Source organism: Mustela putorius, unplaced genomic scaffold, assembly GCF_011764305.1.
Source record: "Mustela putorius furo isolate JIRA1106 unplaced genomic scaffold, ASM1176430v1.1 tig00000382_pilon_pilon_pilon, whole genome shotgun sequence".
In the NCBI taxonomy this organism is placed as follows: domain Eukaryota; kingdom Metazoa; phylum Chordata; class Mammalia; order Carnivora; family Mustelidae; genus Mustela; species Mustela putorius.
Window position 1 is genome coordinate 3,633,474 of NW_025421367.1, and position 72,089 is coordinate 3,705,562.

Consider the following 72,089-nt stretch of genomic DNA (forward strand, 5'->3'; position numbering starts at 1 on the left):
CTTGGAAGCAGGTCCTTCCCCAGTTCAGACCTCGGGTGACCGTGGCACACCTTCATCATGGCATGTGAGAGCCCCTAAAGCAGAGAACCCAGCTAAGCCAAGCCCAGGTTCCTGACCCACAGAAACTGTGAGATTGTAACTATTTTTGTTTTAAGCCTCTACATTTGGGGGGATTTGTTACTCAGCAAAAGATAACACTCAGAGGTTTTAAATTTCTGTTTCCAAAGTCTAAAGGCTCCTTCAAATAATTAAAAAAAAAATTATCGCATGTTCCCAAGTATTTTCTGTGGTGACAACAAAATAAATACATCGTTTAGGATGGTCAAGGGCAGGGTGGAAAATGGAAGAGTAGTTTAAAGGAAAAGTGAGTGGTATAAATCAGTAATCTCATGTCCATGGGAACCCATATAGGATATAAAATAACCCATGGGAGTAAAAGAGAAAAATAGGAGGGTTTTGATCAAAAGAATTGATGGGACCAAACCCTCCCCAACTTGCTATGTACTCAGTGCTTTTTGAAAGAAGAGCTGAATAAGTAATGCTTGCCATATATCAGGCAAGCTTCCACAACATATACATTATTTGATTTTACAGTCTGTGAAACAGTAAATTGTGATGTGGAAGCAAGTCAGTTGCTCAAGATCACTCGGTGCCTTCCTGTTGGAATGGAGCTCTGGATTCAGTTCTTTAGGTTTAGCGCCTTTGCTCTGCTAAACCACAAGATCTTTTAGTGCAACAGGAACAAGATCATCAATTCTTTCAACTTTAATAGAATATATAGAGCATTTAGTATATCTACACATTGCATATAGTTATGATTCCTTTCTTTTATACTTAGCCTGAGTGATATTGGTAATGTTTCTTGGTTTTCCTTTTTTCCCTTTTACTTCAGTTTTATTGATAAATAATTTATATATATATAAATTTATATTTTATATATATATATCACTGTATAAGTTTAAGGTGTACAGCATGTGAGTTTGATTTACAAATATAAAATGATTTCTACAGTAGGTTTCCTTAACATCCATCATATCATATAGATGCAGTAAAAAGAAAAAAAATCTCCTTGTGATGAGAATCTACCTAAGCATCTACCCTCTTAACAGCTTTCCTGTATATCATGCAGTAGTGGTAGCTATAGCCATCATACTGCACATTGATTACATCTCTACTACTTATTTATCTTATAACTAGAAGTTTCTGTCTTTTGACCACCTTCCTCCAGATGTCCCCCCTCCTATGTCCTGCCTCTTGCTTCTTGTAACCAGTAATCTGATCCCTTTTCTGTGAGTTTGGTCTTTTGTTCTGTTTCTTAGATTCCACATATAAGCAAGGTCATACAACATTCTTCTTTCTCTTATTTCACTTCACCTCATTTCCTTAAGGTCCACCAATATTGTTACAGATGGTAGGGTTTCCTTGTTTTTATGGTTGAGTAATATTCCAGTGTATATATATACCACAACTTCTTTTTCCATTCATCTATCAAGGCATCTATTAAGTGTTTCTTAAATAAATACAGAGGTTCAGAGTTCAGTGGAGCCAAATTAGACTTAAATCAAGAACTCCTTGATTTAGTCCTCCATGCTGTCTGTATTTATGCAGGTAAAAGGACTTACTTTGGACTGAAATCCTGACTTCATTATATTTTCAATATTTAAAGGGACCCTATTAACCTCCCTTCTGAGTGTTAATTTCTTTATGATTTATTTTATGGTTTATGACACTGGGTTTGGTGAAAATTGCTTATTAGAATTAATGCTCCTAGAAAGAAAATTGCCACTCTTGGGTTCTTTTTAAGGTTATATGATTCACTATGGTGCTTCTGCCAGAACAAGGAAGCCATTTCGTATCTGGTTTTAAGAAAATTAAGTTTCAAAATTTAAAGCAATTTCCCAAATTATTAATCTGAGTAAAACTAAATTTAAATCCTTTCTTGACCTATATTCTAATATGCCACAACAATCCTAGTGGACTTTCCAGGTTGGTTCAAATGGTCAGCGTCACTATCATAATCATGGTCTTCCCCCATATTTCCTACTTCTCTATTTTCTTGTTTGGATTTATTGGACTTGGGTTTCGTTTTGTTTTGTTGGGTTTTCTTGTTTTTGTTTTTGTGTTTTTGTTTTTTATGCTTTTACCTTCTACCTAATTATTTACCTTGTATCTAATCATTCTCCATGTCCTACAGATTATTCCTTATCTATTCCCCTTTTCATTATTCCCTCAACATTACCATAGTTACATTCCACCATACCTTATGCATAGGCCTCACTATATACTAGATGCATTTTTAAGTCAGTGCATTCCAACCCCCATCCTCCAGAAAATGACCTGCTTCTCTTGTCTGCATGGCCGGGGCACATCTATTTTATACAATTTGATCCTATTCTACTGGGCACAGGTACTTGGTCTAGACTAGGCCAATAAATCTTTCCCTTTGGCTAACAAAAAGTCCGTTTCTATGGTGGTAGAAATGTAGGATCAGGATATGCTTCTCCCACATATACCAAAGAAAGAGAGAGACCCTGTCCTCAAGAGAGAGACATAGAATCAAATACACAGGCAGGAGCAGAGACAAAAGTCAGAAGCAGAAGTCTGGGAGTGGCCACCTTCCTGGTTCACATCGTTCTTTAGGCCTGCTACATCCCAGTCCTTTGACTTCCTTATAGGGAATTCCTTTTAAAATTTCTTCAATAGTTTAGGGGCGCCTGGGTGGCTCAGTGGGTTAAGCCTCTGCCTTCAGCTCAGGTCATGATCTCAGGGTCCTGGGATGGAACCCTACATCTGCATGGACTCTCTGCTCAGCGGGGAGCCTGTTTCCTGTCCCCCTCCACCCCCCTTACCCCCCACCCCCGCCATGCCTCCTCTCTGCCTACTTGTGATCTCTGTCAAATAAATAAATCTTTTTAAAAAAAATTCTTCAATAATTTAATTAGTCCTAACTACAAACTGTGGGAGTCCCCTAATTATTTTCTCTGTGTCCTGTCTCTCCCTGTTCTTATCCATCCCACATACTGGGGACAGACAAAGGCAACCATTGTGCAGTTGCAGGAGAGAAGTGACAGGGGTGGGAGGAATTACATTTTTCAGAAGTAAAGCTAGCTGCAGTATAAAAAATACTTTGGAAAGTTATTAGTGGCAAACAAGGGAGTGCATCTCTGTAATGCAAGAACTGCCCACATTTCTGTCTGGGGTTGACCTATGTTCTGAATTCCACTCTTCAGGCTACGCAGGGATCACAACAACAAGCAACATTGCCACCTGCTGGAAGTTAGAGAAATTACAGTGGGGGTTATCTCTTCAAAGACCCTTCAACTCCAGGCCTTGAAACTATCTTACAGAGCCCTGGGAGTTTTTGGTTGTTGTTGTTGTTTTAAAGAAATGTAAACATAAATTCCAGTTGTGTTTAATTATAATTCTTCTCTTCTAGGTCATAAAGCTGTTGTTCAGTTATGACTCTCAGATCTGAACTCTGAAAAGTCTGCAATTCAGGAATTGTTCTTGTTGAGTAATTTACATTTTTACTGTAGTTGATTCTATTAAATTACAAACATTAAATCAAGCAGCTTGTAGCCTAGTTATATGTATTTTGCAATTGAAGGTGGTTAAAAAGACACATGCGATTCTCCCTTCAGGCAGGTGAAAGAATATATGTAGTTAAATTAAAAGGCATCTAGCCAAAAGAAAGATTTTTCTGTAGCAGATTGAGAGTGGGTAATCTAAGGTTGAGAAGTAGCAAAATGATATTTGCGTATACTTGTTCAGTGCTTCATTTCCATTAGTAAAAGGCAAAAAGTATAAAGGAAGATGTCTAAGTAATTTAGATAATGTATGATAACTTAAAAACTGTAAAACGTTACAAATATTTAAGTTAAGTAAGAAGATTAAAATTCACTGTAATTGTGGGACCCCTGGGTGGCTCAGTCAGTTGAGTGGCTGCCTTCGGCTCGGGTCATGATCTGGGGTCCTGGGATCGACCCCCACATTGGGCTCCTTGCTCAGTAGGGAACCTGCTTCACCCTCTCCTTCTGCCTGACACTCTGCCAGCTTGTGTTCTTTCTCTCTCTCTCTGTAATTGTAACTATGGAAAAATACGCATGCTTACAGAGTGGTGACCAGGCGGTCAGACTATGTACCCACTGATCATGTTAAGTCATGTTAAGGTGAATTTCTAGAGCTAGTAAGCGTTTGCATTTTCTCTGTGGTACTGCTATTCTGTATCAGATTCTGAACTACATGAATACAGTTTTGGCCAAGGTGTGAAGCATTCTGTCCCACTTCCTTGAATACAACATTTCCTTGGCCTATGACCTTATATGGATTGGACTTTAGTTTGCCATAATCCCTCAGATTTGCTGCAGTTCCCTTACTCCTCTCCTTAATATTTGAAAAGTCAGGAAGGTAAACAGTCTACTCCCAGAAAGAAAACCTAAATATTGACTCTTCAAGTACACAAACAGTTTCTAGGAGATGGTGAAAACAGTTCTTTACTTTGCCCTGGACAATAATCAACCCATATGGAATCCAATTCTCATGGACATAGGGGGTCCTTTCTTTCTGGTCTCCTCCGCCCTCCTCTTTCTTCTCTTCTCTCCTTTTATCCCCTCCATTATTTTAGCCATTTTTTTTTTTTTTTTATCACTTGGGGCCATTTGATTCCTTCAAGCTTTTCCTTTAGTGAAGCTGGAGCTAAGATAAATGGAGATTACTTTCTTTTTATATTCTTTTTCATATTCTTAAGTTCTGTGTAGGGGAGAATAAAAGGCAAATGATACTTTGAGGTTCATCCTTAGAGTGAAACATCTAAAGGCAAACAGAATATCTTTTATTACTAATATTTTCACCATTTTAAAGCACAGCAAAGTTTATCCTTTACCTATGTGAACTTCTTATTTATCACCCTAGCTTGGTATCAACTTGGGGAGGGAGAGGATGGGGTGGGAAGCAACCACCCCAGGAAGGAGATGAATGAGCCTTGAAGTTGTTTGAGGTGGACCTAACAATATCCCAGTCAGACTTCCTGCACCCTTCCTTCTGCTAGTTCTCTTCTTCCCCATGGGGGGCTTCCAGACAGTCTGCTACACCTATAATTTATAAAGGATGGCTTGTGTTACAGAAAAGAAGAGTAATGGTCTCTTTCATAGCAGTTACAAAGTAAAGTCTTTGACCAAACACTACATTTATATTCAGTTGCTTAAAATAATAGTTATAATCTGTGCCAAAAAGGGAAAGCCAGAATTTCTGTTTTGTGTGTCTCACCATGAGATCTACAGTCTGTAGATATTTCTCCTGCTGTAATTTCTTCCATCTGTTATATCTGTTATATTGCAGTGCAAGCACAGACGGAAACTGTTCATGAGCTTAAGCAAGATTTATTTTAATGACAAGACACATGCTGATAGAAAGCCAGTGAGAGTAAAACTCAAGAGATATTATATTCTGACTGACCTTGGGCTGGGAAGTTGCCCAAAAAGCAAAAATATCCTTACATATTATATGATAACTTGTTGTCTTAACAAGGTACCATCCGGGCGGGGGTTGATGATAAATATGTGCTCCAGTTACTCGAATGTGGGGCCTATTTATGTGTTGACAGAGGAAGCAGAGAAGCCTGTGTAGCTGATGAATGAATCCAACTCATTATATGAAATGGGGTTGAAGTTTATTTAGTGTTTTATTTCAAAAATTAGACTACAACTGGGACCCAAGAATGGCTGAAAGTTTCCAGAATTAACTATTGTATTATTGCAGGAGTTCTCAATGTTGGCTACACTTTAGAATTACCTTGGACTTTAGAAACCTACCAGTCCCAAAGCTCAAAAACAGACCAGTTAAGTCAGAATAGATAATAGACTAAGATAGAACTTGGGCAAAGAATTTTTATTTTTAATTCCTCAGGTGATGTGCAACCAGGGCTGAGAACCAGTACTGTTAGACAGTTTACAGTGGAATAGGAATACATCCTTACCTCATTTTCATTACATTCACCCATAATGGTCAGGTTTGAAAATTGTACTTGAATAATCAATATCTCAAAATGAAATTTTGACCAATAGTTTTAGTCCTTGTTGTAAACCAAATGTGTTGTAGTTTCATGAAACATTGGTATAACTACCATTTATTCACAAGGAATAGTCATATGCTGGAGAATTTTCTTAATTACCCATAATAGCAAAGACTAAATATTTCATTTATTTTAACTGACTCCATTGTGTATTTTTTCTATACCACATTAATTTATAGTCTAAAAATTAATTTCGTCTAAATAATACTAAAGCCTGTGGAGTACACATGAAAATATTATGAAAGCACAACTGAAGAACACTTTTTTTTTTTTTTAGTTATTAAGTAAAGGGAAGGTTACCCAATGTTTCTGGCAAGAAATCTAAAATATTATGCAATTAAAACTATTTTACATTGTGTGGATATATACATATATACATGTACTAGAATATGGATTAAGCTGCTGTAATGGGGAAACCTCCAAATATGGTGAATTGAATAAGATTAAACTTTATTTCTATCTCATGAAACAACCAAGATGAGGGCACCTTTTGTTACAAGGAGGCTATTTCAGTAGTTGCCAGCTTCCAGCCAGTTGGGAAAAGAGGAAAGGAAAGAGGCCGAATATACCACTTCTGTTTATTTTCCACTGGCCAGAACTTAGCCATAAGCACATGCCTAGCTGCAAGGAGTCTGAGAAGGCAATGGATTCTTCTGAGTGGCTACGTAACCAAATGAAAGCCAAGGAGTTCTGTTACTAACAGAAAGAAAAGGAGAATGGACACTGGTATATTTCTCAATCTCTGTAATATCTACATATAACACAGAATCTAAATATACTTGGAACATAAATGAACCTTATGATTTAAAATTTTTATTTTGAGTTTATTTCATTATGTATTCTATTAACATTTGAGAAATTTAGAATTTGTATTCCTTTGAGGGAAGGCAGCCCAAGATGATGGCATAGGAAGATCCTGAAACACTTCTCACAGACACACCAAATTTATAGCTATATATGCAACACTTCTCCAAAAAAGACCTGAAAAGTAGCTGAAAGCTCCTTCACAACAAACAATAAAAGAATCATATTGAGATAGGTAGGAGAGACAAAGATTCAGTCTCACCAAAAATCTCATCTCTGATCACGATTAGGAGGGATTGCACAAACCCAGAGCTTCTTGCTCAGGAATGTGGGGTTCATGTCTCACATCCATCACCTCAGTCCTTGAGACCTGCACCAGAAAGACACATGGGTTTGAAAAGCAACGAAGCTTATGTCCAAGAGAGCCAGAGTGCTCTAGGGCACTGAGATACTATTCTTGAAGAAGATTCATTTGCCCTGGGGTCCAATGCAAAAGCAGCAATTTGAAAATAACCTAGACAAAGGAGCTTTGAAGTTCTGTTTGAAAGCACCTAAACTATATATGAAGGAGATTCATTTGCTAATCTTAATGTGGCGATGGACAGGCAGGGCCTGTTGGGACTTTTCCAGGGACAGAGGTGCTGGTTTTTGTACTGTTCTTCTATCTTATTGGCACTTGTGGACATGCACAGTCGCATTCTCTTGCTACTCTGCTAAACTAGAGGGAGAGCACCCCAGTCTTTGCTCTTCCACTTCCCCACTAAAGCTGGCAGACACACACATTCCACACAGAGGACAATCTTTAATCATCTGGCTCTGGTTGCCCAGTTAGTGGAAGGAAGGAAGTAATAAAGATCAGAGCGGGAATATGGACTAAAAAGACAGTAGATAAAAGATCAATGAAACTAGAGTTGGTTATTTGAAAATTTGGTGAACCTTCAGCTAGACTCATCAAGAAAAGAAAAACACAAACAAACAAACAAAACCAAGGACTCAAAATCAGAAATCAAAGAGAAGTTATAACATACCACAGAAATACAAAGGATCACAAGAGACTACTATGAATAATTAGATACCAACAAACTGGACAACCTAGAAGAAATGGATAAATCTAAAGAAACATACAATCTTCTAAGACTGAATCATGAAGAAGTGGAAAATCTGAATATATTGATTACTAGTAAGGAAATTGAATCACTAATCAAAAACCTCCCTTTAAACAAAAGTCCAGGACCAGATGGCTTCACTGGTAAATTCTACTAACCACTCAAAGAAGCTGTAATACCTATCCTTCTCAAACTTCAAATAATTGAAGAGAAGAGAATATGTCCAAACTCATTTCATGAGGCCAGCATTGTCCTATTAACAAAACCAGACAAGGGCACCACAAAAAAAAAAGAAAATTACATGCCAATGTCCCTGATGAACATAGATGCAAAAATCCTCAGCAAAGTATTAGCAAACCAACTTCCAACAGTACACTAAAAGGATCATACACTATAATAAAATGGGATTTATTCCAAAGATGTGAGGATGGTTCAATACCTGCAAATCAACGTGATATACCACATTAACCAAATGAAGATAAAAATCATATGGTCATTCCAATGGAAACAGAAAAAGCATTTGTCAAAATTCAACATCCATTTATGATAAAAACTCTCAACAAAGCAGGTATAGAGGGAATGCACTGCAGCAAAATAAAGGCGATATATGACAAGCCCACAGCTAACGTCATACTCACTGGTGAAAAAAAGAATCCTAAAACTTGTATGGAACCATGAAAGATCCTGAATAACCAAAGCAGCCTTGAGAAATGCATCCTGTGCATCACGCATCCTGATTTCAAACTACATTACAAAGCTATAGCAATCAAAACAGTATGGTATAGGCATAAAAAATAGAATAGAGAGCCTGGAAATAAACCCAGGCATAGATGGTCAGTTAATTTATGACAGAAAATCTAAAATATATAGTGGGGAAAGGAGAGTCTGTTCAAATAATGGTGTTGGGAAACTAGACAGCCACGTGCAAAAGAATGAAAGTAGGCTACTATGTTATACCGTACACAAAATTAACTCAAAATGAATTAAAGACTTGAAGGTAGAACCTAATACCATAAATCTCCTAAAAAAAAAAAAATCCGAGTAAGCTCCTTCACATGGTCTTCACATGGTTCTTGACAATGAGCTTTTTAATCTGGCTCCAAAAGCAAAGCCAACAAAAGCAAAAATAAACAGGTGGGACTACATCAAACTAAAAAAGTTCCTGCACAGCAAAGGAAACCAACAAGAAAATGAAAAGGCAACTTAATGGGAGAAAATATTTCCAAGTGATATTTTTAGTAAGGGTTAATATCTAAAATACATAAAGAACCCTTCAACTGAATATCAAAAATAATTTGATTAATGGGCAGAGGATCTGAACAGATACTCTTGCCAAGGAAGACATACATATGGCCAGCAGTCACATGAAAACACAAATCGAAACCACAGTGAGATATCATCTCATATCAGTTAGAATGGCTGTTATCAATAAGATAAGAAATTACAAATGTCAACAAGAATATGGGAAAAGGCAACCATCATACACTGCTTGTGGAAATGTGAATTAGTATAGCCACTATGGAAAACAGTATAGAGTTTCTTCAAAAAATTAAAAATATAACTGCCATATCATCCAGAAATTCCACTTCTGGTTATTTATTTGAAGAAAATTAAAACCCTAACACAAAAAGATATATGCAACCCTATGCTCATCACAGCATTATTGATATTAGCTATGGTTTTGAAACAAGTCTCCATCAATGGATTCGTGGATTAAGAAGATATGGTGTCTGTATATATACAATAGAATACTGTTTAGACATAAAGAAAAGAATGAAATCTTTCCATTTGCAACAACATAGATGGACCTAGAGGATTAAGTTAAATGAAGTAAATCAGGAAGGGCAAGACAAATACTATATGATTCTACCTATATGTGGACTCTAAACAAAATAAAACAAAATGCATAGATACAGAAAATAGAATGGTGGTTACCAGAGTGGGGTGGATTTGTGGAGTGGGCAAAATAGGTAAAGGGGGTCAAGAGGTACAGACTTTTAGTTTTAAAACAAATAAATCCTGTGATGTAATAAATAGCAAGGTGACTAGTCAGTAGTATTGTAGTGCTCATTTGAAAGTTACCAAATTTGGGGCACCTGGGTGGCTCAGTGGGTTAAGCCTCTGCCTTCGGCTCAGGTCATGATCTCAGAGTCCTGGAATCAAGTCCCGCATCGGGTTCTCTGCTTGGCAGGGAGCCTGCTTCCTCCTCTCTCTCTGCCTGCCTCTCTGACTACTTGTTATCTCTCTCTCTCTCTCTCCCTTTTTTTTTTAGATTTACTTTTTATTGAATTTGTTAATGTTACGGAGTTCTTGCACTGCCAAACCATGCCTGAGAATTCAAAGAAAGAAATGGTACAATGGACAGCCTCACCCACCCATCATACAGTATATTAAAACTTGATTCATGTGCATTTTTAGATTTCACAATCTTTTAAGTTATAACAAGAGTTGGAATTTTAAATCTCCTGCAGGTCTTCAGATTTCTAGTATAGTATGCTATTAAATAAAAGTTCCACATACTCATCTCAGTTCATTCCTCAGTAACATAACCCCCAACAAAATTTTGCTGGAAAAAAAAATGCATACTTTTCAGGGGAAATATGTGGCTCAAGATCCAAGATTATTTGTTAAGATTTTTGGTTCCCAAATGAAGTCTTCAGTTTAACCAAGAATCCCTTGTTTCTTGCTTAATCATCCAACCTCTCCTTGGCTGGCTCAGCTGCTCACCCCAGTACACCAGAAGGCAGGTACCCTGCCTGCCGCCTCAACCACCACCTAAGTCATGGCCCAGATGTGGTTGGAAGGTCCTGTCAGGAGATACTGTGAACTCCCAGGAGTCAATTTCTGCACTGACACTTTCATCAAGACTGAACTCCTGGAGATGACTCACACCGGGGTAGTTTTACTCGCTCACTTGCTTCACTCTTGCCAGGAGCAAGTCTGCAACTCCGGCATTTGGCAAAGGGATTTTGTCAAATAAATAAATAAAATCTTTTAAAAAAAAAAAAAAAAGAAAGTTACCAAATTTTCTGTGGCCTGTCATTGAACAGAAACCTGGTGATTCACAGACCTGTACCCCTGGGGATAAAAATATATGTTTATAAAAAATAAAAAAAATTATTAAAAAAAAAAAGAAATGGAATCAGACTGTGCTAATTCTTGGATTATGAGTAGGGTGCTTAACTTAGCTTTTCTGTGTTTCATTTGCTAATCTTTATTTGTTATATGTTTTTAAAGGGGGTATAGAATTTATAATACCTATGTCAAAAGGTGTTTATGATATGTATATCGTATATGAAAACCTGGCTCCAGAAAGGTACTCATTAACAGTGAAGGCTGTTCTCCTTAATCTGGCATTCAGAAACCTCCACGTATAACTTCCTCTTTCTCTTCTTCTCTTCCCAGTGCTTTGGTAACACCAGATTATTTTTTTTTATCATACATTAACATGCCATAAATAATTTTGCACATTTACTTCTCTGTTCCCTATGCTTGGAGTTGCTTCTCGCCTGTTTTTTTTTTTCACTTCCCAAGGTTTACATTAGATGTCCTATTACCTCTTCAGCTCTCCAAACAGGTTAAGCACTCCCTTCCACGTACACCCATGGAAATTTAATGACAGCCCTATAACTGCTCTAACCGTCTATCACCATGCATACACTTTTGTCTCTGCCATAGATTATGAGCTTTTTAAAGGCAGAAATCAGGTCTCATTCATCATTCTATAGATCATAAGATGTGTTCCATAAATGTTTGAATGAGTCAGTGGGTAAATGGGGAAGATTAGAAACCATCAATTTGTATTTATTTTGGAGTCACAGAGAGTGCCCACATCATATCAGGAACTAGGAGCAGTAAATTAAGATTGTAGTTTAGGAACTAAATTTTTTAGATCTACATAAATACACAAAATCATCTGGAGAAGACATAATGGCTCCAGGCCAACAGGACTCCACAGAAACCAACTCAACTGTACTAATAATTTATGTAAAGGAACAATGGGCATTTAAAGAAGAGTGGGTTAACCCTAGTAATCTTAGAAAATCAGGGTCACTGTGGCAAGACTTGATGATGGCTCTTTGGAGTACTTTTCAGGAAGGAGTCAGCTTTCTAGAATTTGAGTCCCAACTGTAACATTTTTCATGGAACACCATAGATAGATCATCTTATTTTAGCCCAGTGCTATTAAGCATGCATGCCACATAGCTCTCATTTGTGTCTCATTTGTGTTCATCTCACAGCCTTTAATTCTTATTCTCCCCATTATAAATTAAAAATTGATTTCTGATTGTGATTTGGCTACTCAAGTGGACTCATCCATTATAGACTTCAGTGAGGTACTCCATGAGAAAATTTATACACCTTCAAAGCTAACACCCCTGTCCAGTCAGCTTTCTTTTGGATAATATTTTTATACTTTTGATTATAAAATAGACCAGTGTCCATACCTAGTACATAAAATGAGTGATGAGAACTTAAAACTCTTCCACATCTGCCTAAGATGATTTCTAACACCAACATAGATACAATTCTTATCATTATTCTTCTTCAAAAAGTCCTGTTAGTTAACTTGGTAAAAGGATGATATGACCTGGGAGTACTGCTAAACTTAATACCTAAGGTTATGAGTCTGAGTTGATTAGGCATTTTGTCCTCAAGTCACAAAGACTGACTCATTTTGTCTCAAGAAAGGTGAATATATTGTAAGGGTACAAGTGGCACTTAAAAGGAAGGAGCATTATAGGAATCCAAGAAGGCCTAGAGGACAATAGGAGAGTCAAGATCCAAGCATGAGAGCAAGAGAATTCTGATTTTGCCTCTTCACATTGAGAGCTCAATAGTTTTCAGTTTTGTGCTTCACTATTAACGGACTCTCTCTAATGGCTATTTCTGACTCTCTGTTTTTGTTTTGAGTACTTGTTGACATCTGTCTTCATAAATATTCAAATATTCACAGAGGGAAATTCATATTAGACCTCAAGCCACTCTCATTTATGTTCAGGCAGAGCCTTTGCAAAATGTCTCATCTGAGGCTGCTGTCCAGTCTATAGGCAAGTCCCCTGGGTTCAGGTTCTCATCAGAACAATCTCCTGTGGTGAGACCGGGCAGTTGAATGGTTGGAACCTGATCAACTATGCCTCAGGCACCCAGGAGGTCCAAACATGGGGCAGTTCTCCTTATAAGAAGCTGTGGGTTGGCAGGAACTTATAGGTTAATTAAGTCAGTAATTTAATCCATTCAGACAAAGAACGCAAATGTAAGCGTATGGATGGGCTACATCAGAATCTCCTGGGATCCTTCTAAAAATAGAGAATTCTAGGTTTCACTTTAGACCTACTAAATTAAAATCTCAGTAGTAGGAGTAGGAGGAGGATTAGAGAATTAATTAGAGGTAGAATTAATCCTAGAAGTAGGATTAGAGAATATACATTTATTCTCCAAGTGACAACAGCTCTAACATATTGATGGAATGGAATTATGGGAAGGATGGGAAAGCTCAGGCTGAAAGAAAGTCTTTATTGGGGCATCTGGGTGGCTCAGTTGGTTGTGTCTGACTCTTGATTTCAGTTCAGGTCATAATCTCAAGTTTGTGATACAGAGCCCTACGCTGGGGTCTGCACTGGGCATGGGGAAAGCTTGGGATTCTCTCTCTCCCTCTACTCCTTCCCCATCTCACATATATACACATACATGCACACACACTCTCTCAAAAAAATGGAATGAATGAATGAAAGTCTTCCTGATTCTCTTAATAAATTTGTAGGGGAATTCTGATGTACTCTAATGGAATTGTGGCTAAAAACACAAAGTAAAAGTGCCAAGGTACAATAGTTTCTTACAAAGAATTTAAAAATGTAAAGAATATGTTTCCCTGTAGATTCCAGAGTTTATACAAATGAGAGTCTAAGAGACCAGAAGGAACTAATGTTAAACTCAACCACGATGAACTTTGGAGATTGCCTTAAGCAATGTTGAGAGCTTGCTTCATTTTCTTTTTTCCTTATATATAACAGGTATATTTGGTAAAATATCATGATGTATAAAGTAATTTTTTCAAAATGCTACCTAATTCATAAAATTTTCATGAAATAATTTAAGAAAATCTTTTATTTTAATGAAAGAAAGGAAATGATCCTTTAATGCTTTAAAGGAAGAGTTATTTAATACAGATATTCCCTAATAATATTACTATAAAAATAAGCACATACTACTTCTAGATATTATTATCTTTATTATAAAATATAATTTTATGTTGAGGTAACATTTCAAAGGATATTTGGCAAAAATCAATTGAATTCTATATACACAATTTCATTATGTGCAATATATGTAAAGGACAATAATTTTTCTAGCACATAGACTGATTTTAGAAAAAAATAAAGCTAAAAGTTCTCTATTTAAAGAGGGATTTCTTTCTACTACTCTCCCCCACCCAGTCTTCCATATTGTATCACCAGTGTGGGTGAGTCAGTGTTCATGGGAATTCCAAAAAAAGCATCAAAAAGGGTAAATAAGTTGAAAACAATGTTTCCTTTATCCAGAATACCTCACTGTGCCATAATTTGAAAGTGCTTTCAAAAACTAAATATTTAATCATATAGGATTCACTATTGTTTATCCCAGGAATGAATAGAATTCTCTTGTCTTCAACAAAGAAATCTTATGCAGAGCTCCAGCACTAGTCTTTTCTGCTGTGAAGACCTCCCTGATTTTCCAAGGCAAAGTTGGTCCCATCTTCTGTGCTTCCATATATTTTGTTCATACTTCTTACAGCACTTAACACACTGCATTGTAATAATTCTTGTTTCCCCCATATGTATCCCTGTTTAGCTTTTTTAAGTTTATTCATCCCTCTATAAGCTCCTCAGGAGCAAGAAACAAGCCTTAAGCTTCTTTATATCCCAGCACCTAGCACAGTGCCTGGTACATAATAGAACCTCAGTAACTGTTATGTTAATGAGTTAGTAACTATTTCAGTTGTGAAGCTATAATGTATATCTTTCCTTGCTTCCAGTCTCATTGAGTGTGTTCTGGTGTCACCTGAGAGTATTTAAACCCTATAAGTTGGTGACACCCTAGAACATTTAGGTGACACCCTACAACATTTCCTTTCAGAAAGAAATGACCTCTGGTTGTCCTTCTGATTAAAAAAAAATCAATAAATTATAGTTATAATGATTTCCTTATTCTCCAACTCCCAAGACCCCTATAGGTGAGAGCCACTTCTTGGAGAGTTGACACTAGTAGCCGTCTTGGCAGTCATTGTCATCTTGATCCCCAATGGGTTTGTTGTGATAAGTATCAACTGTTAATTTTCTGCTTTCTATCTCAGTGTTTTTTGACTGGCCATCTTCCTCACTGCTTGATTTGCTCTCAGTAGAGTTGCTGTCTTCTTTTGATTTGCTGCTGTCCTGAGAATCACTGGCATCATCTTCCTCAGACTGGCTGTCTTGCTCAGACTGGCTTTCTTCACTCTGGCTCTCTGCTGAGGCACTGTGAGACTGGCTCTCCTGGCTAGAACTGTTCTCCTCATTAGAGGACTCTGGGCTTTCCTCTGAGTCTTTGAGGCTTTCATTGGATTCACTGTCCGCTTGCTCCTCTGTGGATTCACTTTCTGAACTGGAGGGTTTATTCAAGCTGTTCTCTTCACTGGAATCACTGTCTTCCTGATCTTCTGAGTAACTGGTGGTATTATCTGGGTTGTCACCCCTGGACTCACTCACTACTTCTTCCTGAGATTCACTACTGCTTTCCTGAGATGGCAGATCATCCTCTTGACTAGACTCACTACTGGGGTCTTGTACATCTTGACTGTCTTCTTGGGACTGATTTTCCTCACTCTCTTCAAGAGATTCACTCTCGCTGTTTTCCCTAGATTGACTGAGACCAGCTTCTTTCGAGTTGGTGTTTTCTGTTGAGTCACTCTGGATTTCTTCCATTGTGTTGCTATCATCAAATTCATCTATATCGTCTTCCTCAGAAATGCGGGACTTTCTGAAAATTCTCCTCCTGGAATATTCTACTGATTGGCTGTCACCTGAATCCTGAGTGCTTGCTTGTTCATCACTGTTTCCTTTTGATTCTTCTGATTTGACACTAGCACTGTTCATTCTGGAGTTACTTCTATCACTCCTGATAATGTCTGGATCATCATTCTGGATTTCTTCATCACCAAACTCGGAGCCATCTCCATGGCTACTATCCCCTTCACTGTCACCTCCCACCCAGTGCTCCTCACTCTCACTCTCTCGAGCAGAGTCACCTCTCTCAGACCTGCTGTTCACCTCATCCTCATTGTCAAGGTCCCTGCTCTCACTGGTGGTATCTTGGCCACTGTCTTCCCCTTGCAGGGCACTGTCTTCCCTAGATTGTGTGGTGTCAGCTGAGTCCTCATTACTTTTGAGTCTGGAGTTTCCTCCTTGTCTCTCTTCAGGTCCTGGGCCATTGTCATCATCACCAAAAGTGTCATCACCACTGTCATCTTCATCATCATCGGCTCCTTCTTTTCCTCCATTCCTAGAAAGGCCACCAGCTGGTCTATGTGTATATTGATGATCATCAAAGCCCTCCTCTGATTCAGCGCTGTCACTGGGGTCTTCATTTTCCTGGAGTTTGGGGTTAACAAACATGGTCAGTACTCCAGGAGCTGATATAGAGGGTGTTACCTAGGCTCTTCCTACTTTCTTCTTTTGTCCCTCCTTCTAAACCATGGTCAGTTTTACTGCTCAATAACATGTCTACTAAAGGTTAGAGGAAAGAAGAGGAGTTGAAACTCAAGCCATTCCATTTTATATAGGCACAATTCACTCACTGCTACAGAAACTTTCTTAAAAAGCTCTATAGAAATCACATTCATGAAACTCAAATCATATTGTAAGTCTGATTCCTAGAAGAAATTCTCAGCGAATTTTTTGTTTTTGATACATTAAAGAGATGTTTGAAACACCCTTCAAATTTTTTGGCTTAAAACACTTTTCAAAATTATTGGGTGACTTTAAAATGACCCACATTTTTTTCTAACCAACTCTGGGTGGGTGGCAGGGGGGCAGCAGGGGGAATGTACTAGGGCAGTAGAATGGAACTTTTAGCTAAAATGAAAGTAAAATGTTATGGTAAGATATACATCTCACCCATACTATATTTATACTTCATTCATACAGGCAGAGGGTTGCCTGTAGAAGGCTTAGCTAGAAGAGTGCAACTAGTGGGACCACTAGGGAGTCTTAGTTCTAAGTGTGAGCTCAGAGAGATTATCCCCATAAGTCAAACGATTGGAAGCTCTATACAGATAAAGAAGGATAGTGGGTCTTCATTCATTATGCTTTGGAAAAATCTGCTCTCTTTACCATATCCCATAGCAGAGCATTCTTGCTGACTTTGTTTTTATTTTTCTACTTGTCCCTACGGATCAATGTCTGATTTTGCAGTTAGGAGTACAGAATGATGACATCTCTTCCCATTGTTAGAGTTCACACTGGTATGCTGGACTAAGCATCTTTTTAGCTCCCCATTCCTCAATAGGTACATACTGCGCCCTTCTCAAGCAAATACTATTACTCTTATTTGAGAGTTCAGAGAATATTGAGGCAATAAATCATAACATCTCCAGAAAACATCCCCAATTATGTGTTTATAAATTTCTAGAATGTTCCTCAGACCATCTTTAGTAATAGTGGTAAACTAATAATTCATCTTCCAACTAGTTGAGTATAAAATACAACATGGACCAAAGCCTCAAGGAGAAACCTGGTTCCTGGAATCTCTGGATCCCCATAGGTTTGAGTTTGGTCAAATGGTAGGACAACCAAGAAAGTAATGACATTTAGTCTTAAGAAAATAAAGAGTGCCAGTTTTTTCTTAAAGGGTTATAATTACAAGTTAAGTCAGCTTTTCTCATTACCGGGGTCACCACTGAGACTGTTTTAAAGACAAATCATTACCAAAGAAGCTGTTTCAGTTAAGTTTCTTCAGGGCCTTCCTGTTCTCTCCTCCAATAAGATCCTTGACATGGAGGAGCTGTCTAGGCCCAGCAGGTACTTGATGTTAACCAGAAAGCTTTCTCTGCCTGATCTGAACTGCTCCAATTATAAAAGCAACATTTTTAAAGTGATAAATGAGCTATTACTTGTCTAACATAGTTTAGGACCATTTGTGCATGTGTGTGTGTGTGTGTGTGTGTGTGTGTGTGTGTGTGTGTTCTTTTTAATTAGAGGACATCTGGGGCCACAGTGTCTACAGTCTGGCCCCAGCGATAAATACGGAATGAACATTATGTCCACATCTGAATTCTCCCACTCATTTTTCTCTTCTTACTTTATGGGATGATTTAGCTAGCATAACTAATGGTTAGAAAATATTACATTTAGAATGGTTGCAGGTAATTTAATCTAACATCATTTCCTTCAATTCCTAAGTAGCCTGAAAAGTTAGGAAAGGTCTGTTTAATTACCTGTTCCTCTGAGCTAACTTTACTTTCTTCTGATGACTCACTGCTCTCCTAAAAGGAAAAGAAAAAGTTGTTTATTTTCCTTTTAGTAATTTCCAAGGAAAAAAACATATGATACATATAAATTGCTTGCAGTTTGGATTTACTGCTGTCCAAATGGCTTAAGGTGATAAGAAGAGTATTAAAGTAAATTTACTCTATGAGATGTTTATGGAAAAAAAAAAAAATGAATGAGATAGTTACCAAAGGTGGTGTTGGTGTCTGAGCCAACTGTCCCTGTAAAAACAGGAAGGAAAACAAATTACTCCTTTACAGATGGATCATGTCTCACGGATATTTAAAATAATTTTAGTTGAGGGGCGCCTGGGTGGTTCAGTGGGTTAAGCCACTGCCTTCAACTCAGGTCATGGTCTCAGGGTCCTGGGATCGAGCCTTGCATCGGGCTCTCTGCTCCACGGGGAGCCTGCTTCCCCCTCTCTCTCTGCCTGCCTCTCTGCCTACTTGTAATCTCTGACAGTCAAATAAATAAATAAAATCTTTAAAAATAAATAAAATAAAATAATTTTAGTTGATTTTTTTCATTTCTTGATATATAGTTTACATTTACATGAGTAATAATGGCATTTTATGGTGAAATGGCTAAAAAGAGAATATGATATGGCCTGATGGCCTAGAAAGTTCTTGTGAGCTATAAGACCTAGAAGATTTTTGTGTTTCTGATACTTCACTTAGAGAAAAATATACTTTCTTTGGAGGTGGTTGTTTGCACAACCTAGATAAAATGTAACATAGGGGGGAAAAAAAACCAGCATTGAAACTTAGAACCCAGATTTAAGTCTCAATTAGCTTCTTGGCTTTTGGTTATAGCCCTGAAAACCACTGTCTTGGTTTTAGTGCTGAAATTCACATGTTCCAGGAAGCCCCTAAGTCCTGGGTAAACTGTGATGTTTGGTCACTCTGTGTGTATCTGGGCAATTCAATTCACCTTTTCAATGTCAATTTTTTGTTCATAAATTAAGAATATTAGCAACCACTGTGCATACTCCACAGAGTTGTTATGAGGAAGAAATTGGAAGCATCAATATGATATAAGCTAAAGAAATAATCCATTTTGAGAATATCACTTTATAAAATTCAGTGATAGATAAAACTGAATTGAGAAAGCCATTAAACCTTTCTTGAATTACATAAGATCACACATACACAAAAACTAAGTCTGAAACTTAATTAGGCATAGTTCTGATGTATTTCACTTTTTCACTTTTTTTGATCTTATAAGAACTCTTAAGATTGCCTGAGCCACCTCTTGTGCCTTCTCTGCATCTCCACTCCCCCTTCCCCTTAAGCACAGCAGGATCCCCAAATTCCTTGTGGTTCAAAGCTGCTGAGCCATGGGTGTGAAGGCCTGAGGTGCACAGAAAAGCAGGGAGGAGCTGCTATCAGCATGGTTTTAACACTCCTCTCAGCATGCTAAGCAGGAGTATCTCCCCAGAGGAAGGAGCTATAATCACTTGGAATCTTTGCCCGTGACCCCACAGGCAGGCACAATGCTAGATTCTCAGAAGTAACTATCGGTTACCATTTAGAATTAAAGGATAGAAGGGAGCAAGACATTGGTATTTTTCTAATGCCAAAGCTAAACGTGAGAACCTAACACGTTTGTGGTACTCTTAGAGTCTTTGGTTGAATGAGAGAGAGGATCTATAGTGGCTGCTTTTCACTTAACCAGCCAAAGGACATCTCTGATGAAAGTTCATGAGAAATCCTGCAATGCCAATTCCATTCTCAGGCAGGAGCAGAGCCCCCATCCCAAGCCTCTGACATGATGTGGCAACCACTAATAATGTTGTGCCCAAGCTCCATTATATGCAAAAGCCAGCAGGTAACAAGGTCATGAATAGAATACTCTGACTTAGCATAAGATTTCAAGCCTTACTTGTAGTTTCAGTCTTGAGAACCTGTTGCTCTCCTAGACTTGGCCCCTTCCTGAAAGGGTTATGATACCCTAATAGAGAATGTGGATTCTGGAGCCAGAGTGACCTAGGTTTAAAGTCTGGCCCTAACACTTAATAACCATGTAACTGAGACCAAACTAGGTTACTCTCTGTGTCTCAGTGTTCTCTTGTGAAGCACATAGAAGAGCCTAGCAATGGTTCTTGAGTTCTTGAGAATTAGTAACTGTTAGGTTATTCAGAGTTAATACTCAATCAACATTAGCTATTACTCCAGAGACTGTAGTATTCTCTCATCGTCCGTCTTTTCTCACTTTCTAAGACTTGACCTCCTGCCTGCCCGACATCTCCTGGTAAAACAGATTTCTAGTCCTAATCCTTTAAGAGCAGTTTGGTTCACTGTCATCCATTCCCTTCCACTACCGTGGACATCCATTATGAAAATAAAGCTAAAGGAAAAAAGTACCTCCTCACTGAATTATACTACCAAGTTGAAGTTGAAACATTATATGAACTAAATTTTTTCACATGAACTAGAAATTATAGCTCTTACTACCTATACCTTAGGTTATTAAGGTGTTCTTAAAGCATTAACAGTTTCAACATCTGTGGCGGAACCAATATATTTAATAATATATTAAATTAATAATATTTTTAAAAACCTTATTTCTACTCACCTTCCATTCTTCAGAGCTCTCAGATTCAGTATTTTGATACCTGGCTACCTAGAAAATTTAGTGCACATGGTTAACACAGAAACTTTTCCAAGGCAGTAGCTTTTAACACTTTGCATATGTAGGAAGTAATAGTCAAATTTTGTATGAATCAGAATCAGCTGGACGCCTTTTAAACCACAGATTGCCCCATCCTTAGAGAGTCTGGCTCAGTAGATCTAAAGTAGGATCCAAGAACTTTCATTTCTAACAAAATCCTAGTTGGTGCTGATGCTATTGGTTGGGGGACAGCACTTTGAGAACCACTGATGATGAAGAAAAATGAGAATCATAGCTATATGACTCAACAGAATAAGGACTAACTCAGATAATATTTTAAAGAAAACAGCTTCCTAAGAAACTACTATTTTCATCTGACTGGAAGATATACAGCCACCTTGCTTATAGCCAATGAACATTGTGGAATTTTAGGTGTAAAAGGTTTATTTCATATACCCCTACGCTGATACTTACTGGGATTGGAAGAGCACAGGACAATCCCCAAAGTAACATAAGCAGGATACTGGTCTTCATAGCTGGGTGTGACACCTCTACCTGTGGTGAAGGACAGAAGATGTTTTCTCTATGCTAAAGAAATATAGAAGTTTTAATTTTTTAACAGTTTTTTCCTATTAAAAAACACAACTTGTCCAAATGTCTGTCAGCTGATGAAAAAATAAAAGGTACTGTATTCACACAATGGAATATTATTCAGCCATAAAAAGGAATGAAGTACTGATACATGCTACAGAGTAGAGGAACCTTGAAAACATTATACTGAGGGAAAGACCAGACACAAAAGACCACATACTATATGATTCCATTTATATAAATTGTCCAAAATAGACAAATCTATAGAGACAGAAAGTAGGTTGGTGTTTGCCCAAGGCTGGAAGAGATGGGAGTTTGAGACAGTTAAGGAGTGAATTTTGGAGGTAAGGAAAGTTTTCCAAATTTGATTTCAGTGAAGGTTGCACAATTCTGTGCAATGGCTAAAAATTATTGAACTGTATACTTCAAGTGTGTAAAGTATATATTGAATTATATCTCAATAAACAGGTTAAAAAGAAACCTTACTTCTAAGAGATAAATTGAAAATATTTCAATGGAGAGGTCTATAAATACTTCTCCTCTAACCCATAAAATTTGATAAATGGAGGAACAAGTAAAGAAAGAGGAATAGAGAGATTTCTGACCAATCACTTTTATGATAATTATGCACCTTAGTGTGGTACATCAACTTGTCAAATATACACATAACATGGAATTTAGGGATACCGTTGATGGATCATCTAACTTGTCTACACACACACATACACACACACACAAATTGCTTCTCAGTCACATTTATAACTTCATAATAATATTTAGACAAAATAGGTTGGTTTTGCCCTTTTTTCCTTGACCTGAAGAAGTGTACTTGGCAGCCTTCACATTACAGCTCCAGAAAGCTCTTAATATCTGCTGTGCTACAACAGAAACATAGATTGTGCTAAATTCTCTAAAATGTCACTCATGTTACTGAAGGATCTCAGGAAGTTGAGAGAGGTTTGGAATATTCTTGTGAATCACGCTGAGTGAAACATATAAAATCAAACTGTATTTTCCTGGATGGTGGCTTCATTCCACACTTCAAGAGCTGGTGATTTGGGGAAACAGCCTGTTCTAGATCTAAAAATAGGTGTACTACATGCTAATACAAAAAGTTACTGAAATGACTTAAAGGGAAAATAATTTGCCCTGCACTTGTAGGCCCTGTGGCTGCCCTAACCAATTTGTCAGATGGACTGCCAGGCATTTTGTCAAAAATCCTGCAAGTTTATTTCAGACTTCACTTTTGTTTTTAAGGTCCTGCAAATAATTTTAACCTCTGATCTAGAAAATAAGAATACATTGCTCACTAATGTCTGAATATGCTGAATAGCACCTGTAACACATCTCCAGAAATCATTTAATTTGTTTTTAAATTTATTCAAGAAAATAGAAATCCTAAGACTGAGAACATTCCTCATTTCTACTTTCATACAGCTCAAATAGCCCAATAGATATTCTCATTTTATGTATGAATGTTATCCCACTTCAACATAGTTATTCTTCATTTGTATTATTTTCTTTATTCTGATTCAGTGTCGTTCATATTAGTCCTTATATTTTGATATTTTTGTTTCTTTTTCAAATCTTCTGCCAATATTAATAGAAAAAACACGAAAATGTTCAACTGCATCTAAAAAAGCCTGATTTTAAAAGATATTACTTCTGAAAGAAGCCAGAATATCTTATATCCCCAAATATGCCTCTTTGACATAAAAATTATTTTTTTATGAGAAACAGCATTCGTAAGAAAGATCCTGTGATCCTTTTTCTTCCTAAAAGCAGGAAACTCCCATGTGAAAGGTGGCTTCCCTGTACCCAGAGGGAAGATGTACTCATCCTCAGAGAAGAGAGCTCAGGGCTGAGAGAAGTCTGTACAAACGAACCTTGTTAAACTAATCCTATCTTCCCAGTCACTTCCCTACAATTTACTGCCCCAGCCCAAGCGCTTTTGTCTTGTCAGTTCATCACATAAGTATTGTTTCGTTATCTAAAAGTTAGAAAAGTGGGACGCCTGGGTGGCTCAGTCAGTTATGTGTCTGCCTTCAGCTTAGGTCATTATCTCAAGGTCCTGGATAGAGTCGAGCATCTGGCTCTTTGCTCAGTGGGGAGCCTGCTTCGCCCTCTGCCAGCAGTTCTCCCTGCTTCTCTCTCTCTCTCTCTCTCTCTCTTTCTCACTCTCTCTGACAAATAAATAGAAATCTTTTAAAAATAAAAATAAAAAGGTAAAAAATAAAAAGGTTAAAAAAATAAAAGGTAGAAAAGCTTTCTGCTCTGGTCACTTCTTCAGGTCTTCATTCTCTTATGAAAGCTACCATATACATATCGAAATTTCAATAAAACTTACGTGCTTTTCTCCTGTTAATCTCACTTAGGTCAGTTTAAGTCTTAGACCAGTGAAGACCCTAGGAGAGTAGAGGAAAATTTTTCCTCTTCTCTATTTCCCCTTAGCTCCCACAATCAAAACATTTTGCTTTCTTAAGTTCTTAGGTTCATTTTTTAAGCCAAGGAAAGTTTCCCCTAAATATGATACTCTCAACTGCATGCCAAGTGGTTTTGGCATCACAAGTCAAATGAAAATTAGGCTGTTCACCATTTTAATTTTCAAACTGAAATTTTAATAGGGTGATAATCTCATGGTGTTCTGAAAGCTAGCAATATTCCAGACTTGATATAAGGCCAGTAAATACTGAGTTCTTGTTTTTTAGTTTAGTTTTGTTTGTTTTGCTTCTCTTTAAAAAAAAAAAAAATAGCTGATATACTACACTAATGAATGTTTGACTTTTTACAAAGTATGTGCTTCCAGCATTCATGTTTCTTAGGGTTGGAATGCTATGAAACACAAGAGAGATGCAGTAACTTCCTTGTGCTTCTCCAAATACTATTTAGCACCCTGACCTACAACAGTAATTTCCCAAACTAAAATAAAATGCACCCAGGGGTCCTGAGAGTGGAAGATGCCTCTCATAGAATGTAGTCTGCCATCAAGCATTAAAGAAAGCCAGATCTTAAACCCTATATTAGGCTTTCAATTAGTATTTTTATAAGAATAATTATGCTTTTGTGAAGTATATTCCAAATGAGAGCTGCAAAAGTTTATACACTTTTCAGCTACATTCTAAAAAGGGCAGAAGCAGGTATGTGGTAGCCTTATTTTGAGTAATTATTTGGCAAAATAGCTACAAACCCTCTTGAAAGAGATGAGTCCAGAATCCCAAGTTCTTTTTTGGTGATTGGTAAATATCATTTCTACATTGTATATGCTATCATTCTACAGTGAAAGCATGTGACCAAAAAAATCAATAACCTCAACTTGCATTCCACCAGCTTGAAGGGCAGTGGGTATAAAAGATTTTCAAACTTTCTCATTTTTTCCCCCAGAGTTGAAAACACTCAAAATGTTTAAGATCGGGAGTAGGGAACTTCAGTCTCTCTCTGGATACTCTCAAGTATAACCAGAAATTCTCTGTGCTTCCAAGAAGGGAAATTTGTTCTGAAACTTCCTCCAAGTTAAGATTCACTGTAAAGTATGTATCTTCTTTTATGTAAACTGAAATGAAAGCAATAAGCCAAAAGAAGGAAATAAAGGATTGAAAAATCACAGGCTCAATTTATTATGTTTGATGTGCTTATTTTTTACTTAGTGTTGTTAATCTTCAAAAGTACCATGAACAATGTATCCATCCATTAGCAGTCAACAAATGCTTTTTAAGAATATCCTATGAGGGGCGCTTGGGCGGCTCAGTGGGTTAAATCCTCTGCCTTCTGCTCAGGTCATGATCGTGGGGTCCCTGCATCAGGTTCTCTGCTCAGCAGGGAGCCTGCTTCCTCCTCTCTGCCTGCCTCTCTGCCTACTTGTGATCTCTGTCTGTCAAATATATAAAATCTTAAAAAAAAAAAAAAGGAATATCCTATGAACCAGGCACTGTTCTAGGTGCTGAGTATACAGTCTTTTGTAATAATGATACAGTAATAACTGTAATAACAATACGGTAGTATGTAATTAGCTGGTCCTACAAAAGTAAAGTTATCCAAATCCAACTAACCAGAATCTCCATTAGCTGCAACTTGCTTCATTACTACTCTTTAAAAATAAAATAGAATTTTATATATGTTTATAAAAAATAAAAAATTAAAAATAAAATAGAATTTGACCAGGATATGAATTCTATCAGGAATTTGGAACACCAAACAAATAATGCAATAAAAATATCCAGTCCTTCCAACTGTAATTGTCTTAAGTCAGTTATAGTTGATCCCACATCATATGCCTTCAACCATAGTAAAATAAGTCCAAGATGCCCTAAAATTAAACATAGATTTGGAAGGCCTCTAAGCATCCGAGGCACATTGGTCTACATTACCATTTTGGCATAGCTAAGTGGACCGATGCCTTTAGAATATTGTTTGTTCACACATTTTAACCAACTACATCAAACTAGGATAGTCTATTTGACCCTCAGGTGCATGGAGAGTATGGTTCACTAGAAGTTACTGCTCCTAAAGAAGGCTGGTTGCTTCAAGTATTGCTATTACATTTGGGATTTTCTAGATGTCATAGGGAGTGCATTACATGACCACAATTCCCATTTTCTGTTATGGAAGACACACACTTATGATACAGATGAAGTGAAATAAATGCAGCAAATAAAAATAAGGATTGGAATATATATATATTCTTAAGTCTTCTACAACGGAAAGTGTTTTTAAAAGACAGTTATATTTTAAAAAGACAGTTATATTCAACATTTTTTTGAATTCTCTTTACAAGGCATCATGCTAACAACAATACCTACATAACCAATACAAAAGCACTGTAATTATCCATCCTTGGTTTATTTCAGTGGTCTTAGCATCTTCGTTTAGTTACTCAGTTCATAATATTATTGGATACTACCTAGATAAATAGCATAACGGTTTTTAATTTGAAAGACCGTATTTTGGGAGGCCTGCCAGTCTAGTTTAAATTCTTTCATAATGTTTTGTAGGCCATGAACATCACTATATACACAAAACCTAAATGTAAAAGTTTTATTTGTTTTGGTAATTAAAACTAACCTTCAAAATTACTTTCCATTTGCCTCCTGTTCAGTAAACTTTCCCTTTTAGAACTGCTGTGCAGAGATCTAATTAAAGTAGTACAGAGAAAAACATCTGGCTCTGTTTACTTAATATGTCATTATCATATCATTATTTGCTGTGGCATAACAACAGGCACAAAAATGGAAATCATTTTAACCCAAGGCTCAGCTCTCTCCATCTTTCTCTAGGTGGCATAATGCCCTTCAACATTTGCACACATTTAATATTTTCCAAACATAGCAGAAGTCATTTTAAAAATTTTCATAAAAAATAAAATTTCTTACCCTTTTTAGTTCACAAAGAGTTTTCCCCAAAAGTCTCAACAATGAGGCTGAAGTTCTCAAAGAGGAAATTTATGCCCAATGACGCCACTCTTGTGTTGATGATCTGCTGTTCACTTCTCTGACGGTGCAAGAATTTAAACTCGACTTCAGCTCTTCATAGCCAATCAACCTCAGGCTGGGGGTGACTGACATCATAAGGTGTCACCAGGACTCCAGTACACCCACACTTCCTTAACTTGCAGAGGCAGATTTTCCCTAAAAAGCTCTTGTGGTTCTCAAATGACTAGACTAGTTTCCATTAAATTGAAGATCTTCCTAAAGCTTTATTTTGATTTCTAAATATATGTCATTCACATCCATGCAGGCTTATGAGCATTATAAACAATGACAGTGTCTTCCACCCCACCCACTGATAGATCCCAGCAGACACATGGATGGGAAAAGGAGAGTCAAGGAGTGGGTAGCAAGTTTCCTGTTAATGTACATTTCCAGTTTGTACATGAAGAACTTCCTAAAATACTAGATTTGCCTAAATTGTTGGTGTTGAGAATATGAGCATTTATCCTTTCCCTTCTCATCTTTTAACAACCACTACTACTTCTCTCTTTTACCTCTCCTCTCCCTACCCCCCATATACACAAAAAGTCCAAAATTCTTAGTAACCTAGTGAAGTATTACAGAATTCTGTGGTGATTAGAAATATTAAAGCAACACCCCAAGCTACTTTTGTTTTTAACCAAAAATAATTTAAATCTAACACTTCACTATTCCTCCAACTGCTTGCCATGATTTAATTTAACTCTTCTCTTTGAAATCAGAATTGGTTTATGGGGAAGCCTAGTTGGGTAACATACAGAGAAACCAATTTCCAAGAAACTCTCTGTCATCACTGAAAATGTAATGAAACAGATATAATAGTATTTACCAGGGCTCTTCAGGGTATGTACTGAAGATTGTTGTAGGGAGCGGGAAGTGAGTTGGCACCTTCCAAGGAGCTTGCTCAAGTAACAATAGAATGGCCACTGAATATGTTACCAGGAGCTTTGGGTGGCTCAGTTGGCTAAGTATCCAACTCTTGATTTTGGCTCAGATCATGATGTCAGGGTTATGGAATCAAGCCCCTTGTTGGGCTCCACACTGAGCATGGAACCATGCTGAAGATTCTCTCTCTCTCCCTCTCCCTTCACCCCTTCCCACTCTGAAAAAATTAAAAAATAGAAAGAAAGAGAATGTTACCAGAACTTAACTTCCTCAAGAATGGGTATGTTTGCTTTGTTTACTAATGTATACCCAGTGCCCTGGTACCCCATCTTCTGGGTCATGAAAAGCACTCAGTAAATACTTTTATAAATGACTGAATAGAATGGTTTCAAAATGGGCCAATTTATTCGTTTTTGCAGAACCTGTATGACTCACTCTAATTTTTATGAACGTGTTAATAATTGTTGGAATTTTTTTTTTGTTTATCTGCTGTATCTCTAGCAAACCACATATTATTTTTTTTTTTATAAACATATATTTTTATCCCCAGGGGTACAGGTCTGTGAATCACCAGGTTTACACACTTCACAGCACTCACCAAATCACATACCCTCCCCAATGTCCATAATCCCACCCCCTTCTCCCAAACCCCCTCCCCCCAGCAACCCTCAGTTTGTTGTGAGATTAAGAGTCACTTATGGTTTGTCTCCCTCCCAATCCCATCTTGTTTCATTGATTCTTCTACCCACTTAAGCCTCCATGTTGCATCACCACTTCCTCATATCAGGGAGATCATATGATAGTTGTCTTTCTCTGCTTGACTTATTTCGCTAAGCATGATACGCTCTAGTTCCATCCATGTTGTTGCAAATGGCAAGATTTCATTTTTTTAATTTCATGCATCAATGGAATGATACGTCATGCCTGTTACAGTGGGACAGTTTGCTACCTTGTATAACTCAACATGCTGATGCAGCTAGGCATGCAGAATTATTCCCAGAGGGAGGCAGACCCAGGAAATCAGAAATGGTACCAACTTAACTGAGGTGGTGTTTCTTTACCCTTTCCCAAAAACCTTATCCACCTGTTGGGACCTGACCTTTTACAAATTAGCTCGATGAAGGGCATCTTTGCCTTTTTTACACACCAGGTCCTGGGAGCAAAATGCTAATGAGGGGAATTTTCTTATTTGGGACCAAAGGGTCACTTATTCAATCAAAGAATATTCACTGAGGACCTCAATAATTATATAATAAATGAGGGAATGAATGAAAGAGTAAAGTGTCCCAACTTCGGCCTGGCTACCAGACTTGTTATGCTACAACCCATTCAAGTCACCCCCTCCCTGGCATAGACACTTTTGATAATACTGCATCGTTTGCAGAATAAAGTCCAAAAGTCTCGACTCACTGAGGCACTCGTATGCTTTTGCGGTCTGGTTTTAGTTCCTTCTGTTGTCCCATGCCCTTTCTCTGCACAGCCACACTTCCTCTGATGCTATCATTTATCTGTTCTCTATTGGATAGGCAATAACGCTTCTGAAGGGTGATACTTGAATTTGAGAGTTTATTTTTAAAAAAAAATAGTTCCTCTTGAGCATCCAAAATCTGCTATCTCAGGCTGGATGAACATCTTTAAAGATGTCAGAGCTTTCCCTCTCAGCAAGCCAGGAGCCCAAGGCTCTGACTCAGGCCTGAGATTCCCAGAAGCTGGGGTTTTGTTTGCAAGTGAGAATGACCTTCAACAACTCAGCACAGAATTGGGAGGATATTGAATGAATCTGGCCCAACCCCTTTATGTTACTTCTAAGAAAGCTAAAACCGTGAACAGTTAAGCACTTTGAGGGCACAGGGTTCAGGTGACCATGTAGACGCTAAAATCCAACCTAGGGCTTCTCCCAGTCCATCCTGGTTGACACCCAGTTGCCTTGTGGAAGACAACGTTTCCTCCCACACAGTCACTCATCAGCAAGAGCTTGGGGTCATTGATGTTCTTCTCTAGGCAAATCACATGTCACCTTCTCTTTTCAGCTCTGAAGTTGTGAATTTTCCCCCAAAACTTCAGTCTTCTTCTGCCTAGCTGCCAGTGGGATCCCTGAAGCTCCATAAAGTATTCTCTCTGCTGGCCAGTGCTACAGATGAATGCCATAAATACCAGCTGTGGGTAACAAATGATTCACACAGGGAATAAAAATTTGTTTTCTCTGAGAGGTTACATAGTGGTATTGGTTAACCAATTGTTGGAATTTTTAACTGATACTCCTACCAACCTGTTCCAGAAGATTGGGATATCCAATTTCATCCAGGAAAAAAATATCAAATATATGGATTTTTAACTTATTCAGTGTGAACTTCAATGAGGTGGGAAGAGGCAAAAATGAGAAGAAAGGAGTCTACTTTTATATAAGCTTGATTAGAAGACCAGAGTTCATATGAGGAAACTAGAAATTCCCAATATTCTGCTCTGGTTCTCAATTACACTTGCCAGGTGGTTTTATAGGTCTTGACTGAAAGGTCGATCATAAAGAACCTCTTAATCTTATGTCAGAGTGGATTCTGGGAAGATTTTAGTGGGGGATGTTATAGGACATTATTTTAGAATCTCTCTAAATCCCTTCATAAAAACAGTGCAACTTGGTGTGCCTGGGTGTCTCAGTAGTTTAAGCATCCAACTCTTGATTTCAGCTCAGGTCATGATCTTAGGGTCCTGAGGTGGAGCCCACATGGGGTAGTCTGCTTGAGACTCTCTGTCTCTCTGTCTCTCTCTCTCTTTCTCTCTCTTTGCCCCTCCCTCTGCTATAGCACATGAACTGTGCTCTCTCTCTCTCAAGTAAATCTTTTTTAAAAATAGTGCAACTAGTAATACAACAAAAAACAATGAACAAAATTTACAGCAAATATAAATGTTGTAGTTACCCACTGTTCTGTTAAAAACCATTCCAATACTTTGTGTCTTAAAAAAAGCAACCATTTTATTATGGTTGGGGCTTCAGTAATCTGGGGACTTAATTGGAATAGAATATCAGGATAGCTCTCTTATGTGGTTGTTGTCTAGGAGTTCAGCTGATACTGTTATTCTGAAAACTTCAGTACTATGGCCTCTTTTTTTTTTTAATATTTTATTTATGTATTTGACAGAGGGAGACATTCAGAGAGGGAACACAAGCGGTGGCAGTGGGGAGGGAGAAAAAGTCTTCCTGCCAAGCTTGGATGGGCTCAATCCCAGAACTCTGGGATCATGACCTGAGCGGAAGGCAGACCCCTAACAACTAAGCCTCCCAGGCGCCCCTATATGGCCTCTTTTTGTGGCTTGGACTTCTCACGTGTTGGCTGGGGTCCAAGAACTGCCCCAAATGTCACTGTCTACATTCTATGTTCAGATCAGTCACAGGGCCATCCCAGACTCAGAAGGAGAAAAAATAGTCTCTGCCTATTGATGTGAGGATCAGAATGAATACAGGAAACAAGGAAATGGGAGGCCATTTTGGAGACTGGTTACAAGACTACATGACAGGTTATACCCACAAACTCCAAACAAAGTGGCTGAAGACAAACGGCCTAATGCCACAAGACCTACATAATACTATGCAAGAGTAAACAGAGGGAAGCATTCATAATAATACCAAAACCAAAACAATATCAAAAGAATCCCTAATTACCCAATATTGGAAGATAATAACAATTCATTATTTTTTTAACTGAAGTATAGTTGACATACAGATTATATTACTGTACAAACATGTGTACGAACATAAAGTATACAAACATAGGTGTACAACATAGTAATTCAGCATTTATATACATTATGAAGTCATTACCATAGTTTAACTACCATTGGTCCCCATACAAAATTATTACATATTAACCATATTCCCTATCCTGTACATTATATCTCCATGTCTTATTTATTTTATAACTGGAAGTGTGTACCTTTTAATCTCCTTTCTCTATTTTGTCCCTAAAACCCATTCCCCCAGCAACCTCTAGATTGTTCTCTGTATCTATTTCCATTTTGTTTTCTTTGCTTTGTTTTTTAGATTCCATGTATAAGTGAAATCATATATTTATCTTTCTTTGATTTATTTCACTTAGCATAATAATATCTAGGTGCATCCATTTTATTGGAAATGGCAAGACTTCATGGGTGAGCAATATTCTGTTTTGTATATACACCACATCTTAATCCATTCATGTATTGATGGACACTAAGTTTGCTTCCATACTTGGCTATTGTAAATAATGTTGTACTGAGCATAATGGTGCATATATGTTTTCAAATCAGTGTTTTCATTTCTTTCAGTAAATACCTCAAAGTGGATTGCTGGATCGTATGACATTTCTATTTTAAATTTTAAGAACCTCCATACTTTTTCCATAGTGGCTGCATCATTTTGTTCCCACCAACAGTGCACTAGTGCTCTTTCTATTCCACATTCTTGCTAACACTTGCTGTTTCTTAGGTTTTTGTTTTGGGTTGGCTTTTTTTTTTTTTTTTTTTTTTTTTTTTTTTTTTTTTTTTTTTTTTTGGTACTAGCCATTCTGGCAGGTATGAGATGATATCTCATTGTGGTTTTGATGTGCATTTCCCCAAGGATGAGTGATGTTGAACATATTTTTATATGTCTGTTGGCCATTTGTATGTCTTCTTTGGAGAAATGTCTATTTAGGACATCTGCCCATTTTTTTTATTGAGTTACATGAGTTCTTTATATATTTTGGATATTAACTCCTCAAGAGATATATTATTTTCCCATGTCTTCTCCCATTCAGTAGGTAGATTTTTGTTATATTGGTTTCCTTCTCTGTGCAAAAGCTTTTTTAGTTTGATGTAGTCTCACTTGTTTATTTTTTATTTTGTTGTGTTTGCCTAGGGAGATAGATCAAAAAAAATATTTCTAAGACTAATGTCTAAGAGCCTACTATCTATGTTTTCTAGGATTTTTATGATTTCTAGTCTTACATTTAAGTATTTGATCCACTTTGAGTTTATTTTTTATATGGTATAAGAAAGTTTCATTCTTTTGTATTTTAGATGTCCTATTGAAGATTAATTGACTGCATAAGTTTGAGGTTTATTTCTAGACTCTGTTTTGTTCCATTGATCTTTGTGTCTGGTTTCATGCAAGTACCACATCTTAGGATATTAGGGAACTATTGTATCAGTCCCTATTGTAGTGTTCTCAATCTTTGGAGCTTCATTTAATATTCTGTTGTGTTTTCTGCTTTTACCCCCTGACTGTAAACCTTGAGAGCAGTCTTGTTCAACAAACATTTGTCAAAAGCCTGGTGTGTCCAGCACTGTAGTGGGCATGAGATATAAGATGAATGTTATAGCTGGACCCTGGAGCAACTAGCATTCTAGAACAACATATTAAATAGAACTTTCTGGGATAATGGAAATGTTCTATATTTGGATGGTTCAGTGTGGTACCCAGAAGCCATACATGGCTATTAAGCTTAAAATATGGCCAAGGGAACTGTGGAACTGAGTTTGTTTAATCATATTTAATTTTTATTAATTTAACCTTAAATGGTGACATATGGCTAGTGGCTACCATATGGGACAGCACAGATTTAGAGCAAGAGTTGGCAATTCTTGGGGCACCTGGGTGGCTCAGTGGGTTGGGCTGCTGCCTTCGGCTCAGGTCATGATCTCGGGGTCCTGGGATCGAGTCCCGCATCGGGCTCTCTGCTCAGCAGGGAGCCTGCTTCCCTCTCTCTCTCTGCCTGCCTCTCCATCTACTTGTGATTTCTCTCTGTCAAATAAATAAATAAAATCTTTAAAAAAAAAAAAAAGAGTTGGCAATTCTTTGAGTCTCTGATAAGAGCAGTGATACAGATATGCACAGATGCTTTAGGAGCACAGAGGAGAGGCATTTAGCTCAGCTTGGATACGGAAAAAAGTAGGACCAAAGAAGCTTTCCAAAAAGAAATGGTGGTCAGACAGAATGCTAAATATATGCAAATGTGTAACTCAGCAATTTAATTTCTAGGCATACACCCTTGAGAAATTTATGCTTCTGTGCAAAGACATATACATAAATGTTCATAGCAGTATTTTTCATAATAATCAAAAAATGGGAAAAACGTAATGTCTATCATCAGTAGAATGGATAAAAAAATTTTCATTTATTTAATATAATAGAAAGTATACATTAATGAAAATTTAAAAAACAAGAACAAGATATGTAGCAATAGCTATGATCAAAAACAAAAATGTTGAGTTAATCAATAGAAAAACAGAAGAAACCATATTGTATGATATCATTTATATAAAATTCAAATGTAGGTAAACTAAAATAATAATATTTTAGAATGATATTTAAGTGGTAAAAGCAAAAAGAAAAACAAGAAAGAAATTATATAAGCTGAGAGCTAACCTTGGGGATCAAGGTGGGGATAGAGGTGAGGAAGAGGTGTGGGAGTGGTGCCAGGTGAGCTAAGCAGTACTGTTTTGTAACTTGGTAGCTACATGTAAATTTTGTTAAAGTTATACATTTGTTTTATATCTTTAGGTTTAAAAAAAACATACACACACACACACACACACATACATTCATATACATATATATGTGTGTATATATATATAATTGTAAAGTATGCGATAGTAAATAAATAGTAGTGTGTATATATATGTATATATATATAATAGTAAAAAGTCTTTAAATACTGTTTTTAGAAAATATTGAGTGTAATCATTAAGATCAGCTCCTCTGTGAGCTCATGATGTAATTTCACCCTTTTTATCTACAAGGGCTTATAATTTTTTTACACCAGAATTTTTTGAGTTTTTAAAAATATTCTTCTCTCTCATCTCTATAATGGTAGTTAAATTAATTCTTTGTTTTGAGGTTTGAGGATGGATAAATTTTTTAAAATTTTTCCTGTTTGTGAGTACATTTGAAAATTGTATCTTACTATTTGGAGACTGTTTGGGAATTTACAATACCACAGCTTAGTTATTTGAAAGAGGTTGATTTTAGTCTGCCACAGAAATTGATTCTTTTCCAATCTGGAGACCTCAAGATCTTGGATCTTGGAGAAAATTGCTAGTAGAATAAAAATGGATGGCACTGAGTACATCATGTCCTTCCTTTTTCTTTGCCAGTCTTAAATAATGCTTAGAATAGACCATAGCATCAGTTCTCCAAGTTGTCCTACTTGGGACTTCTTTTTTACAACTCTCTATGAGCCAATGAAAGAATTACAAAAGAGTCAACTCTTAATTTGCAAAAGGAAAAAGGTTGGCCTGGAAAAGAGTGACTAAATCTGAAGGTGAGTCTTTTAAAATACATCTTATTATCAGTGACAGACCAAGGGCAATCATGACAGAAGTGTGTGAAAACCTTCATTGACACCATCTAATAAGACAAGAGACAACAGATGCTGGCAAGAATGTGGTGAAAAGGGAACTCTTATACATTGTTTGTGAGAATATAAACTGGTCCAACCACTATGAAAAACAATGTGGAGGTTCCTCAAAAAATTAAAAATAGACCTACTATGGTATCCAGCAATTCTACTTCTGGGCATATACCCAGAGGAAATCAAAACAGGATTTTGAAAAGATATATGCATTTCCATGTTTATCACAGCATTATTCATGATTAGCTAAGATATGGAAACAACCCAAATGCCCATCAGTGGATAAATGGGTAAAAAAGATATGGAAAAGATTCCATATATACAATAGAATATTTTTTCTGCCATGAAAAGGAAAGTATCCTCCCATTTGTGACAATGTGGCTAGACTTGGAGCACATTATGCCAAATTAGATAAATCAGAGAAAGGGGGTGGGATTATGGACATTGGGGAGGGTATGTGCTTTGGTGAGTGCTGTGAAGTGTATAAAACTGGTGATTCACAGACCTGTACCCCTGGGGATAAAAATATATGTTTATAAAAAATTAAAAATTAAAAAAAATAAATAAATTTAAAAAAAAAATCAGAGAAAGAAAGATTCGGTACTTGTCATTTGTAGTCCTGTCTTGATTGGGTGGTTCTAGTTTTCCACTGACTTTAATCACAGATTTCCTATATTTCAAACATAGTCTTCCGTATCTCACACTGTAACTCTTCTTAACTGCTGTTTCAGAGGCTTGAGAAGCTCCAAGTAGCCAGGCAGCAGCATTAACTTCTAGTTCAATGCAATAATTGTGTCTCCTTGGTGAAAACATTTTTCCCTCTGAGACACTAAGATCTATAGGCCAGCAAAGCATAGAGTCACAGGAACAAGAAGCAAAAGTTTCTCCAGGAGGTAACTAGGGATAATATCAAATGGTGCCTCTCCACTTTCTACTTAAATGATTTCTAGACTCATGAATCCTACAATAGAAAAAGCACAATATACTAGACACTGATTGAGAGCACATGCAGCTTTCTGTGGAACCTTGCCCCAGTGCAAAGTATTGCCACTTGGCAGGCATTGTACTGAGTCTTCAAAAGGCCATTTCACCATTCTATCAAACAATTGCATATACACCACTTCCACTGATAATGGAGTATCACTGTGCATACCTAATTTTATGGCTTCATGGGTTAGAAAACACCCAGTTCATGATAGGAAGATAATGGCACATGTTAAAACAGTAACCCATAGGCAAGTGTTCAGTCTCTACAAAGGCCCAGTAGCAGACCAAGAGCTGTTTCTCAACATGGGTAGTTACCTGCAGATGATGTCAGGGTTTTGTTCTCAAATCCTAAAGGCCTATGCTGCAGTTCACCTATAGGGGCCTCCCAAAGGCTCCAAATGGCATCCCTGCCAGTGATATTTCAAGTACCATTGGATCTGCCAGATCATATGGACCTTGTAGCAAAGCATCTTGCACACCAGCCTGGACCTGTTGCAGAGCCTTCTCTTCTTTTGGCCCCCACTCAAAACTAGTAGCTTTTTGAGTAACTCAGTAAAATGGGTTAGAATAACACACCCAAAATGAGAAATATATTGTCTCCAAAATACAAAGAGGCCCACTAGCCTTGTGCCTCTTTCTTGGTTGTAGGAAAGGCCAGACGCAGAAGGGATATCTCAACATGCCCCCAGAACACTGGAATGCTAGAAATTCCATGGAAGTAAAATGCCTCCAAATTTTAGTAAGATTTATTTCCCACCTTTTGACATGCAAATATCCACCAATAAATCTAGCATAGTTTCTACTTCCTGGGTCCAGTCAGCATATTATCATCAGTGCATCAATGTAATGGACCAGTGTGAAATCTTCCAGAAGGGACAAGCAATCAAAATTCCTACAAAGTAAGTTATGACATAGGGCTAGAAAGTTGATAGGTATAGTGAAAGTAAAAAGTGAAGGCATATGGCTGCTTTGCCAGCTGAAAGTAAACTGCTTCTGGTGGTTTTCTTGGGCAGAGATGGAGAAAAGGGCATTTGCCAAATCAGTTCTGCATACCAAGTACCAGTGGATGTGTAATTTGTTCAAGCAATGAAACCACATCTTGTATAGCAGCTGCAGTTAGAGTCACCACCTGGTCAAGTTACAGTAACCCATTGTCATTTTCCAAGATCCATCTGTCTTTTGCACAGGCCAAATAAGGAGAGTTGAGTGGGAATGTAGTGGGAATCCCTACCCTTGCGTCTTTCAAGTCTGTGATGGGGGTCCTAACCTCTGTAAACCCTCCAGGAATGTAGTATCACTTTTGATTTACCAGTTTCCTGGGAAGAGTCAGTTCTAATGCTTCCACTGGCCTTTCTCACCATAAAAGCCCTCCCTCCACAGGACAGGAAACCAGTGTGGAGATTCTCATTTGCTAGTATGTTCACTCCAGTTATGCATTTTGCAACTGAGAAAATAACCACAGGATGAGTTTGAGGACCCACTGGACCCACTGTGAGATGGACCTGAGCTAAAACTTAATTATTCACCTGACTTCTATTAGCTCCTGCTCTGTTAGGCCACAGAGACATTTTGGGTATCCTAGAATTTGTGTCATTTCAGAGTCAGTGTCCAGTGGTCCCCATAATGTCTCATTGTTTTATTTTTCACAGTGATGTACACTTACCCTAGTAAAAGACCATAGATCCCTTTGGAGAAGGCTAGGGAAAAAATTGTAAGTTTTCAGTAGTATCCTTCCTCAAGGGCTTTTAGGTCTGTAAACTGTTTCAGATCTGGGAATTGATTGAGGGACTGTCCATCTCTGTTTTTATGATTTAAATTAGACTTTTGACATAGAACTTTTGTGATTTTTCAGATAAAGAATTTACTAAGTTTACCATCAATTTCACTTCTAGGAGCACCATGATTAACCAGTCAATGCCATAGGTCTGCACAAATCAGACTATTTCAATTGTTATTTTGACTTTCTATCCAATACAATAACCATGCCTTTGGCAGTTGAATGCCACCACTTGGCCCCTGCCACCTTGGGTATTCTATAATTATCTTCATTGCTTTTAGGCTTCAAATGGAATGGCTGGGATTCCCACTATAAGATCTGGCCTACAGAGAAGAATGATCATGCAGCTTCTCAGTGATGCTGGGGCTCCCATCTCAAAGTTATTTCTTAAAGCATTGATGAAAGGTATGTCTTCTAGACCCTCTCAGTATAGGTGAGTGGGTCTTAAATGACAAATCCACTCCAAAATTCTAATCTCCCTGAATTTCTGAATCTCTCCCTCTACATCAAATCAAAGAAGGTCATTTATTTCCATTTCACACACTGTGAGCCACTTTTTGGTCCATGTTTCAGTCAGTCAACCGGCCAAACTCTTAGAGCCCTTTCTGACTCCTTGAAGTACATTCAATGCAGAATCTCTGCTTAGTGAGCCCGTATCAATAACTTCAGCCTGATCCAACTTTATATTCCTTCCACCATTTTCCCCCATCCTTAGTATCCATTCCCACATGTTTTCTGGATTTATGCTTACATAAATACAATGAAAATTACCAGAAAAATGATCACACTCAGATTTCATGGCAATGTCAAGTTGCTGTAAAGGTGATAAATGTTTATTCTCAATTCCTGTATTTCTGAACTCTAACAGTTTGCAGGCTGTCAGTACACCCTGGCCACATTTTGATTAGCATTGCCATGTGTACTGTAAACACCTATAAGTGGATTAAGTTCTAAAAAGTTAGAATTGCCAATAGTGTTGCCAATAGTGTTGCCAAAGCTCTAGCCATAATCCTGGATTGGGATATTTTTCCATCAGATAAGGGATTTCTGAATACAATAGTCCACATCCATCTTAACTTTGCACTTTCCAAGAACACTGGAACTTCACAGTCCAAACCTGATGATGAGTCCATTAGCCACAGTCCTGCCTTGCTTTGAGCCTTTTGAAAACTGCTTCATTTAAATATTACGTAAATTTCACCCTTTCCCAAAATCCTTTAATAGTTCTTTTTCTTTGTTTGCTGAGATACCTGAGGCTGCTCTTATACACAGTCTCCTTCTTTCATTGGGTCAGGAAGCCTAATTGTGACAGACAGTATGTTTGCTGGTGATCTTAGACTGATTAGGCTGGAACAGTTCTAATCAGTATACTAGAACGAGAGGAGAAATTTTGTGCAGAAGCCCAACTAGAAAGATCAATGCTGTCATTTGGGAACAGTGTAAAGGTCTACTGACTGGAATTAGGATAAGACAAGAAGTAAATGTGCCACATCTGTTACAACCTAAGCATCTTCTGCCTTCAGTTCAGATTGGTCTGAAGATAGGGAGATGGAGTTGGGATAGAAGGAAGGATTCCATGGATTCAACTAAGGAAGGTACTAGGGAGTGGGAGTTGGGTCCCAGGTGGTTTTGACTGAAATCTGGGGGCAGGAGAAAGAGCCAGTGATGTTACAAGCTCAACTCTAGCAGTTCCTGACTCTGGAGTTTGCCTGGGGCCTCACATAGGGAGATACCCAGGAATTAAGTTCTGCAAAGCACAAAGCATTGCTTCACCACAGTTCATCTCTTTGAAAGGAAAAATACTAGGGAGGAAAAGAAGGAAAGTGTAAAGGAGGGCTATAGCCAAGGGCAAAGTCCAAAAGAACAGATTTGGGAGGAAAAGAAGCGTCTTCTGATAAAGCTATCTGTAAAATACAGTGTCTCCGCAGAGTTGGGACTATGCAAACTAATAGAAAACACACAACATCTAACATATTCATGATGTTTAGACTTTATACCATTTTTTAAAGCTACATGAAAGCCCTGTAGGAATTGACTTTTATTTTTTACCATATGAGCCCAAAAGCCCTATTGGGAACATTGTGTTGTTGACTTGTTTCATTCTCTAGAGGATTTGCTTGCTAGCAGCAGTGAATGGACTACTGTGAGAACACAATGATATTTTCATCTATGACTGAACTATTCTATTCTGTTCCTGCTCCTTTTAGGGAGAGGAAAATTGTTCCTAGCTATTTTGGTCTAAAATTTTTCAAAACTTCCATTACAAACCATAAAGCAATCTTGACTTCTGGGAAATCCCATTTCAGTTAATAATATAAAATGTATTTATATGGTTAGGTATAACTCTCTAAAGGTTATCTTTTTATAACCTCTTTTTTAGAAATATATTTTATAAACAAACAAACAAACCCCTTACTACATTTCTTGATTTGTGGTATGAGCAGGTGGGGAAGGAATTCCTGGGTTAAGTGGTAAGGATAAGACACCTGATGAGAGTCAGTTTTAACAGCCAGATGTGGAGTAACCCATGCAACCAAAAAGAAATCGTGAACCCCCCGCACAGTCACCAGCACCACCACAATAGCCTCTTGTTTAAGAGTGACAGTGTTACCCAGGCTCTTTTACTGTGGCACAAATAAATCCAGAAACCCATCCCCCAGCACCACTCTTTTCTCCCTAACTCCATATATACACCACTATTTCTTTCTTTTTTTCTTTAAACTACCTCTTCAAAAGTGGAAAAGAAACTTAAAGGTTTGTAAAGAGAAAAAGGAATGTGAAAATGAATATGAAATTACTTCTAGCAGGAATAATGTTTTATAATGCCTTCTAAACCAATGGCTTTCATCTCTTTTTTTAGTACAATGAGTCAGAACAATATTTTACATATTTTAGAATATGCATACTAAGACATTGTGTAAGTATGTATGCATGCATCATGTAGAAGAAAATATTGTCAGGCTTCATACAATGCTACATATGCTGCACTAAGATTTTTCCTCTTTATTCTGTGATTTTACAAAATGTAGGGCATGAGTCACTAAGCTAATTTCATGACCTATTTAAATGAGTGGCAACCTACAATTTCAAAAATACTGCTCCCGTGGGAAATATTATCAGATAGTTTACTAATCTTTTCCAGAAAATAACAAAACAGAATTTGTTTTCTAATACCAGATTTCTTGTATTTGAAGGATCTACTCTTGAGATGTCCTTTTAAAAGGTCCTCTTTATTTTTCCCTCAATTATCCAGAGGTCAGTGTAGATATTATATAAGAAAATCAGGATCATAGTCTTCCTCCATTGTTTCTGACATCAGCCCTAGATTCTGAGCATCTCCTTTTATCCTCCCAAATACTTCATAAGGTGAAGACTTTTTAAGTACTGGTTGGGAATTTATCCGGTTTGGGTTATCATCTTATGCTATTTACCTGCAGAGACTCACTGGACCAGAAATGGCTTAGGAAGTGATGGAAAAAAGGGACAGATTAAATATCAATGACAGTTCATAAAATGAAATACAATACAACTGTTGGGGGGGGGACGGGCAGAATGTCAATCTGTGTGCTATGAACCAGTATTCAAGGTATATTCTTATGTTAAAAAGAGTAAGAAAAACACATAGTGTATAGTAGATTTCCATGTGTTTTTAAAAGGGGAACATATGTGCTTATATGTGCATAGACTATTTCTGAAAAATTTCACAAGATGTTAGTAATTGGAACTGCCTCTAAAGTAGAGAAATAGAGGACTAGGTATCTGGGATTTAATATTTTTTAAACTTTTTCACAGTGTTTGAGATTTTTTTTGTGTATATGCGTATGTTACCTTTTCAGTTAAAAGCAGCTAAATTTTAAAAATGTGGTGGAAGGAATACGTATTTGCAAACCCATTAAGATAAAGGGAGTTTTCCTTGTGAATAGTCACATAAGTAGATGTTTATTACAACACCAAAATTCATTATCTCTTTAATTTACATATCTTGTACAATTTACAAAGAGTTGCACATCCATTGCCTGGTTTAAACTCATAACAACCTTTTAAAATAGGTGAGAAAGGTCCTAGAAGCCACACTTTACAAACTAAAAAAAGACACAAAAAAAAAATCCTGAAGCCTAAAGGAGTTAAAAATCTAGAGCATATTTTAAGGAAAGAACTTTGGAGTCATTTACATGATTATAATATAGTAGAAACCTGAAATGTTACAGTATTAGGAGTTATCATATAATTTATAAATAGCAGTATTTTTAAAGCTTTCAGCAATATTTCTTGTAATGTTGATCTCAACTAAGAAACTTGCATGAAACAAGAAAGAAGGTAGGGAAAAAAACCTACTCAAACTCCATATAAAATATGCTTAATATTAGAAAATAAATGGTCAACTGATGACTACTTGAAAATTAACATCAAAGAAGTTGTATTCAGAACTTCACTATATAGATTTTTACCTTTGAATTACAACAAATCTAAAATAACTGCCTAAATGGAAAAAGAGGGAAATGACAAATCATCTCTATTAAATCTTGTAAAATACCTTAAAGGCTTATGGTGATATCTATTGTTATCTCCCAGTATCCCTGAACAATCCCAATTTACACTTCCTGTCCCCAAGTAATTATTGATAGTACCCTCTTCACGCTCAAAAGTATATTAGTTTGGATAATATATTTTACCTCCATCCTATTAATTATCACACTCTAGTTGCATATGCCTTTAAAATCCCCATGTTCTAGGCTTTGAGCTTCATCTCAAAACTAAGAATTACCCTCATTCATACAAAAGCAGAACAATCTATGCTCAGATTTTAGTTGCATTATATGACTCTCAAAAAAGAGTAATTTCCAAATCATCACCTACCAGCAGCTGTTGACTTTATGAAACAGATTAACAGTGAGAAGGGTGTCTCAGGGTCTGGTTTGGAAGTTTTGGCATGTGAGGGCTTAAAAGGGATATGCGAACAAAATTTGACAGAAGATGGGAAACAAATACTGATTCCATTTAACAGAGCTCTGAACATAGAGTTCAAGATGTAAACCCTCCTTTAGAGTCCTTCGTTCATGTATCGTTTATTCATTAATATTTAGAAAGTGACTATTGGAGGCAAGACACTGTTGTAAGCACTGCATCAGATTTGTCAATAGTTTTAGGGACATTATGCTGAATTTCCAGTGCTTTGTAGGAATGTATACTGTATATGAGATTTTGTTATTTAAATTAGCATCTGTATTATTTTCTGACTAGCACTCTTTAAATTTTTTCTGATTTGTAATTACTCTCTTCAATAATTACAAAGATTATTCCCATGGTCCAGATAGGTTCAATTGTTGCTGTGTTTCTTTTTCATGTTACAAGTTTATTTCTTCCTTAGACCAAGCAAATGAATTAGTAGCTAACCTGGATATCATGGTCACAACATCTTTTACTCAGCAGTAAGCAGACCATCATCTATCCAGAATGTATAATTACTGAAAGATTAAGGCAATGCCACAGGTTGTTTATAAGATGTGTTTACTTGCTACATTCCCTAAAGCACTCAACATTTAAATCAGAGTTATCATATAGTACATTATTACTTGAGGTTTCTGTGTTAAGTATTAAAGAATATTTTAATTGTCCCTTTTTATGTTTAGATGTACACATTTTAAGCATCTTTTCAGAATGTGTTTTAATATGCACATACCAAAGGTCGTGCATTCAGATTATCTCCTGAGAGTGTGGGGGCTTCGTTCCAAATCTGGCAATTTGACTACTCCTCTCATTGCTCCTATGAATGTAGGCATCTTCTGTTTATGTCTCCTCTTTCTTTCCTTCCTTGAAAATCTTCATTTCCTATCAATTACTCACTAGACTTTTCAAAAAAAATCTAATCATCACTGGTTGAGTGATTGCTGTCACTGCCTTCACTGTCACTCTCACTGTCACTTCCATTGTTGCCATTAGCGGACTTGGTCTTGCTGTGACTCTTGGTCTTGCTGTGACTGTCAGATGTACCGGTACTACTGCCATTGCTGTCACTGTTGCTGCTGTCACTGCTGTCACTGCTGTCACTGTCACTGCTATCGCTGCTGTCGCTGTCGCTGCTGTCGCCGTCGCTGCTGTCACTGCTGTCACTGCTGTCACTGCTGTCGCTGCTGTCACTGTCACTGCTGTCGCTGCTGTTACCATTGCTGCTGTCGCTGTTGCTGCTGTCACTGTCACTGCTGTCACTGTCGCTGCTGTCGCTGCTATCACTGCTATCACTATCACTGCTGTCACTTTCACTGCTGTCACTGCTGTCACTGTCACTGCTGTCACTACTCTCTGATTTGCTATTGCTGCTGTCACTGCTGTCTGATTTACTGTCACTGTCACTACTGTCACTGCTGTCACTATCTGATTTGCTATTGCTGCTGTCACTGCTTTCTGATTTACTGTCGCTGCTATCACTGCTGTCACTGTCACTGCTGTCACTACTATCTGATTTGCTGTTGCTGCTATCACTGCTATCTGATTTACTGTCACTGTCACTACTGTTGCTGCTATCACTACTGTCACTACTGTCTGATTTACTGTCACTGCTATCACTGCTGTCACTGCTATCATTGCTTTCACTACTGTCTGACTTGCTGTCACTGCTGTCACTGCTATCACTGTTCTCTGACTTGCTGTCACTGCTGTCGCTACTATCACTGCTGTTACTACTGTCACTACTGTCTGACTTGCTGTCACTGCTGTCACTGCTATCGCTGCTATCACTGCTGTTACTACTGTCACTACTGTCTGACTTGCTGTCACTGCTGTCACTGTTGTCACTGCTATTGCTGCTATCGCTGCTGTCACTGCTATCACTGCTGTCACTGCTATCGCTGCTGTTGCTGCTGTCACTACTGTCACTGCTGTCACTGCTGTCACTGCTATCGTTACTTTCACTGCTGTCACTGCTATCACTACTGTCACTGCTGTCACTGCTGTCACTACTGTCACTGCTGTCGCTGCTGTCACTGCTGTCACTGCTATCACTACTGTCACTGCTGTCACTACTGTCACTGCTGTCGCTACTGTCACTGCTGTCACTGCTGTCGCTACTTTCACTGCTGTCACTGCTATCGCTACTGTCACTGCTGTCACTGCTATCACTACTGTCACTGCTGTCACTGCTGTCACTACTGTCACTGCTATCACTGCTGTCACTGCTGTCACTACTGTCACTGCTATCACTGCTGTCACTACTGTCACTGCTGTCACTGCTATTGCTGCTGTCGCTACTGTCACTGCTGTCGCTACTGTCACTGCTGTCGCTACTGTCACTGCTGTCACTGCTATCGCTGCTGTCACTGCTGTCGCTGCTGTCACTACTGTCACTATCACTGCTGTCACTGCTGTCACTACTGTCACTATCACTGCTGTCACTACTGTCACTGCTGTTGCTGCTGTCGCTACTATCGCTACTGTCACTGCTGTTACTACTGTCACTGCTGTCACTGCTATCACTACTGTCGCTACTGTCACTGCTGTCGCTACTGTCGCTGCTGTCACTACTGTCGCTACTGTCACTGCTGTCGCTGCTATCACTACTGTCACTACTGTCTGATTTATCTTTACTGCTGTCTGATTTGCCGTTGGCATCACTCCTATTGTTACCATTGCCATTACTGTCACTATCATTAGCATCTGATGTGCTATCACTGTCATTATCACCTCCTCCATTTGAGTCACTGTCATTGCCATTATCTGTTGATTCATCAGAGTTATAACCAATGTCTCCTTGGCTATTGCTGTCATTGTCACCTTCAGAATCAGCATCATCATTGCTGTTAGAGTCATCACTACTGTTGGGATCATCTCCTTGCATAGATTTGTCATCAAACTCATAACTGTCATATCCACCACTATTACTTTCACTACCTGTTTTGCTGCGTGTAACCTTATTTCCAGGTTCTGATTTCTGACCAAGCGCTTGTATGTTGTCAGTCTCCCCTGGTGTCTTGACATTTCCTTTTCCCATGACCATTCCTTGTTGTCTTTTACTCTCTTTATCTTCACTGACTTTCCCAGCTTCTTTGGTAATGTTTCTGTTGCCACTACTGGGACCTTCCATTTCTATTCCCTGGGGAAAGATGGAGAAAAGAATGATTAGTTAATGGATGGTATGCTGCAAAATTGCATTGGTCTGTGGAAGACAAGACTGCGGAATATGACCAGAAAAACAGAAGTTCAGCTTCTAGTACTTCACAAACTTCTGTTTGTAAAAACGTGCTTTATTCATCTGCAAGAATTCTGGTGTTTAAATCATATAACAACCCATTCACATTTTTACACAGTAGGAACTTGTGTGAACAGTTACATGGTGCATCAGTTATTAGGATTAGACTTATAGAATCCTAACCAAATTTTCAGAAATGCTGTTTTTAAAATTGTTCTGGGGATACCTAGGTGGTTTAAGTCAGTTAAGCATCTGCCTTTGGTCCAGGACATGATCCAGAGTCCTGATATCAAAACCCACATCAGACTCCCTGCTCAAGGAGGAGTCTGCTTCTCTCTCTTCCTCTGCTGCTCCTCCACGCCCCCTCCATTTGTGCTCTCTCACTCTCAAATAAATAAGTAAATAAAATCTTTTTTAAAAAATTGTTCTGTATCGGAGTCTAATAGGGGCTCTAAATTTCCCATTAAATATTCAAGTAATTTCTGTGCAAAAACAGATGAATGCTTATTATGATTTATTTTTGTGTTACCATCAATGAATGGAGGGGGAGAATTTAACTGCCATTTGAAAGAAATCAGCTTTACAAACTAACCTTATTTTGACTCTTCCCAGTATCACCTAGCTCTGATTCATCAGTGATTTTCTTTTCCACAGCATTGTTTTCTTCGTAATTGGGCTTTTGCATGTCCTCTATTATTGGGCTAACTTTGTCTTTAGAAATACCATCAGAATCCTCCTCACTCTTGGAGGTGTTGTCTCCATCGATGTCATGAGGATCTTCTTTGTCTTCTGGGTCATCATCTTCACTACTAATTGAATTTTGACCTAAGCTGTTATCGTTGTCATCTTTTTCATGAGGCTGACCCTCTTGGCCCTTCCTGTTATCAGTACCCTCTTTTCCATTCCCTGTTTCTTCACCTTCATCATCACCAGAACCTATTTCTTCATCCTCCTCTGCTCCATTTCCACTAGGACTCCCATCAGAATTATCCAGGCCAGCATCTTCTCCATTGCCAGATCCCCTTCTTTCTGGTGTTACTTCTGCCTCCTGATTCCCATTACCCTCACTTTCTCTCTGATGTGTTATTTCACTTGTATCACCCTCATTTCTACAGGCATTCCTATTTATTTCATCTTCATGGCCTGTACTGTTATTGCTTCTACCTATTTGATGGTCTTCTTCTTGGACAACAGTGGCATTCTCACTCTGACTTGCATCTCCAACAACTCCTCCATTGTTTAAATTTTTATCAGCATTTCTGTTAATATCGCTTCCATTTGCTATTCCAGCATTGTCGATGATGCTTACTTGTCCTCTGATGCCATTTGCTGAGGTGCTACCTTCTTTTCCATGTATCCCATCATAACCATATGTTTCTGGTTTTCCTGTGACCCCATTTTGGTCCACACTATTCCCCTCATCATTTACTAACATGGAATCTATAGAAGAACTTTTCCCTCCTATTTTTACCCACTCAGAACCATTTCTTTCTTCTTTGTAACCATCTCTGGTATATTGTTGCCTTCCTCTTTGATTTTCATGGGGGTCACCACTTTCTTCAGTAGTATCATTGGCATTTAACTCATCCTGGAAAAGAGAAACAATTCAAAATAATTTGTAGATTTTATCTTGAAGTAAACAGACTGAAAGGTAAGCATCAGTTTTCTGGAAGTTAATAGAATCAAGGGGCATCTGGATGGCACAGTCAGTTAAGCATCTGCTGCAGTAGGTTAAGTGTCCTGGCATGGAGTCCCATGTCAGGCTCTCTGCTAGGTGAGGGGTCTGCCTCTCCCTTTGTCCCTCCCCGACTCATGCTCTTTGTTGTGATCTCTCTCTCTTTCTCTCAAATAAATAAATAAGTAAATAACCCCCCCCCAAAAAGAATTTAAAAACAGCTTAGAAACACATTTTGTACCCTATACCTGTATTGGCACTTTTGCTTTTTCCAGAAGATTTAAATTTGTAGATTTGTCAACAGCATGTCTCTCCAGTGGCTTGATTTGAGGAACCTACCAAAATGAAAATATTGGAAATTGAAAACATTCTAACTTTGTGCATACATGCATGCACACATGCACACATACATACAGACACACATTTTTCTCTAAATGAAGAAAAATATATAATGCAAAGGCCAAAGTAATATCTAATCAAGCTTGCTACACAGCTTATGTAGAATTTAAACTGGGCACACAGATAATTCTCACAATGATATTACTGATTTTATTGATATTAACCAGACCACTTATCTCAAGGAGGATTGTCTTTTATAAAAATAAGGAGCTAGACCTTTGATGTTTCTGTACAAACCTCCCACACTAGCACAAGACCCACCTTAAGTGTAATCCTGACCAAACCCATAAGAAAATACGAGGTATGACCAGAGCCAGGGAAGAAACAAAATAAAGTAATATGCTACTTCGCTCCTTCAGGAGCACATTTGAAATAGTTTAGAAAATTCCAAACTGCATAAATACCAAGTTGTTTGATAGTACAAAAACATACCAAAATGTTACCCATAGCAGGGTAACATAATTACAAATGGTTTACTTTTCCTAATTTTTTTGTTGCTGTTTATCTGTATATTCCAAATTTTCCCCAATGAGCATTAAAAAAAAAATTATCTGAGTGAAACATTAATTTTCTCCTACATTGAAAAAATCCTTATTTTTTCCAAATCATTCCTTGAAAACTTCCTTTAAAATGTAGGCTTCAGGATGCCTGGGTGGTTCAATGGGTTGAGCCTCTGCCTTTGGCTCAGGTCAAGGTGTCAGGGTCCTGGGATCAAGCCCCGCTTTGGGCTCTCTGCTCAGCGGGGAGCCTGCTTCCTCCTCTCTCTCTTTCTATGCCTGCCTCTCTGCCTACTTGTGATCTCTGTCTGTCAAATAAGTAAATAAAATCTTTTTAAAAAATATGTAGGCTTCATTGATATTATAATGAAATTCATAGGGCATGAGCAAAGATGGCTGAAGTCTCCATGACTTTTGAGCATTGAATATAAATCTGAATGAATTTTACAAATTTGTGTGTTATCCTTGTATGAGGGCCATGCTAATTTTCTCTGTATTATTCCAATTTTAGTATATGTGCTGCCAAAGCAAACACAAACTGAATAAATTTTAAAAGTAATAATCCATCTGACAAGATATTAGTTTCATTTGGAGGAATGGGAGCATGAATTGGAGTGCATATTTGGGTTTGTTGAGACCCCTAAAGATACCTTATAAAGCCTTTCATGCAAATTTAAATGTTTAGGCACAGTTTGTCTTCAAAGTCTTAAGGAAATACATATTATTTAATGTTAGGTTAAAAGAGATAACAAAGTGAGGAGATTTTCTGAGGAATACATACTTACTGGAATAGCCCATGCTGCTGCCCAAATGCAAAAATATATAATTATCTTCATTTTTTAGGAATATTAATTAACCTGTTTTTAATGAAAAAAGAACAGCAAAAATTACTTATAAAGAAAAAGATGATAACCATGGTAAGATATTACTTTGACTTTTCCCTGGGCAGGGAGTATATATCCAACATGAGAAGAAGGCTATCAAGACTCAGTGTTACAGAGCATACCTGGAGTGCTCCCAGAGACATACAGAGGCATCATCAGCCTCAGCACTGGAGTAGCTAACTAGACTTTTTCTGCCTATGCCAATGGAGGGACACAGCCATGTAGTTACAAAGGATACAACCATAACTTTGTTTTGCTATTTTTGATGGTGATAACATTTTTTTCTGAGTAATTTTAATCAAGTATTAACTAATTCTAAGATTATCACTAAAAGAGGAATCATTTATCATCCCCATCACAAATCCACAGAAGTGGGCTATAGGACACTGTGAAGGAAAGAAATTACTAACATCATGTAGCCTTGGCTAGTGGAAGGAAAACGAAGTTTGGATTTAGAGACCTAGGTTCAAGTTCTACCTCTGCTACTTGTTGCATGAACTTGAGAAATTTAAATAGTTTTATTAAGCCTTTGTTCCCTCCATCTGGGATAATAATACCTATACTTTGAGATTATCCCAATTATGTTAGCAGAAGAGTCTTCTCTGAGGAGCATTCTCTGACTCCTTTTCAAAGGGCATTTGGTGTCTCTATCCTTTTTACACCCAGAAACTTCTGCAAACCTCCCTAGTAACATATTCTACCATTCTAACATAACATGGCTATTTATATATTCTCTGACCTACTCCTGAACCTAAGAGAATGTGTTGTAATCACTATATTCTACTACATAGCACAGAAAGAGCTGTTTTATGAATATTGTTGGTGAATACTTATTAGTATAAGCATACTTAACACTGTTCTGGGTATTTAGCAATCCCTTTATAAATGATAGCAATTATTATATGGAGCTTCTAAAAACATGATCCTTTATTCCTGTTAGAGTTCACATTCAGAAATGGTATAATATATATTTTGATACATTGGAATAGACATTGTATAGTCCATGTGAATCAAAAATTTTAATTACCATTACTGAAAATTAGATTTCTTGGTGTAATGATACTATTACCACAGAAAGGAAGAAAGAGTTTTACTCCTATTTCATGAACTCCCACTGAGTTTATAGATTAAAATAATGCATGTCATAAAATAGCTTTGATTGAATTTAATGTTGATAATGGAAACATAATAAAATTTTAGTGAATATCAACTATCATAGAATTATTGGCACTTCCTTACAGGAGAGAGGATATGATTTTTGAGAGGAAAAAATAATGGGCTTACTCTGGGACATAGATGTTGAAGGGCAACTGTTTAGTAAGCAGGTATCATACAGAACTTTACAGTACCAAGCCTAATTATTACATAGACTCTGCTGAGGGCTGGTGTACACTTATTTGGACCATGGTATCCATTTGGACAACCATGGTGTCCTAGAAAGGTACCTGTGGTGAAGGTCACAGTTATGTGCATTCCGTGCTAAACCACAATCCTGCAATCTGACTACTTTGGTTCTCTTTCAGACCCACTCCAGAACGACTGCATAGTGCACTGTGATGCTTGCCACTATATTCTCAGGTAGGTAAATAGCTCAAAAGACTGCTAAAGAAATGGCTCCAGTTTTGTCAGCCCAAAACCTCTTTCATTTTCTAAACCTGTTATGATACCATGAAACAGAAAATGTATGGTATAGAGGTCAGAATTTCTAGATATCTTAAGTAGACATATTTTAATCTAGTTTTAAAAACCCTCATGTCCGTTGGCAAAAAATACCTGATATTTTAGGCTGAAGTTTGGTGATTCAGGAACCAAATAATAAATGTATACTGGGATGCAGTCATTCATTCAACATTTGAAGACCTAACATGGACCAGATACTGAGCCCTGGAAATAGATATGAGCCCTACTCTCATGGAACATATCACTGAATGGATTAGCCAAGCTTTGAAGTAAATGTACTATAATGTGTTGACTGAAATTCCCAAATCCATATTTATTTCCCAAGTCAGTGTTTAAATGTCACTATCGTCACTATTTGAGATTGGAAGAGATTGTGTCTTTACTTATTTATTAAATGCCATCACATCTTATATTGCAATGGTAAGGCTTAAAAATGTCTTTAATTAGATTCAAGATTCTTAAAGATGGTTTTGTAAATAAAAATAACAGTAATGGAGCTATCGTGAATTATGTGTAAAATATTCTAATTCCTTATTTCATTGTTAATATTTTAGATTTATAATATTTGCTTCATCTTATGTATTCTCTTCCTATTAGCAACTGATATCTTAACATAGTGGCTGTAATAAAATTCTTATTCTTCAGTGATCCAATATTTTGCTAGATGGAATTAGCATCCCTTACCATATAATTTTCTGTTATCTTTTAACATGTAGTCTTGATTTGCCAAGTCAAAGGGGAAGGAAAAAGTCTAAGCATAAGGATTATTCACTTCATAAAATCAAGTCAGCTTCTTCTCTGAAATTAAAATTTCTACAGGAATCAGTTGGTTCTGAGTAAAGACGAGGTTTCATCTTACCTTAAAAGCCTTCAAAGGGACTTTGAAAATCCAGGATTTCTTATCTTTCGCATTGAAGACTGAGAGTGGCTCACTGTCCTGGACATTTACGTGACAATTTTGTACCTGCTGAAATTTAAACTCAGTTTGATAATTTTCTCAACCAATCACTGTTTAGGATCCCTGATATGGGGTTATAAAGTGTCACCATGTCTATGAAGCACATAATAACTTCCCCCACTTCCTTCACATACTGACATGTATTTGTCCACTGAACCATTTGGTTCCAAAGGGACTAGACTTACTTTCACTTAATTAAATAGCTCCTGGAAGGCTGTTTTGCATCTTAAATATAGAGAATCAGTGTAACATATCTGAAAAGAGCCACTTAAACTCTATCACCCTGACATTTCTTGTCTTACTAAGGTTGGCAATCTAAGAAAACTCTAGGTTTCTTTAGTAAATATGACTGCCTATTTAAGACTCCTATCATTCCTGAGGTAGGTATTAAAGTTTCTGTGCTATAATTCAAGAAGCTGTCCACATGCAACAGCCTGACATTGCCTGAGGGGTCTTTAGCATATAAATAGTAACTCATATGAAATCTCTCTGACCTAAATAGTCATGTGAGGCTGAAAATGTATCAATTTCATAGTATTCAAACTACAATTTAAAAATAGATATTCAAAATACCAAAAGTTCTTGTAAGGTAGCTAGATGTGCAAAAGTGCATAAGACAATAGATTTAGCTCTCAATTATCTCTGTTATCTGTGTCAACTGTGAGGGACAAAATAGAAAACCAGACAGTATTTTTAGCAGCAAGTTTTGCTACCCTGAACTCACCATTCTACTGAACTCCAGATGTGTGCCATAATGCAGGTATTCCCTAAACTATTTGTCCAATTTTTGTGTTCAAAAATTTGACAGTCAATGTCTCTCCATGTGCTTCTTCAGAACTTTCAAGAATAGTTCAATCTTTTTTTTATATTATAATGCTAAAGGATATGAACCCCATAATAACTAATATACCACCACCCAACAGTGGAAACTCCAGAATTTATATATAGAACTATTACAGGAAATATAGTAAGGTTGAAGAGGAATGGGGGGAATGGAAAAAGAATTTGCCAGGAAGCTGTGTTTTCATAGCAAGCACCTTGTTTTTATTTAGACAACATGTTTATGTGGGTGCCTTAAAGAGTCTTCCCAAATTTTAAGGAATGCTAAGTCACTCCTGAGGGGAATTTTACACCTTCTCTCACAAACAGACACCAGGGGAGATTAATGAACAAAACCCGTCTTCCTTTTCATCTAACTTAATAATATGTCAATAACTGATAGACTACTAGGCAGAAAATCAGCCAGTTTGATCTAATTGACATTTGTTGAACACTTCATCCAACTACAGCAGAATAAACATTCTTTTCTAATGCAGTCTGGAATATTTACCAAGATAGACCATATTCTAGGCCCCTCCCCAAAATCTCAATAAACTTTTAAAGATTTGAGTCATATAGAGTATGCTTACTGACCACAAAATAATTAACTTACAAGTTAATAACAAGAGAAAAAAAAAAAAAGAAGTCAATATCAGAAAGATCTCTGGAAAACCCCAGAATTTGGAAGCTAAATTACATAATTCTAAATAAGCAGTGGGTAAAAGAGGAAACCAAAGAGAAATTCAAATTATATTGAATTAAACAAAAATGAAAACACAACAATTTATCAAAATTTGCAAGATGTCACTGAAGCACTTCTTATGGGAAAATTAACAGCACTAAATGCACATGTTAGAAAAGAAAAAGTTCTCAAAACAATGATTATGGCTTCCACTGTCAGTAACTACAAATTTTTTTAATTAAGTTCAAATTAAGTAAAAGAAAGGAAATAATAAAAATCAGAACTGAAATCAACAAAATAGAAAAAACAATAGAGAAAATCAATGAAACCAAGAACTTGATTTTTGAAAAGTTCAATAAAATTTTTAAGACTCTAGGCAGACTAATCAGAGTAATATGAGAGAAAACATAATTATCAATATAAGAAATGAGAGAGATCAAAATACTACAGATTCTATAGACATTAAAGGATAGAAAGGGAATACCATGAACAATTTTGGCCAATAAATTCAACAACTTTTGGAAATGGATAGACTCCTTGAAAACACCAAAGCTCACTCAAGAAGAAACAGATAACTTGAATAGCCCCATATCCATTATTAAAGAAGTTAAATTCATAGTTAAAAACCTTCCCCCAGCAGCTGTTTTTCATTTCATACTCTCTCTGGCACTTTTAATCTAAGCTGTCAGTGTCTCCACTGATACAAATTTTTGAAAAATTTATATTTCCTATAAATTCATAAGAGTTCACTCAGTCATACAAAAGTCATAGCCCCAGATCCTTCCACATAATCCTTTCTTTACCTTTGGCTTTTGCTAAGATGGCTGAAGGACAATGCCCTGCAACTACTTAGAGGACCTCTGGTTTGAGTAAAAAGATCTGTGAGGAACACTCTTAGTCTCTTATGAATAACTTGCCCAGGTTTCAGCAAAGAGCTGTAGAGTCACACTCGCAGCCTTTTTCTTAGATCATGCTTTCCTGGCATTGACTCTCTTAATTTTAGCATCTTCTGCTATTGGGGAAGCAAAGAATTTTCAGTTATTGTCAGATGCTTGTTCCTTTTTGTATAACAATTCTCAGTTTATTTCTCTCCTCTTGCATTTATACAGCAAGAAGAAGCCAGGCCACACCTTCAACACTTTGCTTAGAAATCTCAACTGTTTATCCAAGTCCATTGCTTACAAGTTCTGCTTTCCGCATAACTGGGGGGACAAAATTCTGCTAAGCTTTCTGTCAAGCTTTCCTCCATCGAGATAACAAGAATTCTCTTTCCTCCAAATTCCAGTAATGCTTTTCTCACATCCTTCTAAGACTATACCAGCAACATTTTTAACATCTGTATTTCTAATACAGTCTTCCAGCATCTACTCACTGGCAAATTCTTTTATTTATTTATTTATTTTTAAATTTTTTATTTTTTATAAACATATATTTTTATCCCCAAGGGGGACAGGTCTGTGAATCACCAGGTTTACACACTTCACAGCACTCACCAGAGCACATACCCTCCCCAATGTCCATAATCCCACCCCCTTCTCCCAAACCCCCTCCCCCCAGCAACCCTCAGTTTGTTTTGTGAGATTAAGAGTCACTTATGGTTTGTCTCCCTCCCAATTCCATTTTGTTTCATTGATTATTCTTCTACCCACTTAAGCCCCCATGTTGCATCACCACTTCCTCATATCAGGGAGATCATATGATAGTTGTCTTCCTCTGCTTGACTTATTTCGCTAAGCATGATACGCTCTAGTTCCATCCATGTTGTCGCAAATGGCAAGATTTCATTTCTTTTGATGGCTGCATAGTATTCCATTGTGTATATATACCACATCTTCTTGATCCATTCATCTGTTGATGTATATCTAGGTTCTTTCCATAGTTTGGCTATTGTGGACATTGCTGCTATAAACATTCGGGTGCACGTGCCCCTTTGGATCACTACGTTTGTATCTTTAGGGTAAATACCCAATAGTGCAATTGCTGGGTCATAGGGCAGTTCTGTTTTCAACATTTTGAGGAACCTCCATGCTGTTGTCCAGAGTGGCTGCACCAGCTTGCATTCCCACCAACAGTGTAGGAGGGTTCCCCTTTCTCCGCATCCTCGCCAGCATCTGTCAAGCTCTATTACAAAGCTGTCATCATCAAGACAGCATGGTACTGGCACAAAAACAGATACATAGATCAATGGTACAGAATAGAGAGCCCAGAAATAGACCCTCAACTCTATGGTCAACTAATCTTCGACAAAGCAGGAAAGAATGTCCAATGGAAAAAAGATAGCCTCTTCAATAAATGGTTTGGGAAAATTGGACAACCACATGCAGAAAAATGAAATTGGACCATTTCCTTACACCACTCACGAAAATAGACTCAAAATGGATGAAGGACCTCAATGTGTGAAAGGAATCCATCAAAATCCTTGAGGAGAACACAGGCAGCAATCTCTTCGACCTCAGCCGCAGCAACTTCTTCCTAGGAACATCGCCAAAGGCAAGAGAAGCAAGGGCAAAAATGAACTATTGGGATTTCATCAAGATCAAAAGCTTTTGCACAGCAAAGGAAACAGTTAACAAAATCAAAAGACAACTGACAGAATGGGAGAAGATATTTTCAAACGACATATCAGATAAAGGACTAGTGTCCAAAATCTATAAAGAACTTAGCAAACTCAACACCCAAAGAACAAATAATCCAATCAAGAAATGGGCAGAGGACATGAACAGACATTTCTGCAAAGAAGACATCCAGATGGCCAACAGACACATGAAAAAGTGCTCCATATCACTCAGCATCAGGGAAATACAAATCAAAACCACAATGAGATATCACCTCACACCAGTCAGAATGGCTAAAATCAACAAGTCAGGAAATCACTGGCAAATTCTAAAGCCAATCCCACATTTTAGGAATTTCTTGTGGTAGCACCCATACTTCCATGTACCAAAATCTGTACTAGTTTTTTATTGCTGCCTAACAAGGTGCCAAAAATACCTCTGCTTATAGAGGGCGCATTTGGCTAGGTTAGCCTCATCCAAATAATCTCTTTACCTTAAGGTCAACTGATTAGTAACCTTAATTTTATTTGCCAAATCCTTTTTGCCACATAATGAGACATAATCATGGCAGTGATTTATTATCTTATTTATACATTCTCCTCACACTCAAAGAAGGGGGGATTATATAGGCAATGAGGATCATTAGAAGTAATCTTAAAATTCTGCCTACCATACACTTTAATCTGTAGTAAAAGAAAATAAATCAGTAGCTTCATGGGCCAGGGGTAAGGTGGAAGGAAGGGATTATAAAGAGTCTCCCTGATATGAGGAAGAGTCTTAAGGAAATTTTGATGGATACTTTTTACTATCTTAATTGTGGTGTTGGTTTCATAGGTATACATATACGTCAGAACTTATCAAAATGTGCATTTTAAATATATATAGTTTAATGCATGTCAATTATACCTTAGAAAAGTTGTTAGAGATAAAGTAATTAACACATTTCAAATCCTGTAAATTGCTAAGTTAAAATTTTGGCTTTAAAAAGGACATCCTAAAATGAAACACAAACCCCAATTTACTGTGAAAACCAACACACTGATTAAAAGTTAGGATCTGGGCTCAGAGAGCTGCATCAGTTTAGTAACTAAGCAAGTTATCTAAAAACGCTTAATTAGGATTGTTATTCTATTTGCAAGAGTTTGAAATGGAAGTCTTAGCCTAGTGGTACTCTACAACCATGACTTTGAACTCTCTGCCTTCCTGTTTTCTTAAATTTGTATAACAGTAGCTGAGGCAAATGTCAAAACTAAGACAAGTACTGTCTGTTGGCTAATTGAACAATAAGGAAAAAAGTGGAAGTTAAAAAAATTAAGTCAAGGATAGCAACAGAAGTATAGATAGACATAGAGAGAATCTTCCAAATCAGATTATTTTAAGTTAAGTCAAACTGTTCAGAAACCAGCATGAAGGGACTTGAGTAGGGGTTCTCTGTTTGGGCAGACCATTACAGTTGGCAACTGATGTAATATTAAACTTATAGTTTTCAGCTGTGGGGGAAAAAAAAATAAATAATATATATATATATATATATATATATATATATATATATATATATATCTCCCAGCAAGGGAAAAAAAGCAAAACTGAACTGTTGGGACTACAACAAAATAAAAAACTTTTGCACAAAGGAAACCATCAACAAAACAAAAAGGAAACCTACAGAATAGGAGAAGCTATTTGTAAATCATACATTAGATAAGGGGTTAATATCCAAAATATGTAAAGATCTTACACAACACAAAGAACCCAATTTTAAAATGGGCAGAGAAACTGAATAGACAGTTTTCCAAAGAAAACGTCTGGATGGTCAACAGACGCGTGAAAAGATGTTTCACATCACTAATCATCAAAATGCAAATTTAAACCACAATGAGATATTACTGCATACCGGTCAAAATAGCCAGTATTAAGAAGACAATAACACGGGAGGAGTCAAGATGGCGGAGAAGTAGCAAGCTGAGACTGCTTCAGCTAGCCGGAGATCAGCTAGATAGCTTATCTAAAGATTGCAAACACCTGAAAATCCATCGGCAGATCGAAGAGAAGAAGAACAGCAATTCTGGAAACAGAAAATCAGCCACTTTCTGAAAGGTAGGACCAGCGGAGAAGTGAATCCAAAGCGACGGGAAGATAGACCCCGGGGGGAGGGGCCGGCTCCCGGCAAGCGGCGGAGCAACCGCGCACAAAATCAGGACTTTTAAAAGTCTGTTCCGCTGAGGGACATCGCTCCAGAGGCTAAACCGGGGCGAAGCCCACGCGGGGTCAGCGTGGCCTCAGGTCCCGCAGGGTCACAGAAGGATCGGGGGTGTCTGAGTGTCGCAGAGCTTGCGGGTATTGGAACGGGAAAGCCGGCTACAGAGACAGAGCCGACAGTAAGCTCGCAGCTCCGTGTTACCTTGAACCGGTCGCAGGCTCGGTGAGCTCGGAGCGCGGCCGGAGGTCAGGCAGACGGGAGTAACTGGGCGCTGTTCTCTGAGCGCGCACTGAGGAGTGGGGCCCTGGGCTCTCGGCTCCTCCTGGCCGGAGACCAGGAGGCCGCCATTTGTATTCCCGTCCTCTGGAACTCTACGGAAAGCGCTCAGGGAACAAAAGCTCCTGAAAGCAAACCCGAGCGGATTACTCACCCCGGCGCCGGGTAAGGGCGGTGTAATTCCGCCTGGGGCAAAGACACTTGAGAATCACTACAACAGGCCCCTCCCCCAGAAGATCAACAAGAAATCCAGCCGAGACCAAGTTCACCTACCAAGGAGTGCGGTTTCAATACCAAGGAGAGCAGCAGAATTCCAGAGGAGGAGAAAGCCAAGCACGGAACTCATGGCTTTTTTCCTGTGATTTTTTTTAGTCTTGCAGTTAATTTAATTTTTTCTTTTTCATTTTTTTTTTTTTCTCGCCTTCGGGTAAAATTTTTTTTTTTTTAACTGTTACCTTTTTCTTTTTTAACGATTTTTTACTAGTTTATCTAATATATATATATATTTTTTTTTACATTTTTCTTAGGTGTTTTCTTTTTTTAAAATTCTTTTCTTTTCTTTTTTTTTTTTTTTTTTTTTTTTTTTTTTCTCTCTTCCTTTTTGAACCTCTTTTTATCCCCTTTCTCCCCACTCACGATTTTGGATCTCTTCTAATTTGGTTAAAGCATATTTTCCTGGGGTTGTTGCCACCCTTTTGGTATTTTACTTGCCCCTTCATTTACTCTTATCTGGACAAAATGACAAGACGGAAAAATTCAACACAAAAAAAAGAACAAGAGGCAGTACCGAAGGCTAGGGACCTAATCAATACAGACATCGGTAATATGTCAGATCTAGAGTTCAGAATGACAATTCTCAAGGTTCTAGCCGGGCTCGAAAAAGGCATGGAAGATATTAGAGAAACCCTCTCGAGAGATATAAAAGCCCTTTCTGGAGAAATAAAAGAACTAAAATCTAACCAAGTTGAAATCAAAAAAGCTATTAATGAGGTGCAATCAAAAATGGAGGCTCTCACTGCTAGGATAAATGAGGCAGAAGACAGAATTAGTGATATAGAAGACCAAATGACAGAGAATAAAGAAGCTGATCAAAAGAGGGACAAACAGCTACTGGACCACGAGGGGAGAATTCGAGAGATAAGTGACACCATAAGACGAAACAACATTAGAATAATTGGGATTCCAGAAGAAGAAGAAAGTGAGAGGGGAGCAGAAGGTATACTGGAGAGAATTATTGGGGAGAATTTCCCCAATATGGCAAAGGGAACGAGCATCAAAATTCAGGAGGTTCAGAGAATGCCCCTCAAAATCAATAAGAATAGGCCCCACACCTCGTCACCTAATAGTAAAATTTACAAGTCTCAATGACAAAGAGAAAATCCTGAAAGCAGCCCGGGAAAAGAAGTCTGTAACATACAATGGTAAAAATATTAGATTGGCAGCTGACTTATCCACAGAGACCTGGCAGGCCAGAAAGAGCTGGCATGATATTTTCAGAGCACTAAACGAGAAAAACATGCAGCCAAGAATACTATATCCAGCTAGGCTATCATTGAAAATAGAAGGAGAGATTAAAAGCTTCCAGGACAAACAACAACTGAAAGAATTTGCAAATACCAAACCAGCTCTACAGGAAATCTTGAAAGGGGTCCTCTAAGCAAAGAGAGAGCCTACAAGTGGTAGATCAGAAAGGAACAGAGACCATATACAGTAACAGTCACCTTACAGGCAATACAATGGCACTAAATTCATATCTCTCAATAGTTACCCTGAATGTGAATGGGCTAAATGCCCCTGTCAAAAGACACAGGGTATCAGAATGGATAAAAAAACAAAACCCATCTATATGTTGCCTCCAAGAAACACATTTTTAAGCCCGAAGACACCTCCAGATTTAAAGTGAGGGGGTGGAAAAGAATTTACCATGCTAATGGACATCAGAAGAAAGCAGGAGTGGCAATCCTTATATCAGATCAATTAGATTTTAAGCCAAAGACTATAATAAGAGATGAGGAAGGACACTATATCATACTCAAAGGGTCTGTCCAACAAGAAGATTTAACAATTTTAAATATCTATGCCCCCAATGTGGGAGCAGCCAACTATATAAACCAATTAATAACAAAATCAAAGAAACACATCAACAATAATACAATGATAGTAGGGGACTTTAACACTCCCCTCACTGAAATGGACAGGTCATCCAAGCAAAAGATCAGCAAGGATATAAAGGCCTTAAATGACACACTGGACCAGATGGACATCACAGATATATTCAGAATATTTCATCCCAAAGCAACAGAATACACATTCTTCTCTAGTGCACATGGAACATTCTCCAGAATAGATCACATCCTCGGTCCTAAATCAGGACTCAACCGGTATCAAAAGATTGGGATCATTCCCTGCATATTTTCAGACCACAATGCTCTAAAGCTAGAACTCAAACACAAAAGGGAAGTTTGGAAAGAACCCAAATACATGGAGACTAAACAGTATCCTTCTAAAGAATGAATGGGTCAAACCGGGAAATTAAAGAAGAATTGAAAAAATCATGGAAACAAATGATAATGAAAACACAACGGTTCAAAATCTGTGGGACACAACAAAGGCAGTCCTGAGAGGAAAATATATAGCGGTACAAGCCTTTCTCAAGAAACAAGAAAGGTCTCAGGTACACAACCTAACCCTACACCTAAAGGAGCTGGAGAAAGAACAAGAAAGAAACCCTAAGCCCAGCAGGAGAAGAGAAATCATAAAGATCAGAGCAGAAATCAATGAAATAGAAACCAAAAAAACAATAGAACAAATCAACGAAACTAGGAGCTGGTTCTTTGAAAGAATTAATAAAATTGATAAACCCCTGGCCCGACTTATCAAAAAGAAAAGAGAAAGGACCCAAATAAATAAAATCATGAATGAAAGAGGAGAGATCACAACTAACACCAAAGAAATACAAACTATTATAAGAACATACTATGAGCAACTCTACGGCAATAAATTTGACAATCTGGAAGAAATGGATGCATTCCTAGAAACATATAAACTACCACAACTGAACCAGGAAGAAATAGAAAGCCTGAACAGACCCATAACCAGTAAGGAGATTGAAACAGTCATTAAAAATCTCCAAACAAACAAAAGCCCAGGGCCAGACGGCTTTCCCGGGGGAATTCTACCAAACATTTAAAGAAGAACTAATTCCTATTCTCCTGAAACTGTTCCAAAAAATAGAAATGGAAGGAAAACTTCCAAACTCATTTTATGAGGCCAGCATCACCTTGATCCCAAAACCAGACAAGGATCCCACCAAAAAAGAGAGCTATAGACCGATATCCTGATGATGAACACAGATGCGAAAATACTCAACAAAATACTAGCCAATAGGATTCAACAGTACATTAAAAAGATTATTCACCACGACCAAGTGGGATTTATTCCAGGGCTGCAAGGTTGGTTCAACATCCGCAAATCAGTCAATGTGATACAACACATCAATAAAAGAAAGAACAAGAACCATATGATACTCTCAATAGATGCTGAAAAAGCATTTGACAAAGTACAACATCCCTTCCTGATCAAAACTCTTCAAAGTGTAGGGATAGAGGGCACATACCTCAATATCATCAAAGCCATCTATGAAAAACCCACCGCAAATATCATTCTCAATGGAGAAAAACTGAAAGCTTTTCCGCTAAGGTCAGGAACACGGCAGGGATGTCCATTATCACCACTGCTATTCAACATCGTACTAGAGGTCCTAGCCTCAGCAATCAGACAACAAAAGGAAATTAAAGGCATCCAAATCGGCAAAGAAGAAGTCAAATTATCACTCTTCGCAGATGATATGATACTATATGTGGAACACCCAAAAGAATGCACTCCAAAACTGCTAGAACTTATACAGGAATTCAGTAAAGTGTCAGGATATAAAATCAATGCACAGAAATCAGTTGCATTTTCTCTACACCAACAGCAAGACAGAAGAAAGAGATATTAAGGAGTCAATCCCATTTACAATTGCATCCAAAACCATAAGATACCTAGGAATAAACCTAACCAAAGAGACACAGAATCTATACTCAGAAAACTATAAAGTACTCATGAAAGAAATTGAGGAAGACACAAAGAAATGGAAAAATGTTCCATGCTCCTGGATTGGAAGAATAAATATTGTGAAAATGTCTATGCTACCTAAAGCAATCTACACATTTAATGCAATTCCTATCAAAGTACCATCCATCTTTTTCAAAGAAATGGAACAAATAATTCTAAAATTTATATGGAACCAGAAAAGACCTCGAATAGCCAAAGGGATATTGAAAAAGAAAGCCAACGTTGGTGGCATCACAATTCCGGACTTCAAGCTCTATTACAAAGCTGTCATCATCAAGACAGCATGGTACTGGCACAAAAACAGACCCATAGATCAATGGAACAGAATAGAGAGCCCAGAAATAGACCCTCAAATCTATGGTCAACTAATCTTCGACAAAGCAGGAAAGAATGTCCAATGGAAAAAAAAAGACAGCCTTTTCAATAAATGGTGCTGGGAAAAATTGGACAGCCACATGCAGAAAAATGAAATTGGACCATTTCCTTACACCACACACAAAAATAGACTCAAAATGGATGAAGGACCTCAATGTACGAAAGGAATCCATCAAAATCCTTGAGAACACGGGCAGCAACCTCTTCGACCTCTGCCGCAGCAACATCCTCCTAGGAACAACGCAAAAGGCAAGGGAAGCAAGGGAAAAAATGAACTACTGGGATTTCATCAAGATCAAAAGCTTTTGCACAGCAAAGGAAACAGTTAACAAAATCAAAAGACAACTGACAGAATGGGAGAAGATATTTGCAAACGACATATCAGATAAAGGACTAGTGTCCAGAATCTATAAAGAACTTAGCAAACTCAACACCCAAAGAACAAATAATCCAATCAAGAAATGGGCAGAAGACATGAACAGACATTTCTGCAAAGAAGACATCCAGATGGCCAACAGACACATGAAAAAGTGCTCCATATCACTCGGCATCAGGGAAATACAAATCAAAACCACAATGAGATATCACCTCACACCAGTCAGAATGGCTAAAATCAACAAGTCAGGAAATGACAGATGCTGGCGAGGATGCGGAGAAAGGGGAACCCTCCTACACTGTTGGTGGGAATGCAAGCTGGTGCAGCCACTCTGGAAAACAGCATGGAGGTTCCTCAAAAATGTTGAAAATAGAACTGCCCTATGACCCAGCAATTGCACTATTGGGTATTTACCCTAAAGATACAAATGTAGTGATCCAAAGGGACACATGCACCCGAATGTTTATAGCAGCAATGTCCACAATAGCCAAACTATGGAAAGAACCTAGATGTCCATCAACAGATGAATGGATCAAGAAGATGTGGTATATATACACAATGGAATACTATGCAGCCATCAAAAGAAATGAAATCTTGCCATTTGCAACAACATGGATGGAACTAGAGCGTATCATGCTTAGCGAAATAAGTCAAGCAGAGAAAGACAACTATCATATGATCTCCCTGATATGAGGAAGTGGTGATGCAACATGGAGGCTTAAGTGGGTAGAAGAATAAATGAAACAAGATGGGATTGGGAGGGAGACAAACCATAAGTGACTCTTAATCTCACAAAACAAACTGAGGGTTGCCGGGGGGAGGGGGTTTGGGAGAAGGGGGTGGGATTATGGACATTGGGGAGGGTATGTGATTTGGTGAGTGCTGTGAAGTGTGTAAACCTGGTGATTCACAGACCTGTACCCCTGGGGATAAAAATATATGTTTATAAAAAAAAAAAAAATTAAAAAAAAAAAAAAAGACAATAACAAGTTTTAGCAAGAGGTGGAGGAATCCTTAGGCACTGTTGGTGGAAATGTAAATTGATGCAACTGCTGTGGAAAAACAGTATGGAGGTTCCTCAAAAAATTAAAATAAATTACCATGTGATAGAATTCTACTGTTGGGTATTTACCCAAAGAAAATGAAAACAGTAATTCAAAAGATAATATGCACCTCTATGTTTATTGCAGCATTATTTACAATAATCAAGATACAGAAGCAATTCAAGTATCCATCCATGGACTAATGGATAAAGAAGCTGTGGTATATTTAAACACACACACACACACACACACACACACACACACCAGAATATTACTCAGCCATAAAAAAGAATGAAATTTGGCCATTTGTGACAACATGGATGGACTTCGAGGTTACAGTGCTAAGTAAATCAAATCAAAGAAAGAAAAATATATGATTCCATTCATAATTGGAATTTAATGAATAAAACAAATGAACAGCAAACAAAGAGACAACAAAAGAACAGATTCTTAAATACAGAGAACAAATTGATAGTTGCCAGAAGAGAGGTTGGGGAGAAATAGGTGAAATAGATAAAGGGGATTAAGATACCATGATGACCACTGACTAATGTATAGAATTATTGTCATCATATTGTACACTTGAAACTAACATAGCACTGTATGTTAATTATACTTCAATTTAAAAAAAAGCCAAACTTTTAAAAAAGTGGTAACCATTTCTTTTGGATTCCTTATTCCATTTCCACAAGTCCACAGTTGGCATAATGGTCTCAGAACAACTGCTGGGTCACATTAACTTTTCTTCTTTTTTTCTTTTTTAAAGTAAGTTTCTTTTTTTTTTTTTTTAAGATTTTATTTATTTATTTGACAGAGAAAGAAAGAACAACAAGCACAAGCAGCAGGGAGCAGCAGAGGGAGAGGGGGAAGCAGGCTTCCTGCTGAGCAGGAGCCCAATGTGGGCTTGATCCCAGAACCCTGGGATCATAACCTGAGCTGAAAGCAGACACTTAACTGACTGAGCCACCAGGCACCCCATCTTTTCTTCTTATGGAAAAAAAAAAAAAGAATACTTCAGTTTTTCTAAAAGATTTTATTTATTTATTTGACAGACAGAGATCACAAGTAGGCAGAGAGGCAGACAGAGAGAGAAAGGAGGAAGCAGGCTCCCCGCTGAGCAGAGCCTGATGCGGAGCTCAATCCCAGGACCCTAGGATCATGACCCAAGCCAAAGGCAGAGGCTTTAACCCACTGAGCCACCCAGGTGCCCCAGTTTTTTCTTTTCATAGGCATATATTTTATCATCTCCAGACTTATATCTCAGATATTGAGAACTAATAGAAAGTAATGATTAATACTTTGAAGTCCAAGTCAAACTCTCGCCTGTCACTTACTGTGTGACTATAGAGAAGTAATCTACTTTCTCTAATATTCAGTTTTTCATCTATAAACTTGTGTTACAATACCTAACACTTATTGAGCCTTATAACAGGACACACCCTATACACAACAACTCTAGCCATTTATCTCATGTAGTCCTTAATGACCATGCATGGTAACACTGTATTATATTCATAATAGGGATTTAAAAAGTGGGTCCTATTGTGGCACAACCAACAAGTGATAGAGCCAAGATTTGAACCCCATATTCTGACCTTCGAACCTGACTCTTAGCCACTGCACTAAATTAAACTAAATTTCATGATGATATTATGGAAGTAATATATGAAAAACTGCTCAGTGTCCAACACACATACATAAATCCTAAGAGGAGCTATTACAAAGTTCACAATTCTTTATCAAGTCTGAGTCCTTTACTTGTCATGGCTCAAAGGATTTGGGCAGGGTGACAAAGTATTATTGGCAAAGTGATTCCCTTAAATTTTTTAAAAAAGATTTTATTTATTTATTTGACAGAGAGAGAGAGATCACAAGTAGGCAGAGAGGCAGGCAGAGAGAGAGGGAGGAAGCAGGTTCCCCACTGAGCAGGTAGGCCGATGCGGGAGCTTGATCCCAGGACCCTGAGACCATGACCTGAGCTAAAGACAGAGGCTTAATCCACTGAGCCACCCAGGTGCCCCAAGTGATTCCCTTTAAATAAGACCTCAAAACTATGGCACTTATTTTGTTCAATACTATAAGTTAATTAGTAATATTTAATGAAAACAAAAGTCTAATGGCTCTCATTCTTTCTCTCCTACTTCGTGCTGAGTCTCAACAGGCTCACTTGCTTCCCAGTCTCTGGGTCCTTTTTCCAAATCTCTCACACCGATTCCATAATGATCTGGTTTTTTAAAATTTAAACTCAATTTAGTTAACATATACTCTTTTGGGGTGCCTGGGTGGCTCAGTCCTCAAGCATCTGCAAGGTCATGATCCTAGGGTCCTCGGATTGAGCCCCATGTCGGGCTCCCTGCTCAGCAAGGGGCCTGCTTCTCCCTCTCCCACTCCCCCATTTGTGCTCCCTCTCTTGTGGTCTCTCTCTCTCTCTCTGTCAAAAAATTAATAAAATCTTAAAAAAATAAAAGAACTATATATATATATATATATATACACACACACACACACACATACACACATTCTATTATTAGTTTCAGGGGTAGAATCCAGTGATTCATCAGTTGCATATAACATTCAGTGCTCATTATATCACGTTCTCTCCTTAATACCGTTACCCCATCCCCCCACCCACCTCCCCTCCAGCAACCCTCATTTTGTTTCCTAGAGTTAAGAGTCTCTTATGGTTTGTCTCCCTCTCTGTTTTCATCTTACATAATGATCTTTCTAAATGCTAACCTAATCATGCTGCTGCCTTGATTCAAACTTATCAGTGGCTCTTTAATTTGGCTTAGAACTTCTCAAACTATCTCACCTTACCTTGGGCCACTACCCTTTGAGAACCCTTGAGACCCTGGAGTACAACCCATGTTGGGAAGATGACAGAAAACCAAGGCCAGAGATGTGGTTGGTATTGGGTTGCTAGAAGTGAATACTCAGGACATTCAGTGTAATTTAATAACTTTTCTAGCTTCCTGTATTGACTTTATGAAGATTATCCAAATGTCCTCTTTTCAGTTCTCTCAATAATTGCAAAAAGCTGGCAACTTGCACTAGTTTTCCACCACAGTAATTGGTGATTAAATCTTTTAAATGGCAACACTAGACGAAAATCACCTTTCTATAAATAAAGATCTATATATGTTCTTTACTGCAGGCTTGGCTGACAGAAGACCAAAAGAGAGAACTTGGAATTAAAATATGTATTTTTTATATGTAGGAAAAGACTGCTCTTTGGCCAAAGCCCCAAATCATGAATAAGCAACCATCGCTAATTAGTGATAACAAATTGTACACATGCTCTGAAAATCAGCCAATCAGCAATAGCTTCACTCCAGTAATTACGCTTCTGAAAGTTACCAACACAATGATAACCCAAGCTTCACAAAGTCGGCCAGTGACAAACCCGTACTTCTGGACAACAGCCAGTCTGCCTCATTTCAGTGACCACACTAGCACATCTGCAAGTCCACCAATGCCTAAAAGCCAGCCTTCCCATAACATTGAATAATACTATGCTTTACAAGTACAAATCTTCCTTGTAAGCGGGGAGTTTATATTTTTTATGTCAGATATTGAGTTCAGCTTATTGTTGTTCACAAGTCTGCTGCACTTTAAACAGTTTGGCTCCTATTTACAGTTAGTTATGGATTCCAACTGCTGAGTGGCAAATATATTATCATGACTGTGACTTATCAAATTCAATTTTTTGATTCTTGCTGTGGTTGCTCTTTGAGTATATTTGAACTCCAAAATGCTGAAACATAAGTGTAAATTTTGTGATAAGTTTTGTTAACAGGGAGTATTTATTAAATGAGGAAAAAGTCCTTTGGAAACTCTCTGTACAGTTTCCTATTGTGGATTTAATCTTAAAAAATGGTGAAAATTCTGATATAAACTAGTATATAATAATAACAACCTGTGCCAAAATTATGAAACATTCAACTGAGGAAAATAAAATAATCACAGTAGAAGTTGTAATGGCTTTCCACACTGGATATCATCACTAATCTTCAGTTCAAATGACTGGATGTCCTGCTACTGGAAAGAATATCCCAATGGAAAAGACAACAAATGATGTTGGAAAAACCAGACAGCAACATGCAGCATAATGAAACTGGACCACTTTCTTACATCATACACAAAATTAAATTCAAAATGGATGAAAGACCTAAATGTGAGACAGGAAACCATCAAAATCCTAGAGGAGAACACAAGCAACAACTCTTTGACATCAGTCATAACAACTTCTTACTAGATACATTTCCAGAGGCAAAGGAAACTTTCAAAGGCAAACATGTACTATTGGGACTTCATTAAAATAAAAAGCACAGTAAAGGAAACAATCAACAAAACTAAAAGGCAGCCTCTGGAATGGGAAAAGACATTTGCAAATGACGTATCTGATAAAGGGTTAGTATCCAAAATCTATAAAGAATTTAACAAACTCAACACCCAAAAAAACAAATAATCCAGACAAGAAATGGGCTGAAGACATAAACAGACATTTATCCAAAGAAGACATACATATGGACAATAGATGTATGAAAAAATGCTCCGCATCATTAAGCATCAGGGAAACACACATCAAAACCACAATGAGATACCACCCCACACCAGTCAGAATGGCTAAAATCAACAAGTCAGGAAATGACAGATGTTGGTGAGGATGTGGAGAAAGGGGAACATTCTTACACTTTTGGTGGGAGTGCAAACTGGTACAGCCACTCTGGAAAACAGTATATAGGTTCCTGAAAAAGTTAAAAATAGAACTACCTTATGTAGTTTTCAGCAATTACTTAAAGAACCACCTTTCAGCAATTGCTCTACCAGGTATTTATCCAAAGAATAAAAAAATATTTATTCAAAGGGGCACATGCACCCTGATGTTTATAGAAACATTATCAATAATAGCAACATTATATAAAGAGCCTAAATGTCTATTGATTAATGAGTGGATTAAAAAAAGTTGTGGAGATATATATATATAGATATAGATTAGATATAGATATAGATATAGATATATATGAATATTACTCAGCCATCAAAAAGGATGAAATTTGCCACTTGCAGTGACATGGATGGAACTAGAAGTTATTATGTTAAATGAAACAAGTCAGTCAGAGAAAGACAGATACCAAAAGATTTCAGTCATATGTGGAATTTAAGAAATAGAAGAGGGGGGAGGGAGGAGTCAAGATGGCGGAGAAGTAGCAGGCCGAGACTACTTCAGCTAGCCGGAGATCAGCTAGATAGCTTATCTAAAGATTGCAAACACCTGAAAATCCATCGGCAGATCGATGAGAAGAACAGCAATTCTGGAAACAGAAAACAACCACTTTCTGAAAGGTAGGACCGGCGGAGAAGTGAATCCAAAGCGACGGGAAGATAGACCCCGGGGGGAGGGGCCGGCTCCCGGCAAGCGGCGGAGCAACCGCGCACAAAATCAGGACTTTTAAAAGTCTGTTCCGCTAAGGGACATCGCTCCAGAGGCTACCCGGGGCAAAGCCCACACGGGGTCAGCGTGGCCTCAGGTCCCGCAGGGTCACAGAAGGATCGGGGGTGTCTGAGTGTCGCAGAGCTTGCGGGTATTGGAACGGGAAAGCCGGCTACAGAGACAGAGCCGACAGTAAGCTCGTAGCTCGGGGTGACCTTGAACCGGTCGCAGGCTCGGTGAGCTCGGAGCGCGGCCAGAGGTCAGGCAGATGGGAGTAACTGGGCGCTGTTCTCTGAGCGCGCACTGAGGAGTGCGGCCCTGGGCTCTCGGCTCCTCCTGGCCGGAGACCAGGAGGCCGCCATTTGTATTCCCGTCCTCCGGAACTCTACAGAAAGCGCTTAGGGAACAAAAGCTCCTGAAAGCAAACCCAAGCGGATTACTCACCCCGGCCCCGGGTAAGGGCGGTGCAATTCCGCCTGGGGCAAAGACACTTGAGAATCACTACAACAGGCCCCTCCCCCAGAAGATCAACAAGAAATCCAGCCGAGACCAAGTTCACCTACCAAAGAGTGCGGTTTCAATACCAAGGAGAGCAGCAGAATTCTAGAGGAGGAGAAAGCAAAGCACGGAGCTCATGGCTTTTGCCCTGTGATTTTTTTTTTTAGTCTTGCGGTTAACTTAATTTTTTTCTTTTTCATTTTTTGTTTTTTTTCTCGCCTTCGGGTAAAATTTTTTTTTAACTGTTACCTTTTTCTTTTTTAACGATTTTTTATTAGTTTATCTAATACATATATTTTTTCTTTTTTATATTTTTCTTAGGTGTTTTCTTTTTTTTTAAATTCTTTTCTTTTTTTTTTCTTTCTTTTTTCTTTTTTTTTTTCTTTTTTTTCTTTCTTCCTTTTTGAACCTCTTTTTATCCCCTTTATCCCCCCTCACGATTTGGGATCTCTTCTAATTTGGTTAAAGCATATTTTCCTGGGGTTGTTGCCACCCTTTTAGTATTTTACTTGCCCCCTCATATACTCTTCTCTGGACAAAATGACAAGACGGAAAAATTCAACACAAAAAAAAGAACAAGAGGCAGTACCGAAGGCTAGGGACCTAATCAATACAGACATTGGTAATATGTCAGATCTAGAGTTCAGAATGACAATTCTCAAGGTTCTAGCCGGGCTCGAAAAAGGCATGGAAGATATTAGAGAAACCCTCTCGAGAGATATAAAAGCCCTTTCTGGAGAAATAAAAGAACTAAAATCTAACCAAGGTGAAATCAAAAAAGCTATTAATGAGGTGCAATCAAAAATGGAGGCTCTCACTGCTAGGATAAATGAGGCAGAAGAAAGAATTAGTGATATAGAAGACCAAATGACAGAGAATAAAGAAGCTGAGCAAAAGAGGGACAAACAGATACTGGACCACGAGGGGAGAATTCGAAAGATAAGTGACACCATAAGACGAAACAACATTAGAATAATTGGGATTCCAGAAGAAGAAGAAAGAGAGAGGGGAGCAGAAGGTATACTAGAGAGAATTATTGGGGAGAATTTCCCCAATATGGCAAAGGGAACGAGAATCAAAATTCAAGAGGTTCAGAGAATGCCCCTCAAAATCAATAAGAATAGGCCCACACCCCGTCACCTAATAGTAAAATTTACAAGTCTCAGTGACAAAGAGAAAATCCTGAAAGCAGCCCGGGAAAAGAAGTCTGTAACATACAATGGTAAAAATATTAGATTGGCAGCTGACTTATCCACAGAGACCTGGCAGGCCAGAAAGAGCTGGC

General features: G+C 37.8%; 2 protein-coding genes and 1 non-coding gene across 3 annotated transcripts; all 3 read right to left on the bottom strand.

The window, feature by feature from the left end:
- Nucleotides 1-14,240: 14,240 nt before the first annotated feature.
- DMP1 (dentin matrix acidic phosphoprotein 1) lies at nt 14,241-27,138 on the bottom strand. The gene is made up of 6 exons (XM_004756109.3): nt 27,050-27,138; nt 21,567-21,647; nt 21,057-21,104; nt 18,671-18,703; nt 18,431-18,478; nt 14,241-16,586 (listed from the first exon to the last, which is right to left on the bottom strand). Exons 2-6 carry the CDS (start codon nt 21,624-21,626, stop codon nt 15,222-15,224), a joined length of 1,554 nt encoding a protein of 517 aa, XP_004756166.1. The 5' UTR covers nt 21,627-21,647; nt 27,050-27,138; the 3' UTR covers nt 14,241-15,221.
- A 16,883-nt stretch (nt 27,139-44,021) lies between these two features.
- Nucleotides 44,022-49,747, bottom strand: LOC101673956 (dentin sialophosphoprotein). The gene is made up of 4 exons (XM_004756110.1): nt 49,697-49,747; nt 48,264-48,350; nt 46,933-47,928; nt 44,022-46,244 (listed from the first exon to the last, which is right to left on the bottom strand). The coding sequence occupies exons 1-4, from the start codon at nt 49,745-49,747 to the stop codon at nt 44,022-44,024; spliced, it is 3,357 nt and encodes a 1,118-aa protein (XP_004756167.1).
- Nucleotides 49,340-49,446, bottom strand: LOC123391881. Its single transcript, XR_006606568.1, has one exon. It is a non-coding gene; the product is annotated as a U6 spliceosomal RNA (small nuclear RNA).
- Nucleotides 49,748-72,089: the final 22,342 nt, after the last annotated feature.

Coding starts and splice junctions, on each gene's coding strand:
- LOC101673956 (XM_004756110.1), bottom strand. CDS start 49,747: ATGAAGATAATTATATATTTTTGCATTTGGGCAGCAGCATGGGCTATT. Junction 48,351..49,696: donor CAGCAGCATGGGCTATTCCA/GTAAGTATGTAT, acceptor TCATTTTGGTAG/GTTCCTCAAATCAAGCCACT. Junction 47,929..48,263: donor AAGCAAAAGTGCCAATACAG/GTATAGGGTACA, acceptor TCTCTTTTCCAG/GATGAGTTAAATGCCAATGA.
- DMP1 (XM_004756109.3), bottom strand. CDS start 21,626: ATGAAGACCAGTATCCTGCTTATGTTACTTTGGGGATTGTCCTGTGCT. Junction 18,479..18,670: donor AGACACCAACACCACCTTTG/GTAACTATCTCA, acceptor TTTTCCTTTTAG/GAGAGCAGTGAGTCATCAGA. Junction 16,587..18,430: donor AAGTTAGCTCAGAGGAACAG/GTAATTAAACAG, acceptor CCCAAACTCCAG/GAAAATGAAGACCCCAGTGA.